The sequence below is a fragment of the Rhinatrema bivittatum genome, chromosome 14 (genome assembly GCF_901001135.1).
Source record: "Rhinatrema bivittatum chromosome 14, aRhiBiv1.1, whole genome shotgun sequence".
NCBI lineage: Eukaryota > Metazoa > Chordata > Amphibia > Gymnophiona > Rhinatrematidae > Rhinatrema > Rhinatrema bivittatum.
In genome coordinates, this window is record NC_042628.1 from 49,164,399 (window position 1) to 49,236,487 (window position 72,089).

The following is a 72,089-nucleotide window of genomic DNA, read 5'->3' on the forward strand; positions in this document are numbered from 1 at the left end:
GTCTCACCATGGAGCGATACAGAGGCATTATGACATTTTCCGTTTTATTCACCATTCCCTTTCTAATAATTCCCAACATTCTGTTTGTTTTTTTGACTGCCGCAGTACACTGAACCGACAATTTCAATGTGTTATCCAATATCCACTATGACACCTAGATCTCTTTCTTGGCTTGTAGCACCTAATATGGAACCCAACATTGTGTACAATAATATTTCCTGAGTTTGAACCATGGTCCTGTCTGCTGCTGCTGCCGCCACACGCTCCACCATTAGTCAAGCCTGAAATACCTATTTACTCACAGCACATCCCATTTTACGTGCCTCGGCAAGGAACACACTTATTACAGCTGGTCAGTCAGTCACCAAGAGAGTCCCTGTACGGGACAGAATCTTCCATTCCACCCCATGGTGCTCGTCCCTGCCACCAGGGCATTTGCTGGACCAAACCCTGGGCACAGGTTACTTTCGGTGCTCCCCCTTCTCTTTCTGGCTCTCGTGCTTGCAGACTCACACATTAACTGAAAAGGGTGATTTGGCACCCCCCCTTCCTTTTGCTTGGCACCCAGGGCAGACACCTTTCATGCTCACCGCTTGCAAGGACTGGAATGTATGTCTACAGCTGCTGAAGAGAAGCAGAGGAGACCTCTCTCCATGCCAGGAATAGAGAGGAATCACAGAGGCTGAAGAAAATACCTCATAAAACACAAGCACGGGTTATGTGGCAGCAGTTCTAATGCAGTAAATCTGCATGTCCAGGGGCTGCTGAGGGAGGGGAGATAACCCTGTGTTTGCAGCTCAGAGGAGAAGGTACACATCTACTCCCCTCATGACTGCAGATCATCTAGCACAGGTTGAACCAGACCTGGTTTTGGCCCTCAGTCACTCTAGCACTGTGCTGTGTGATGTCACCATGCACAATGCATTATGGGAAATCAAAATGACCCCCCCCCCCCCCAATGTCATGACATCCTTTTTTATATTGCAAAAATAGAAAAATTCTGTAAAGTCTGCAGTACTTGGGACAAAAGGAGTCAATTTAATGAGTTAAATATTTACAGTTAGCACATTTTTAAAAAAACAAACCTTGAAATATGCTTCAGACACTTCAGAATCTCTCCACTTGGGAATGTAATACCTTCACTTATGACCCCCCCCCCCCCCCCCCAGTAGGTATCACATCATTATCTGCCCCCCCCAGATGATGTCACACTGTCTATCACCTCCTCCTCCTTAGGGATATCACATCCTCACCTGTTACACCCTCACCTACAATCCTTAACCTGCCCTTCCTCCTCCCACAGGGCTGTTACACCCTCTGAGGATTGCCAACTGGCTTTCGATTTTCAGGACAGACTTGTAGTTCTGATTTCCCTGTTACATTCCATAAGAAAACCAAGACAAGTCTCTGAATGCAGTGAAGTAAAACCAGGACTGAATCGCCCTGTCCTGAAAATCTGGAGCTGGTTGGCAACTCTACACCCTCATTTGCCACCTTAAGGGATGTCATGCCCTCACATCCATCCCAGAAGCGGTGTCACACGCTCATCTGCACCCTTCTACTCCAGGGATATCACACTCTCACCTCCACCCACATCCCCAGGGGAGGTTCACACTCCCACCTGCCCTCAACTCCAGATTCCATCTTTCCCCGGCTTCTGTTTTAGAACCAGTGGAAGGTGATTGTTTTTCATGGAATTGCAGTGACATCTGGTGGCCATTGCCGGTATTGAAACAAGAAACTGCAGAGAAGGGAAGTATTCCTCAGCATGACTATAATGTGAAACTACTACATACCCGATCATTTCCTTTTCCTTAGACTAGACAGATGAATTCAGGACCAGTGGGTTATGCACCTCTACCAGCAAATGGAGACAGAGCAAAGCTGTTTGTTGCTATGGTTTATTGTTTATTATCATTGTTATTGTTATTATTATTATTAGTAGTAGTAGTACTTTATTTTTAATATTTTAAGTTTAGTATTATTATATTGTTATACTTCAGTGTATTCCTAATGTTCCACATGTCCTTTGTTTCTGCATGTTCATTGTAACTCATGTTTCATTGTACCCGCCCTTCGGCGACAGTTCAGTTTCATGTAAACTGGTGTGATATGTATCCTATACAGGAACATCGGTTTATAAAAATTAAAAATAAATAAATAAATAAATATATCCCCTGCAGTGCCATCAGCCTGCCAGTATTCTCTTCAAAAGCAATTGTGGACAAACTAGCCAAAAACTTGATTACTAAACAGATAACCATTTCAGTACTCAGTCAACAGGAATCACTGAGCTCAGACAAAGAATGCATTAACACTAGCATTGGGACTGGAGTAACACTTACCAGTAACCCCTGGAACATGTAGCCAAGCAAGAGGACCATAACACGATCATTTGGCAGCCAAGGGCGGGAAGCTGGATTCATCTGTCTGGTCTAAGGAAAAGGACATTATCAGGTAAGTAGTAATTTCTCATTTCTTAGCATCCAGGCAGATGAATTCAGAACCAGTGGAATGTACCCAAGCTACTTCCGAATAGGGTGGGAGGCTGCCCGCAGTCCAATGAAAACTGCACGTGCAAAGGCTGCATCCTCCCAGACCTGCACATGCAGACGATAATACATGGAAAAGGTGTGTAACGAGGACCATGTTGCAGTTTGCGACACTTGCTGGCTCTTGATTCCTCTCTGCCGATTGATGAAAGCCAATGTTGTTGCATTGTTCGACATTATCCGGGCTGCTTGTCCCTGCAACCTCTTGCTGAACTGCAAGCATGCCAACTGGACCCCCTGGGCTTCCAGCTGATTGATGTTCCAGAGAGACTCTTCTGCACTCCAGTGCCCTTATGCTGTCAGTTCCTGACCGTGAGCTTCCCAACCTTGGAAGCTTGCATCCAACGTGAGTGCTAACCAGTCCAGCGATTTCATGGACATTCCCTTTCTTAGATGATTCACCTGCAACCACCAGTGTAGTTGAGAGCAAACTTCCATTGGCAGCTGGAGCCAAACTGAATAGTCCTGAGACTGTGGGCTCCAACAAGATAGCAGGGTGCGCTCTCACCCATGGCACCACTTCCAGGGTCACCGCCATCAGTCCAAGCACCTGTAGATAGGACCACACTGTCAGGTGTATAGTGCTCGCCAAGAAACACACCTGCATTTAATTTGCTGTTTGTTACTTATTCGTAACTCAATATGTGTGTTTTATTGTACACCGCCCTGAATGTAGGAAGGGCAGGTAATAAATAATATGAGCTTCCGGCAGGAAAACTCTGCCCTGCTTCGTGTAGAACTGAATGCCGAGGTCTGACCCCCTTTGAAATTAGCCTCGGAGCGTCCCACTCAAGAACAATCGATTCTTGAATGGCCTCCATCACAGGGAAAAGACAAGAGGCTTTACGCAAAGAAACCAAACTGGGATTTTTCTTTGGCTCAGACATGGAACCTGCCCCAGGTGCTCCCAGCATCTTCAACATCTGGGAAATCAGAGCCAGCAGTTCATCTCTATGAAAGAACCGCAACATAGTCCTGTACGGTTCCAGTCCCGGAGGAATTTCCCCATCCTCCAGAGAGTCAGGATCGGCCTCATCAGTGCCATCCAGCTTCCTATCGGGAGGGCCTGCGGCCAGTCTAGGTGTACTCTGGCGTTTAACTGGGTGAGAGGTCCCCGCCTGCGACTCTGACCTGACAGGATTGGACGGCGCTGAGGACTGCGCCTGAAGAAAGGACGGCAATCGTTGAAAGCATTCTACCCATGCCAAAACCAGAAGGCACCTGTGCTGTGCCCACTGAGCTACTATCTCCCGCTGACAAAACAGATAAAAGGAGTTCCAGGGTCAGGTGCCCCTCCTGACCTGTCCTTACCCAGACCATCATCAGGCTGGGAAGAATCAGGCTTAGTGAAATCACAGGAAGATAATTCTCCCTGAGTCTCTAAGCAGCACTGGCACAAGTTAGAGGGCACTCCAGGCTGAGATGCCCGAATATAGTAGGCAGCACAGAGGGAAAGGCGCTTAGTTTTCTTAGCTACGGCGCCATTAGTCTGTCAGTACGCTTAACAGGCGACTAAAAATGTGCATCCAGCTGAATTCACACTATAAAATTTAGGGGCACAAAATTTAGGTGTGCCAAGTTTAGATGTCGTAAAACTAGGCACACTTCTGCTGCTCCAAACTTAAACGCAAAACCAATGTGTCCCAGATTGTGCACACAGGCAGCCCATCCAAAAAACTGGGTGCAAAACTTGGATGCACAGCCAAATGCACTTGCACGCACTATAAGTCAAAAGAACAGAAAATGCCATACTGGGTCAGACCAAGGGTCCATCAAGCCCAGCATCCTGTTTCCAACAGTGGCCAATCCAGGCCACAAGAACCTGGCAAGTACCCAAACACTAAGAAGATCCCATGCTACTGATGCAATTAATAGCAGTGGCTATTTTCTAAGGGGTAGATTTTTAAAAAAAGCGCGTTCGCGTACTTTTGTTTGCGCACCAGGGGCAAACAAAAGTACGCTGGATTTTATAAAATCCTGGATCAGCGTGTGCAAGGCTTCCGATTTTGGGCAGCCGGCACATGCCGAGCCGCGCAGCCTGTCACCGTTCCCTCCGAGGCCGCTCCGAAATCGGAGCGGCCTCGGAGGGAACTCTCTTTCGCCCTCCCCTCACCTTCCCCTCCCTTCCTCTACCTAACCCACCCCCCCAGCCCTATCTAAACCCCCCCCTTACCTTTGTCCATAGATTTACGCCTGTGAGAAGCAGACGTAAATCTACGCGCGCCAGCAGACTCCTGGCGCGCCGTGCTCCGACCCGGGGGCTGGTCCGAAGGCCTGGACCACACCCCCGGGCCAGCGCCATGCCCCCGGTCCCGCCCCCGAAACGCTGTGTCGTTCGGCCACGCCCCCGACACACCCCCGACACGCCCCCTTCCAAAAACCCCGGGACCTATGCGCGTCCCAGGGTTCTGTGCGCGCCGGCGGCCTATGGAAAATAGGCGTGCCGGCGGGCAAGGCCCTGCTCGCATAAATCCGGGCGGATTTATGCGAGCAGGGCTTTTAAAATCCGCCCGCATGTCAACTTGATTAATAGCCGTTAATGGACTTCTCCTCCAAGAACTTATCCAAACCTTTTTTAATCCCAGCCCACTAACTGCACTAACCACATCCCCTGGCAACAAATTCCAGAGTTTAATTGTGCGTTGAGTGAAAAAGAACTTTCTATGATTAGTTTTAAATGTGCCACATGCTAACTTCATGGAGTGCCCCCTAGTCCTATTATCCAAAAGAGTAAATAACCGATTCACATCTACCCGTTCTAGACCTCTCATGATTTTAAACACCTCTATCATATCCCCCCTCAGCCGTCTCTTCTCCAAGTTGAAAAGTCCTAACCTCGTTAGTCTTTCCTCATAAGGGACCTGTTCCATCCCTTTTCTCATTTTGGTAGCCCTTCTCTGTACCTTCTCCATCGCAATTATATCTTTTTTGAGATGCGGTGACCAGAATTGTACACAGTATTCAAGGTGCGGTCTCACCATGGAGTGATACAGAGGCATTATGACATTTTCCATTTTATTCACCGTTCCCTTCCTAATAATTCCTAACATTCGGTTTGCTTTTTTGACTGCTGCAGCACACTGCACTGACGATTTCAATGTGTTATCCACTATGACACCTAGATCTCTTTCTTGGGTTGTAGCACCTAATATGGAACCTAACATTGTGGAACTATAGCATGGGTTATTTTTCCCTATATGCATCACCTTGTCCTTATCCACATTAAATTTCATCTGCCATTTGGATGCCTAATTTTCCAGACTCACAAGGTCTTCCTGTAATTTATCATAATCTGCTTGTGATTTAACTACTCTGAACAATTTTGTATCATCTGCAAATTTGATTACCTTACTCGTTGTGATCCTTTCCAGATCATTTATAAATATATTAAAAAGTACGGGTCCCAGTACAGATCCCTAAGTCACTCCACTGCCCACTGCCCACCCCCCTCCACTGAGAAAATTGTCCATTTAATCTTATTCTGTTTCCTGTCTTTTAACCAGTTTGTAATTCACGAAAGGACATTGCCTCCTATCCCATGACTTTTTACTTTTCTTAGAAGCCTCTCATGAGGGACTTTGTCAAATGCCTTCTGAAAATCCAAATACACTACATCTACCGGTTTACCTTTACATGTTTTTTAACCCCTTCAAAAAAGTGAAGCAGATTTGTGAGTCCTGAAGAGGGCAGCCTAACATGCAGAAAAAGCGCGTGAAAACGCCACCGCAACCTACCACATGGCACACAGGAAAAAGCCTAACAACGGGCCCTAGCTCACCCTGGCTGCTCATCCCGCCAGGCTGCCCAAGTCCCTTAACCTCCCTTGGAAGCAGGAACAAACAAATGAATGTTGGAACCGTGCGCCGATCACAGAGACTGGAGGAAGGGGGAGGCCTTATAAACAACCCTTTTACTGTCTCTTTCTCCTTTTTTTTTTAAACCTTACCTGAGCTCAGCCCTTCCCAGTTGAGTACAGAGATGGTCTCCGGCTGCAAGAGGGGGGGGGGGGGGGAGGAGAGAGCATATACTGTCACTGCTGCACGGCTTCCTGCACCCGCTGCCTTTCAGCTGTTTTAAACAGCCAAGTCCACGCTGGCTGAGAAAATCAGCTACTGGACCACGGAAATCACCTCAGGAATTCTCAACTGGGGGAGGGACCATTTCATATCACCTCAAGAGACCGGGGTGAATTAAATCTCCTTTTATTTCTCCTTCTAAAATTTGAAGCAATCCCCAGTAGGAGATGCACGTCTACTATCTGCTGGAGACGGAGAATACTGGCAAGCTGATGTTGCTACAGGAGTATATATACACTGTGAAGTCAATTTGCTCTGTCACCATCTGCTCCAGGCTCTAGGAAATGGGAGTCATTTCCACTACTTGAGTGAGAGAGGAGAGAGGATGAGGGAGGGAGACATGCTATGACTGGCCTCTACAGACATTTATTAAAGAATGGAAGGATGAAAAGAAAAGACGAGATTACAATTATTTAATAAATGGAGACTTTGCCAGTCCTGCATTAACCTGCTGTAGCCCCTTTTCTGGGAAATCTGAGAAGGTAGCATAGACCTCCAGATCCAAAGGTACAGGCGGTGATTCTTGCTGTGGGTGCTGTTTCACTTGGTGATAGCTGTGGATGGGTGTAAGTGTCAAACAAATAAGATGGGACGCTTAAAAATTTACTGCAGATCTTCCAAAGTAATTAACAGTCACTATATACATTTAATTCTGGTTACATTCATGTCCCAACACTATTCTCAAATGTGTGTTTCTCTCTTTTTGTGAATGTGTCCCTCGTTATTGAAGTTATGACTTGGGGGTCACCTTCCAGGACATGAAACAGAAAAGCCTTTCACAGGTCTCTTATTGCTTCAAGGTCCCTATTTCCCCACATACGTGAGGTCCAAAAGTACTTCAGATTCTCCAACCTCCAGATCTTCTCTCCTTTTCCCAGGATGAAGACTCTGGTGGGGTTCTTCAGATGAACAACAATTCTTACTCAGAGTTCTCCTCTTCAGATGGTAAACAGGAGATCTTTCAGTATGAAAGGTCCAGGCAGCATGGAAAATTAATTCTTCTCTTTTTGTGCTGACTTTTTAGCGTCCGCTTTCTTAATGCACGCATGGCGCCCGCAAGAGGGGGCGCCATGCAATATTTAAATTAGGGGGTCACACTAGGAAGGAGGTGCTAGGGTCGCTTGCGCGACTTTAGCGCCTCCTTCCTAGCATGACCCGCCGCGACTGCCGGTTCTGAAGACCGACGCCGATAAATTCATTTTCATTAAATTTATTTTTTTTACTTTAAAAAAGAAGTACAGAAAAGCAGTTTTTTTTTCCTTTTCAATGCGCTCAGCTATTAACGCCTGCACCAGGCAGGCGTTAATATCTGAGCGATAAATGTGCGTCTGAGACGCACATTTATCTTTTTACATTTGGAGTGAATGAGTAATAGTCTGATTCACGTGCATTTGCATGTGATGAGCGCTAACTCATTCACTCCGCGTCCGATGCGCGTTAAATAGGCGCTAATCCCCCTATTGCATTAGGGGGTGGATTAGCGCCTATTTAACCCGCGTCTGACAGCGGGTTAAACAGTGCATTCGGCTGAGCGCATTGTATTGCATCGGCCCCTTGGGCTGGAAGAGTGACAGTAAACTTTCTCCTGCAACAAAAATACTCAGCCACTCAAACCAGAATTACCACTGTCCCTGAGAGGGAACAGCAGATCTTCTTTCATCCTAGTCCTTCCCAAATCAGGGGGATGGAGACGAGACCAGGCCAGGGAATTCAGGGAAAATAAATACCAAAAAGCAAAATCCAGAATTTCTCAAATAAACTGCAAAGACATTGAGGCAACCCTTCCAGCCAGGGTATGGAGTGAGAAGGTTTACCACCAAGTCATGAGATCTGGCTTACCAGGAATGGGGACCAAAGAAAACAACAATGCTTCTCTTACGCAGGGCCAGCGCATCCCAATAGGTGGACTAGGCGAATGCCTAGGGTGCCAGCCATTAAGGGGCGGCAAAGAGCAGCCAAGTGGTGCTGCTGGTGGAGCCCATCCCACTCGGCCAAGAGGAGTAGAGACTCGGTGGGCCGCTAGTGGAGCCTATCCCGCTTGCGGCTGAGAAGAATAGAGGCTCGGCGGGCCACAAGCAGCACCCATTCTGCTGGCGGCTGACAGAAGCAGAGTCTCGGCGAGCCACGAGCGGCGTGTGTGTGTGTGCGAGTGAGAGGGATTGTGTGTGTATGAGAGAGCAAAGGTGTTAGTGAGAGAGGGAGGGAGCCTATGTAAGGGTGCATGTGTGAATGAGACATGGAACCTTAAGTGTATGTAAGAGAATGGGCCCTGTCTGAACGAATGAAGTCGAAGCCAGGGCCTGGACCGGGGGGGGCAGGGCAGACGCAAGGCAGAAGGTTCGCCTAGGGCATCTAGTACCCTTGCACTGGCCCTGCTCCTCCGTCTAACAAAGACCCGAGTTTTACAGTTCAAAAACACAGACTTTGAGGAAATGGGGAAGTACCTGGAGGAAGAACTTAAAGGATGGGAGAACGAGAGAGATGTGGATCAACAGTGGACCAATCTAAAAGGAGCAATCGCCAAGGCAACTGCTCTATATGTTAGAAATGTAAAGAAAAGCAAAAGAAAATTGAAACCTATCTGGTTCTCAAAGGAGGTGGCTGACAAAATTAAAGCTAAAAGAACAGCATTCAAGAAATATAAAAGATCCCAAAGGGAGGAGCACAAAGAAGAATATTTGTATCAACTGAGGGAGACAAAGAAATTAATCAAGTTGGCAAAGAGTCAAGCAGAAGAGAGGATTGCCAAGGAGATAAAAAATGGTGACAAAACATTTTTCAGATACATCAGCGAAAAGAGAAAGGTCCAAAGTGGTATAGTGAAATTGAAAGGTGGTAATGATCAATGTGTGGAGAGAGACGAAGAAATGGCAGAAATATTAAACGAATACTTCAGCTCTGTGTTCACTAAAGAAGACCCTGGAGAAGGACCATCTCTACACAACAAGAAACTGGAGGGAAGTGGAATGGATATAAATCCTTTTACAGTAGAAAATGTGTGGGAAGAGCTAAAGAACCTGAAAGTGGACAAAGCCATGGGGCCTGATGGGATTCATCCAAGGATATTGAGGGAGCTCAGAGATGTTCTGGCAGCTCCGCTGTGTGACCTGTTCAATAGATCCCTAGAAACGGGAGTGGTGCCAAGTGATTGGAGAAGAGCGGTGGTGGTCCCGCTTCACAAGAGTGGGAACAGGGAGGAGGCTGGCAACTACAGACCGGTTAGCCTCACTTCGGTGGTGGGAAAAGTAATGGAGTCACTGCTGAAAGAGAGAATAGTGAACTATCTACAGTCCGGAGAATTGATGGACCAGTGGCAACATGGATTCACCAGGGGAAGATCCTGTCAGACAAATCTGATTAACTTTTTTGACTGGGTAACCAAGGAATTGGATCGAGGAAGAGCGCTTGATATCATATACTTGGATTTCAGCAAAGCTTTTGATACGGTTCCGCACAGGAGACTGGTGAATAAAACCAGAAGCTTAGGAGTGAGGGCCGAGGTGGTGACCTGGATTGCAAATTGGCTGACAGACAGAAGACAATGTGTGATGGTAAATGGAACCTTCTCTGAACAGGACCGGTCCCAACACCGCAAGGATCGGTGTTGGGACCGGTCCTGTTCAATATCTTTGTGAGCGACATTGCGGACGGGATAGAAGGTAAGGTTTGTCTTTTTGCGGATGACACTAAGATCAGCAACAGAGTGGACACGCCGGAAGGAGTGGAGAGAATGAGACGGGATCTAAGGAAACTGGAAGAGTGGTCGAAGATATGGCAGCTCAGATTCAATGCCAAGAAGTGCAAAGTCATGCATATGGGGAGTGGAAATCCGAATGAACTGTATTCGATGGGGGGGGGAAAAGCTGATGTGCACGGAGCAGGAGAGGGACCTTGGGGTGATAGTGTCTAATGATATGAAGTCTGCGAAACAATGCGACAAGGCGATAGCAAAAGCCAGAAGAATGCTGGGCTGCATAGAGAGAGGAATATCGAGTAAGAAAAGGGAAGTGATTATTCCCTTGTACAGGTCCTTGGTGAGGCCTCACCTAGAGTACTGTGTTCAGTTCTGGAGACCGTATCTACAAAAAGACAAAGACAAGATGGAAGCGGTACAGAGAAGGGCGACCAGGAAGGTGGAGGATCTTCATCGCATGACGTACGAGGAGAGATTGAAGAATCTAAATATGTACACCCTGGAGGAAAGGAGGAGCAGAGGTGATATGATACAGACTTTCAGATACTTGAAAGGTTTTAATGATCCAAAGACAACGACAAACCTCTTCCGTAGGAAAAAAATCAGCAGAACCAGGGGTCACGATTTGAAGCTCCAGGGAGGAAGATTCAGAACCAATGTCAGGAAGTATTTCTTCACGGAGAGGGTGGTGGACGCCTGGAATGCCCTTCCGGAGGATGTGGTGAAGACCAGAACTGTGAAGGACTTCAAAGGGGCGTGGGATAAACACTGTGGATCCATAAAGTCAAGAGGCCGCCAATGAAGAGTGGGTGACTCACCAGAATGACAGCTACTGCCTGGAGACAATACCCTTATTCAATAAACATACACATGCTTACTGTGACTCCAACATCGCTCTAAGCTTCAACAGCAAGAGGAAATGTGGAAAAATGGATTTACACTCACAAAGAGGGGAGTAGCTGGCTTGTTACGGCAGTTACTACCCCAAACCAAATAAGCCTGATACTTCACCTTCAATGCATATACAGCATAGTTCTCTGCTTCAACGACAGGGGAGAAGAAAAAAGGGTTCGCACTCACAAAGCGGGGAGTAGCTGGCTTGTTACGGCGGTTACTACCCCAACCAAATGTGTCTGATACTTCACTTTCGATGCATATCCAGCATGGCTCTCTGCTTCAACGGCATGGGAGAAGACTGATACATCACGCATTTCCAGCATAGCTCCCTGCTTCAACAGCAGGGGAGAAGAAAAACAACCAATAAGGACTGTATAACATAGTCTGGGTAAAACAAATAAGCATGGGTGTAGCTTGCTTATTGCGGCGGTTACTACCCCTACTACCCCTAACTAATCAAGCTAGATATTTCAATGGTGGGGGAGGAAGGTAAATAAATAGAACCAAGAGCTAAGAGAAACAGATAAGTATGAGAGAAAAAATGTGTGAAGCTTGCTGGGCAGACTGGATGGGCCGTTTGGTCTTATTCTGCCGTCATTTCTATGTTTCTATATATGTTTCTATGATCTCCCTTTGCGGGGACAGGAGCTCACCATTCCAGCCATCCTCACTGGGGTGCTGTTAGGAAATGGTACATTCCCCTCCTAACTCCAAACCCCATGTCCTAGGCAGGGACCATCTAGTGGAGAACCCAAGGGGGGGGGGGGGGGGTCACCACACTGTCTAGAGTTGGGTCCCCATGCAAGGATATAGAGGTTTAGGAGCTGATTATGGGTGTCTTTCCTATGAGGGGGTGGAGCTGATAAGGGGTGCCTCTACAGAGGAAAAATGGGTGGTACAGCTGATTAGGGACATCTCTATGGGAGCTGCCTTCTTGTGACAGCAGATAAGAGTATGCGTAGGTTTGGGGCTGCCCCCCTCTTTTGTGACAATGCATGGGGATGTAGATAGGTTAAGGATTCCCCCCCCTGCCTTGTGGTGATAGCTAGGGGTGTGCAAAAATTAATGCGGTGACCTTGTGTATGGGGGTGTGCACAAGCTAGGGGTATTTCCCTCCGAATAACGATAGATGGGGTGTGCACAGGCTACGGGTGCCCCCTCTTTATGACAGTATATGGTGGGGTGCACAGGTTAGGAGGGCTTCACATTGTGACAGTACATTGGGATGTGCACAGGTTGCAGAAGTCTCCCTGCAGGCAGATCACAGGTAGACACAGTAATTTAAAAGCTCTTTAATACTCCTGCACCGGTCTCTCTCTCTCTGATCACTGCTTAGGTTATTTTATGCCTTTTGTAAAACAACAATTTACAAATTCTCTCTCAGAGAACTGGATCACTTTATTTTAAATACTTGAAATGCTACTCTTGTAAAGCATCCCTTTATATAATTATGTATTTATGCATTATTTACAGACCAGGGGTATCTGCTTCTCCGGTTAGTCAGTAGAGTGCTGACAGGGGGTAGGGGGACCTCCTGTGGAACCCTGCACTGATCAGGGCACAGGTCTCCATAGGCTGTTCTGGGGAACACCCTCCCCTCTACCTTAAGATACAGGACCTGTGGGGTCTCCTGTTAGTGCCTTTTAGACAGACTTCAGGCTGTGCAGTGGGAGGGAGAGACACGATAAACCATAAGCCCCTTCCTTCTCAGTGTTTCAGTGGGAGGGAGGGATGTGATGGACCACAAGCTCCTTCCATTTTTTAATAACAGGAGGTTTAATGCTTCTGCTATAGCGATGCTCATAATGTAATTGTGTCTCCAAAGGAGTCGGGTAGCAAGGTGCTAACCTCCCATATTATACAAGTTCTCAATCTCAGCCAAAATGCCGAGGCCTTCCTCAGCTCATAATAGCACAGTAGAAGACGGTAGAAAAAGTCTACTTGATTCATCCCATCTTCCCAGTTATTTATGTCCACACAATAAAGCTATATCCGCTTGTAGACTCAGGAACAATGTCAGGAAATATTTTTTTCACGGAAAGCGTGATGGATGCATGGAACGTCCTCCTGGAAGAGGCTGTGAATGCAAGAGCAGTAATGGAATTCAAAAGGGCACGGGATAAACACAAAGGATCCCTTGTGACTAAAAAAAAAAATGAAAATGAAGTAACCTATGTGAGCAGCAGTTACCACCCTTTACAGAACTCAGTGGGGAATCTCAGTCCGGTGCGAGGGTGTTAGGCGCCCCAGGCGAATCTTCTGCCTTGTGCCCACCCGCCCTCCCTCCCTGGTCCCGGCTCTGGCCCCCAACCTTATTCACTGAGATGCTGCTCGTGGCTCACCGAGTGTCTGCGTTTCTCGGCCGCGAGCAGGATGGGCACTGCTCGCAGCCAGCCAATCCTGTGCTTCTCTGGGTCACAAACAGGATGGGCGCCGCTCGCAGCCTGCCGAGCCTCTACTTCTCTCGGCCATGAGCGGGATGGGCTCTGCCCGCGGCCCCACATGGCTGCTCTTTGCTGCCCCCTAATGGTTGGCGCCCTAGGGAACCACCTAATGGCCTAATGGGACACGCCGGCCCTGGGGAACCTGCACAGAGAGGCAGTTACTACTTTACAAAAAACAAGCAAGCTTGCTGAGCAGACTGGGTGGACATGGTCTTTTTCTGCTGACATTTACCATATTACCATGTTTTTAAGATGGCTTTCCTTATCTCGGACAGCTTTTGTCATCGACCTCAATCGTACTGTATCACCTGGAGCAGATGAGCATACAAGATCCTCCACTTACTTCCCTCCTGCAACCCCACCTTTCCCATGTCTAATCACAAAGCTCCGTCAAAATCTAAATAGGCAATCGTACTAGCAGGGTTGTTGCATGGACATCCAGCCTCACAGGTCCCCTGAGCAGCCTGCCAGATAGGCCAGGCTGCAAGAACATTTCTGCAAGGAGCTCTAGTTATTACTTGCAGCCTGCCACGCCGCTGCGAGGTGGCTTGTGTTTCTTCTATGATTTCGAACATTTCATATTAACCACTTTGCAATTCATTCTGGCAGCTCCATTGGAGCAGGGCATGCTGGACCCATGCCACTAGGTTGTGCCTTCTGCTACCGCTTCACTTTTTGTACCCGATGATCCTCTGTGTTTATCCACGTTCCACACATCCACCACCCATTCCATGAAAACCTCTTTGAGTTTAGTCCATTGGAGCCTCATGTCATGAGCCCTTGATCTAGAACTTCACTTCCAATGAAAAAAGCTTACCGCCTGTGCATCAGAACTCAGACCCTACGCATGGATCTTAGTCTTTAGGCAGAGCCATAAGCCCCTTCCATCTCTGTGTAACAGCGGGAAGGATATATCACATTGGCACTTGAGCTCCTTCTGACTCTGTTTCACTGCATACAGCAGGAGGAAGAGTCACAATAGGCCATAAGCTTCTTCTACCCCGTGCAATGGTGAGAAAAAGGGACATAACGGCCCATAATTCCCCCTAGAGAGCACGCTGCAAGAAAGCACGGCCCAGTCTGTCTGTCTATCCTTCCTCTTCAAAGATTCTGTGGAGAAGGGTGGGGTGTATGCATACCGACATGTCTTTTAAAGGTTAGATTGAAAGACAGAAGGTTTCTGTCCTCACTGAGGAACTCCTAAGGGATGACAGAGAGCGAGAGTTGGGAGCACCTGTAGCCGCCCACCACAGTGACGTGGTCATGGCTGCTGTCCTGTGTCTCTTCCACTCCTAGTGGTTCACGCCATGCACATTTCTCTGGAACCCTTTCCACACAAGAGGCAGAAATTGTAATACAAAAGCATCTGTCCATGTGCCCAGAGGGATAAATGTTGATCCTGTACAATGCTGGGCCCGGGCGTGTTCAAGTTCATGAGAGGGTGGCCCTGAAGCCCCATGAGCCTGCTCCCAGGTTCAGGTAGGCTGAGAAGACAGTCCTGCTGCACCATGGCCTGCTTCTGGGCTCTTGTGCTGCAGGATACGCTAGCACTTGTGGCACGGGGTGGTTGGCGGAGAAGGCATGACGGAGCGCAGGATCAGGCGTACGAGCTGACTGTTATCGGGAGCAATGGACAAGGCTTGCTGGATGTCCTGTTCAGTGTAGCCTTCCCATAGCAGCTGTGCCACCAGAGCATCCTGACAGGGCTCTGCCATGGGAGGGGATGTGACTGGTTGACTGTGAACAGTTCCTCCTCCTGGACCTAAAAGTAGGAAGAATAGAAAAACATCTCATTACCTACGCATTGATAATGCTATTGTGACAAGCTATAATAAAATAACACCCCTGCAGATTATTCACAAATGACCTGATAAGTCGATAAACTACTGCAGAAATAGTTTTGAATTCTAATTTGGATACTTTCTGTCAGAGGAGTCAAAGGCTTAAGAACAGAAGAAATGTGCATAATATATCAGACCAATGGTCTGTCGAGTCCAGCATCTTGCCTCCCACAGTGGCCAGTTTGGGTCGCATTCCCCATGCCTACTTGGCTATTAGTTAATGGACCTGCCCTCCAGAAACTCGCCCAAACCTATTTTAAACCCTGCTGTGCTGGATGCCTTACCTACATCCTCTGGCAACAAATTCCACTTGTTAGTTTCATGGAGGGCCTCCTGGTCCTAATAGTATTGGAAAGGGTAGTCCCCCGGTTGCCTGTTCACCCACTCGTGATTTTATAGACCTCTGTCATATCCCCTCTCAGTCTTCTCTTCTCCAGGCTGCAGGGCCCTAACTTGTTCAGCCTTTCCTCAGAAGGGAGCCGTTCCAGCTACTTAATCATTTTTATTGCCTTTCTCTGTAACGTATCTTTTTTGAGATGGGGGCGACCAGAACTGCACTCAGTATTCAAGGTGCGGTCACACCATGGCTCACTTCAAGGTATGCTGAGACTCCCAGTTTTATATTTCCTGTTCTGTTTTCTTTTTTGGCCGCCTCTGCGCACTACGCCAAGGATTTCGGAGTATTATCCGCAATATCTCCGAGCTCCTTTTCTAACATGGAACCCAGCATTGGGCTACAGATAGGAGGTAATTCTGTAAAAGCCTGCATAAATTACACGCAAATATGCATGCGTTACACCAGTTTTCAAAGGGGAAGCACACGAGTGTGCATCTGCCGATATGTGTATTTTCCCTTCTGAAAATTGTCCCACCAAGATTATACACATACAGTTACATCTGCTAAACTGGGCACAGAGATTTTGGGGGGAAAGTGTTACACATGCACTTTTGAAAATGCAAACGTATGTGCACAATTGTAAACCCCTCCCCCACCCCTGGCCCCGGGAATCCCTCTGCTCAGTCTGGCTAAAAAAACGGATGCGTGAACGTGACACCCACCTATCGGGCAGGCAGTTTTAAAAAAGCAAATTTTACAGTGTTCCCCCCCGCAAAAGTCCCTTTGAAAATTACCCTCCTAGGGTTTGTAACATCGCGCGAGTCACGCCAAATTTCAAAATGGTGTGAGGGAAATTAGGATGGGTGCTGTCTGCTCACCTGGCTGAAATTCCGACAGGTTCGGTGCACTCAGGGATTCGTTTTGCTCTGAATTTCCTTCTGGATTGCTGCAAGAGATTCACGGGGCAGTGTTTAAAGACATTCCAGTGCCATGCAGTTAGGTTAACTCCTCGGCAACTTACAAAGTACACAGAGCATTAGCCAGGCAATGTGGCGCCTATGGCCAAGTGAAAAACTGTGCCCTCACCCATTACACAGCACATGACACCACGAGTTGGGAGATTACCAAGGCACCCTTTTTGTCCCTCAAGCCAAAACCTCGCTAAGGAATAGGGCTCTATCCACTGCAGGTCCTACCCACTGGAACACACTCCCACCAGACCTCAGACAAGACCCCTGCCAGCTTTCCATCAAGAAAAAACTGAAAACATGGCTATTCAGCCTAGCGTTTCCTTGATGGCTCACAGTTTACTTCTCTTGGCAACCATGATTTGTTCTTTATGTTATTAATCCACCCTTAAACCCCCCCCTATGTTCCACCAATTCTGGACCCACTGTTCCTCTTATCCCCTATCCCCCATCCCCGCGTCCGCCCTCTGACTTCCTCCTCCCTGCACTCTAGACTAAATTCACTCGAGGCAATCAACTGCTTGATTGCTTTTAACGTTGATGGCGTTTTTGCAAGACATCTTGTATAAGAGGTTTACTTTTTACTTTTAATTCCATGTTACCAAAAAGTTTTTATATGTTCTTCGTTCTATGTAATGCTCTCAAGCAATTTTAATTTGTTGTATGTTCCTCGTTCTATGTAATGTTCTTAGGCAAGTTTAACTGTTTCACTGTAAACCGGTTTGATTTGTATCCAATGCAAGAAGATCGGTATATAAAAAACAAAAAATAAATAAATAAATAAATACATTTTGTTAAATGTTTGTATAGCAATGCCCTCGGCCAATGCAAGGGTATTAGCTGCCCTCCACCCCATCACACCCTCCTCACACACAATTAAAATTTATGCATTTATAACAACATTTTACATTCAAAGCACAGTCTTCTGAGGTCAAAATATCACTTACAATATGTATATTATATTTACACAAGCCGTTAAGCCCGTTAAAACGGGCTACATCCCTCTGTCTCTCACCTCCCCCTCATTCTCTCTCCCCTCACTCTTCACCACCTCCTCCCCCCCTCCCTCACCCACTCCTCCCTCCCTCCCACTCAGTCTCACTCACTCCCTCCCTCTCTCGCTCAGTCCCACTCACTCCCTCTCACTCAGTCCCACTCCCTCCCTCCCTCTCAGTCCCCCTCTCCCTTTCACTCAGTCCCACTCTCCCTCCCCCCTCTCACTCACTCAGTCCCACTCTCCCTCCCCCCCTCTCACTCACTCAGTCCCACTCACTCCCTCTCCCTCAGTCCCCCCTCACTCACTCCCACCCATTCTCTCTCTCCGTCCCTCCCACTCAGTCCCTCCCACCCACTCTCTCTCTCCGTCCCTCCCTCCCACTCAGTCCGTCCCTCCCTCCCTCGCTACTGGCCGCTACCGCCGCCGCCCGCTGTCGCCGCCCGCCGCCCGCTACCGCCACCGCCCGCTGCCGCTACCGCCGCCCGCTACGCCGCCCGCTACCGCCACCGCCGCCGCCATTTTTTTTTTATTTTTTTACGCACGGCTCTGACCAACGTGCTGGCCCGCACATGCGCGGTAGAGCTGCTCTCTACTGCGCATTTGCGGGCCGTCGGTCAGAGCCCATTTATAAGGTAGATGCACTGCTGTGGTGCCAACCATAAAACCCTGCAAAAAAGCAAGAGACACTTGGAATGCATATGGTTAGGCCTACTGTTATGTGTCTTGGGCATGGGCATGACCCTCAGAGAGCCACAAGAAAACAGAATTACAATGCAATAAACTTTCTGTAATCAAAATTACACTAACTGCCAGCACTCAAACAGCAACAACTCTACTTGTGAAAGTTAACATTGCAAATATTACACCGGGCCTAAAACACCAATACACCCTCTATTAGGAAAACAGAACAAGCCAAGCTGCTATAGATCCCTACATACAAACTACACGCTATTGGAACACCTCACTTCAGTCACACATGCAAAACACAGATAGACTCTCAAATACAGAATAAAGAGACCATAAAATATAAAACCTCAACAAGCCAAATTCTATATGAACTGCAACAATGGAAAAACAGAAGCATTACCATTCCTCATAAAACAATAAAATTAGTAAAACCATACCAATAAAAAGAATTCTCAACCCCTTTCTTACCAATGCCCTCCATTACTGTCCAAAACAGGCCTGAAATTTGTTGCTAGAAGATCATCTCAAGTATTAATATTGTCATCTTTGCTTTCTACAGGACCACTACTTAAGCCAAACTCCCAGGCCTCCTTCTATAACTTATTACTAAGTTTTGTAATAATTCCCATAGCCACCAAGGTTGGGAAGGCTGATGTAAAAAAAACAAAACAAAATCCAGCCTTCCCATTATCACTGAAGTTTGGATTTCACCCATGGTCCCTACTTGCAGGCCACCCCAGCCTTCTTGGAAGCCCAATGCTGTTGTGCGGCTGCTTTTAGAGCTGTAATCACTGCTCTGTGTTACTCCAATGCTTTGACTAGAGAAAGGGATAACTGCAGGGACAATCACACTTGTGCATGGATGATGATTAGTTGATAAATAATTGCAATGCTGTCAAGAGGAATAAGAACATAAGAAATTGCCATACTGGGTCAGACCAAGGGTCCATCAAGCCCAGCATCCTGTTTCCAACAGTGGCCAATCCAGGCCACAAGAACCTGGCAATTGATTGATTCAAATCAATTGTAAGAACCAAAGAGATAAGTCATTTGTTTGAAATATGCCTAAAGATGACAAACAGATGGGAGAGAAATAATTGAGAAGCAGATGACTTGTGTTACATTTTGGAAGGCCGGGACAGCTGGATTGTAAAATGGATAATGGTTTATTGGAGAAATGGCTGAGCAGATGAATGCATTATTGGATGAATGAGAGATGGAAAGATGGACACATGGAGAATAGATGAGTGGATGAATACTTAGGGCCAGATTTTAAAAGGGTTACGTGCGCCGGGCCTATTTTAAAAAGGCCCGGTGACACGCGTAAAACACCGGGATGCACGTAAGTCCCGGGGCTTGCAAAAAAGGGGTGGGGAGGGGGTGGGGAGGGGGCGGGGCGGTCCGGGGGTGGGGCAGGGTCCCGGCACAGCGGCCATATTTGCCCCAGGGCTGAAGTAAGATTAGTAATAAAAGAAAGAAAAAAAAAAGGTAGGGGGGGGAAAAGGCGGGGGAAGTAGAGGAAGGGAAAGGAAGGTGGGGTGGGGGTAGGTAACGGGGAAAGACAGCGCGTCTCAGCGCACGCAAGGTGCACAATTGTGCACCCCCTTGCGCGCGCCGACCCACGATTTTAGAACATGCGCGTGCCTGTGCACGCATGTTATAAAATCGGGCATACATGTGTGCGCGCCGGGTACCACGAGCACATGTATGCCCCGCGCACTCCTTTTAAATCTATCTCTTAGGAGCGGCCTCGGAGGGAACTTCCCTAACTTCCAACCCCGCCTTCCCTTCCCTTCCCCTACCTCCCCCGCCCTTTCCCCCCTACTTTTTCCTTTTTCTTTTTTTTGTTTCAAAACTTACTTCAGCCCTGGGGCTGACATAAGTTGCGCGATCCCTGACCCAGCGGCCATGCGGAGGCCTCTGGCCCCGCCCCTTTTTGCAAGCCCCGGGACTTACACGTGTCCCGGGGCTTTACGTGCATTGCTGGGCCTTTTTAAAATAGGCCCGGCGCGCATAACCCTTTTAAAACCCAGCCCTTAGGGGTAGATTTTAAAAGGAGCGCGCGTGGCGTACATGTGTGCACCTTGTGCGCGCCGAGTCTGCACCGAGCCGTGCTGCCTTCCCCCTTTCCCTCCCAGGCCTCTCCAAAACTGAAGCGGCCTCGGAGGGAACTTCCCTACCCCCTACCCCACCTTCCCTTCCCCTACCTCCCCCGCCTTTTCCCCCTACCTTTTTTTTTTCTTTTATTACTAAACTTACTTCAGCCCTGGGGCTGAAGTAAGTTACGTGCGCCAGACAACTTTCGCTCGCGATCCCCAACACAGCAGCAAATATGGCCGCTGTGCTGGGAGCCTGAACCCACTCCCGCCCTGCCCCCTCCCCGCCCCCTCCCCGCCCCTTTTTGCAAGCCCTGGGGCTTTACGCGCGTCGCCAGGCCTTTTTAAAATAGGCCCAGCAAGCATAAACCCATTTATGCGAGTAACGCTTCTAAAATCCGGCGCTGAGGGGCGGATTTTCAGAGCCCTGCTCGCGTAAATCCGCCCAAAACCGGGCGGATTTACGCGAGCAGGGCCCTGCGCGCCGGGAAGCCTATTTTACATAGGCCTACCGGTGCGCGCAGAACCCCGGGACTCGCGTAAGTCCCGGGGTTTTCGGAGTGGGCGTGTCGGGAGGCGTGTCGGGGGCGGGGCCGGAGCGCGCGGCGTTGCGGGGGCGTGTCGGCAGCGTTTTGGGGGCGGGTACGGGGGCGTGGCTACGGCCCGGGGGCGTGGCCGCGCCCTCCGTACCCGCCCCCAGGTCGCGGCCCGGCGCGCAGGAGGCCCGCTGGCGCGCGGGGATTTACGCCTCCCTCCGGGAGGCGTAAATACCCCGACAAAGGTAGGATGGGGGTTTAGACAGGGCCGGGCGGGTGGGTTAGGTAGGGGAAGGGAGGGGAAGGTGAGGGGAGGGCAAAGGAAAGTTCCCTTCTAGGCCGCTCCGATTTCGGAGCGGCCTAGGAGGGAACGGGGGTAGGCTGCGCGGCTCGGCGCGCGCAGGCTATACGAAATCGATAGCCTTGCGCGCGCCGATCCAGGATTTTAGCCGATACGCGCGACTACGCGCGTATCTACTAAAATCCAGCGTACTTTTGTTTGCGCCTGGAGCGCAAACAAAAGTAGGCTGTTCGCGCTCGTCTGAAAATCTACCCCTTAGTGTATAGCTGGAGACTGGTTAGATGATGATGGGCAGGAGAAGGATCAGAGCACAGCTACAAGAGGGGATGGATAGGTGGAATAGGAATGGATCATTTTTTATCTCACACTTACCTAGACAGCGTATAAATGTAAGAATGTGCGGTCCTGGAGGAAGAGCAGTTGCTGTCCTGAATTGGAGGAGATTGTGGAATTTGCTGTTCCAATGGACTCAGAAGATGTAGAGCTGATGACTGTAAGAACAAAGTGATAAATAAAGCTGATGGATTATAGAATGTGAACATTTTCCTTACAATCAGCCACACTCAGTTGTGGTTTGCATAGTTTATGTGCCATGGATATCACTTTTGGGCATTATATCACTGTATTATTTACACATTGAAAGTTGTAAAAAAAAATTGCTGAAGTGATTTCAGAAATGAATTTGCCGCATGCTGACTACTCTCTCCTCCCAAGGTCTGGAGTGGGGGCGAGGGGTAGAGCGCTCCTCTGGCCCACACTGATGTTCTCTCTCTTCCCAGGAAGGAGATCTCCCGGCCCCTTCTGGCTTTTGTGGCTCAGGGAGGCAATCCTCAGATCTGCGCTTGATTGCTTTCTCCTGAACCTGCAGAAGGGATCCTATGGCCCATACCTGTTCTCTCTCTTTCCATGGCTGGGATCCCCAGGTTACACAATGATTTCTTTCGGGGCCCAGGGAAGGAACCTCCTGATGTGTGCTGACTCTTCTCACCTCCCATGGACCAGGGAGGGGATGAGGGGGTCTTGCATTCACTCTCGCACCGTGTGGTGCCTGAAAAGAGGATCTCCAGCCCACACTGTCCACTGTGGCACAGGAGCCTGAGCGCACCACACAGCAGCTGCCTTGACAGATGTTGTAGACCATTTTTTTTGTTCATTTGTATTGCTTTTTTTTAAAGCACTATGGGGTAGATTTTATAAATCTGCACCCGCGCGTACTTTTGTTCGTGCACCAGGCGCAAACAAGAGTATGCAGGATTTTAATAGATACGTGCGTACCCCTTAGAAAATCTGGCCCTATATTTTCAGCAAAGCTACAACGTTTACTCTTTCCAGGGATACCTCAACTCCATGTGTAGGAAAATGGATGATATCATAACAGTGCAACTCCACAAATGGGGTGAATTCACTATTAGTGTACAGATATGGGACATGCAGCAAAGTACACACTGGTATAATGAATCCCTGCCCCAAACGTCTTACAAGCTATGAGGGTACCTGTGAACTCTTAGATAAAGTAATTTGTCTAAGGTCATAGCAAGTGTTAGTGGCAGAAGCAAAGCTTGGCCTTAAGTCTGTAGGATCCCAGTCTAATATTGTAACCCCTTGCAGGGAGGGGAGGGAAAAACTTCACACCTCACTTAATGTTTTACTTAGGTTGTTAAATTTAGGAGAATTTTTAGCTTAACTTAGGGACCTAAGTTTCTGGCTGAAAATTTGCTTAAATTCATGTCCCTAGATTTAGGCCTGCAATTCATTCTCCTAAATTTAGGTGCCTGGTGCTGGAAATCAGCATTCAGTGCCTAACTCCGCCCCTATAGCCACCCACTTTTAAGGTTAAATTTAGGCACACAGCCGCAGTCAGTTTGAAAGGTGCCAATTTAGGAAACTAACTCCCTCCCTCTCCTTTCTAAAGGATCGCGGCCTACACGAGTAACTCACCGGTGCACTGTTGGCCAGAGGTGGGCTGCTCACTTTGGGTGGGGCTCTGTTTAGTAGTGGAGTGCTGGTTGAGTGCTGCCCACTGGCTGCCTCTGGATTGATATTCCTATTCAGGACGTCAGATGCTTTCAATCTTGCTTTGCCCTGTGCCCTACATGTCATGGGAGAAGAAGTGGTGTTGGACGGAGCTGCAGGGATCTCCCATGGGATCAAGGCTCCTGACACTGCTGGAGGGCTCCCAGGGATACTGGGCAGGGGGCGGTTTCGAATCCAGGCATCTGACTGTTGCGCAGAGTGTCGCTCTGTGGCTGAGCAGTTGGATGGACTCTGACTGACTGGAGAGGTAGCAGAGGAGCCTGAAGCCTGTGAACAGAAAAAGATCTTTTAAACCTCTAAGATGGCAACATCAGAAACCAGATATGCAGCTGTCTCTGGGATGGCTGGAACCACATGATGATCTAACTGGCTGAAAAGGACACATATGCATGAACATTGTGAGAGATGCACATCTGGAGAGAAGGATGAAATGCCTATGTTGAGTGATGTTGGGGCAGTGTGTGTGGGGGGACGGGGGGACTGAAGCTGGATCAAGTCAGGACAAGGAGGTACAGGAAGCACAAAGAAAGGTGGAGTAAGAGCTGGGAGTATACCGGGAGATTCAAGCTGAAAGAGAACAGGAGACATGGGGAAGAGCAGGAAGAAGGCCTGGATAAGTCTGCAGCTGACAGTAATTGTGATGTCAGCTAATAAAGACCATTTGGCCACTGAGGCTGTCCAGTTGCCCATGTCTACGCTGCTCTAGCTAAGGATATCTCTCGGCTATCAGCTGCACAAGACTGAGCAGCTGCATGCGATTGCTCCTCCTCCTTTTGTCCCTAGCTGAGAAATGTAGCCAACATGGCCACTCCCTGAGTCTGCACCCTGTTATACCTGAGAAGGTACTGGAGCCCTGCCATTGCTGCATGCGGGATGACTTTATTCATCTTCCTAGGAGCCTGATGCAGCCGTACTGCCACCCTGTGCAAGTCGGCTTTACCATCCCCTCTTTCTGGCCCTCCACCATTACAGGCAGATGATCGTATGTTTCCATACCTTCTCCAACGCCTAAGGCCTCCTCTTTTCCTTTTGCTCTACTGCTCCCTCCACCTGTGCTCCACCGCCGCCAATTTTATCTGTTACTAGTACTGCTGCTTATCGCGACTATAGTGCCACTCGATATATGCAGATCTGTTCTGTTTGGGTACTTGCCAGGTTCTGGTAGCCTGGTTTGGCCACAGGATGCTGGGCTTGATGGACCTTTGGTCTGACCCAGTATGGCAATTTCTTATGTTCTTATTTTCTTATGAATAGGCTTAAATTCTGCCTTGGTTCTGGTTATTTCTACTTCTGCCGGCACCTACCACACTCTCAGTAATGAAGCATTTCCTCCCAATCTCGCTTGGAAGGTAGATCATGACCCCTTGTCCTTGAATTGATTTTTTTTTTTTTTTATGGAAAATGCTACCTTCTTGTAGTTTATTGAGACCTGCTGTGTATTTCAGCGGAATTAATGGAAGTAGGAGAGGGGGGGGGGGGGGGGACAGGAACAGCAAGCTCAGCAGAAAGGTAGGAGGGATGGGACAAGGCTCAGCGGGAGGGAGGAAAGGGGCAGGTTTGGCTGTATCAGCAGGGTGATGGGATGGAAGGAAAGAGGAAGTGAAGGAGGCTGAAAAGTGCGGGAAGGTGGGGAGGATAACTGGATGAGCAGAGAAGAGAGTGATTGCAGGGGGCGACATTTATTTCTTATTTTGTAAGAAGTTTGTTGACAGATAGTAGGGCATAGGTTATGGAGGGATCCCAAGGATTTTCTATTTCTTACTTTTTATTCATTAAAAAAAGTATTTATTACCAGTGTATGGTTTTTTTCTAGAAAGAAAGGTGCCGGTACTCAGATGCAGAGCCATCCTTAGGGGGAAGGGCAGGGGGAATTGAGGCAACCACCTAGTGCTCTACCTCCCACGGTAGCCCTGCTGCCTGCAGTCACAGCATGATCCTCCCCCCCCCCCCCCCAATTAGGCAAACTAGGTGATTGCCTAGAGCGCCAGACTTTTGGGGGCGGCAAAGTCCCTCCAGCGTGAGACCCGGAGGGCTGTTATGCCTGACCCAATGCTGCCAAAGACGGGAGTGCCATGCTGAAGCTACTGCCGCCGGTAAGAGGGAGCACTGTGCTGGAGCTGCCGCCAGAAGGTAAGTTGGGGGAGGGGGTGGAGGGCCGAAGATTTGCCTCAGGTGCCAAATACTCCTGCACCGGCCTTCCCAGGTAGGGAGCACAAGGGAACAGAGCTTCCACCTGCTGGTGCCTCCTCTGCCACCATCATGGATGAGAAAAGCACCACTGGGGGAAGGAGGTTGAAAGAGAGAGAGAGGCACCACTGGTGTTTTTCTCTTTTCCTCCGCTCCCTCCGCTAAGAAAGGTTTTATTATTATTATTATTATTATTATATTACATGTATTCATCTTCCAGTGAATCTCAAGGTGATTACAATAAGCCAAATAGTACATTCAATAAGAATACAAATAAAAATAGAATTTTGAACATAACTTCTACCCCACTCCCAATTCTATCTAGAATGTCCCACACCTTACCCATTTTTATTTTCTCCTTCTATTGATTTGCCCTCAGAATGGATGTAGCCCGCACCCACACCTTACCCATTTTTATTTTCTCCTTCTATTGATTTGCCCTCAGAATGGATGTAGCCCGCACCCAAAGCTGTGGCTTGTGCAGTAATTGATTCCCCCCCCTCTTTGAAAATACTTCTGAGGGGGAACTGTCTCTGTGCACCAGCAAACACACTGATGTAAACAATTCCGCTTTTATTATTTCAGGAATAGACTGCATTCAAAACTGTGGGTCTGATTTTCAAAAGCATTTCCACACTTAAAACTGGGTTTTACATGTGTAAATACACTTTACTCGTGTAAGTGGGCTTTTGAAAATTGCTACAATATATGCCTCCAGATTATGCATAGGATTTACCTGCGTAAGTGCACTTTACGTTTGTAAATGGCTTTTGAAAATTGCTGCGATAATGTTCTGCCTCTGCAGTATGTTTTTAAAATGTGTACCGTATTTTCCGGCGTATAAGACGACTGGGCATATAAGACGACCCCCAACTTTTCCAGTTAAAATATAGAGTTTGGGATATACTCGCCGTATAAGACCACCCGTCTGTGTCACTACATAACCATACTGTATGTGGTACCCAGTATACAACAACCAGCCAATCACGGCAAGCAATGTACCTTACCGGCGATTGGCTGGGTGTTGTATACAAATCCTGCTTGGATTGGTCAGCTCTCCCTGCTTGCCCAGCCCTCCCTGTCTCCAAGACTATCAGAGCGGTAACGCATCCCTCTGGCCCACCCTTGTATCCTATTACCTGTACCTCCTTCTCTGCCTCTCAGATCTCGCTCCTGAGGACTGCAGTGAAGCGGCGCAGACGTGCATGTGCGAGATCTGAGAGGCAGAGAAGGACGTACCGGTAATAGAGATGTGAATTGGAACCAGAATCGGTTCTGATTCCGGTTCTGATTCACATCGTGTTTTTTTTTTCGTCCGGCCCGATCAGGTTTTTTGTTTATCGGCTGCGCCCGAGCTGATAAACAAAAAACCCACCCCTACGCTTTAAAACTAATCCTTCAGCTTCCCCCACCCTCCTGACCCCCCCAAGACCTGCCAAATTAATTAAATACAAGCCCCCACCTTCCTGACCCCTCCAAAACCTGCCAAATTAATTAAATACAACCCACCACCCTCCTGACCCCTCCAAAACCTGCCAAATTAATTAAATACAACCCACCACCCTCCTGACCCCTCCACAAGGTCTGCCAAATTAGTTTTCTACAACCCCCCACCCTCCTGACCCCTCCAAGACCTGCCAAAAGTCCCTGGTGGTCCAGCGGGGGTCCAGGAGCGGTCCGGGAGCAATCTCCTGGACTTGGGCCGTCGGCTGCCAGCAATCAAAATGGCGCCGACGGCCCTTTGCCCTTACTATGTCACTGGGGTCGACCAATGGCAGCGGTAGCTCCGGTGACATAGTAAGGGTAAAGGGCCGTCGGCTGCCCCGATGGCCCTTTGCCCTTACTATGTCCCAGGGGCTACCGCTGCCATTGGTCGACCCCAGTGACATAGTAAGGGCAAAGGGCTGTTGGCGCCATTTTGATTGCTGGCAGCCGACGGCCCAAGTCCAGGAGATCGCTCCCGGACCCCCGCTGGACCACCAGGGACTTTTGGCAGGTCCTGGGGGGGGGGGGGGGGTTGTAGTAAATTAATTTGGCAGGTCTTGGGGGGGTCAGGAGGGTGGGGGTTTTTGTTAGATTTTTATTTTTTTTTATATTCGCTCCATAAGACGCAAACATTTTCCCCCCACTTTTGGGGGAAAAAGTGCGTCTTATGGAACAAAAATGCGGTATTTATTCGCCCTATAAGACGACCCCAGGCTTTTGAGAAGATTTTCAGGGGTTAAAAACTCGTCTTATACGCCGGAAAATACGGTACATGTTTCTTGGTTATGCTGTCACTCTGTCATCTTATTGATATTGCACAGCTTGGTTCTTTGCATGTCGTAGAGCTCTCTCTTCATTGCTTGTCTTTGAATTGATTCTGAGCTGTTTATTGGATCTTTCTTGTTATGCTTTGTTTCTCTGTCTGCTTTCTCTTGCCTGCTCTCATTGGTCCCTTGCTGCTAGGACTGCTTGGGACGGTTTGCTTCCTGTGACTTCCTTCAGTCGGAACTGGGCTCTCTGCAAACTAGCTTTCTCTCTTTCTCCTGTTCCAAGCTACGCAGAAGCATTGTTTTTTACCATTCACACTCCATAGTTTCTATCTCAGCTTCAATTGCCTCCATGAAGACACAGACGAGAAGCTTGGGACGTGAAGGTTCAGACGAGAAGCTTGAGCACGAAGACTCAGGATCAAGGTTCAGGAACAAAGTCTAGTACTGGGTTGAGGCTGCAACGTAGCATGCCCTACATAGCCCACCACAGGGCGGACCCACGGGACTGGTCATGGACCACGCTTGAGTGTGAGGCAGACTCCAGACGAATACGTGGAAGTTGAAGCCGGAACATAGCAAAGATTCAGTAGAAGCCTGCGCCGAGACACGTCCTACACAGCCGCCCATGGCTGGTCACGGACCACGCTGGAACGGAGCAGGTTCAGTCAGAGTCTTAGGCATGGACAGAGCAGCCACAAGAACATCTGAGGGCCGAGATGAGATTCAGGGAAGGGACCAAGATGAGACTTGGCTTCAGGCATGAGACAGGGGACCAAGACAAGACTTGGCTTCAGGCGAGGATGTCCCTCCAGAGGCTTGCGCTGCAGATGAGAAGACAGGCTCATGCCACGAGGTGACGAGACATGACATGGCACGCCAGAAGAGATAGCAATAAGGAACCAAGGGTCCAAGAAGCAGAAGCGGAGACGAGGCATCAGGAAGGAACATCAGAAAGACCACGAAACATCAGGATAAGACGAAAGATAATCCAGAAGCGACCACGAACATGAAGAACAATGAGGGATCCCACGAAGAACAGGAAATACCAGCAGGAGCGAAGACGAGAAGTCCTTGAGAGGAACTAACTCCTTGCGAAGGCAACTAAGGACTGGAAGCTGGGCCCTTAAATAGGGCTGAAGATCAGGAAATGCCCTGGGAGGAGTCCAGGTGGGGCCCGGGGCATATCCAGCCACGGGCCATTTAAATCTATGAAGGAGGAGCGGCCCGCACCCTAAGAAGACAGGAAGTATCAGAACCATGGTCAGCGGCCATGCTGCCGCTGAGCAGTGCAGGGAAGCCGAGCAGGCCGTGCCCAGGCCTGATGCTGAGGCAGCGGCGTCCTGGCCGCGGAACCACCAGCTGAACGCGGCTTCCTGCCACAGGCAATGCCGGGGACTGCGGCCTCTGGGCCGCGAGGAAAGTGACGTCGGTGGCGGCTCCTGCTGCGGGAAGAAGGTAGGCTGACTGCAGCTCTGTGCCGCAGAGGTCGGTGGCGGCTCCGTGCTGCGAAGGTAAGCGCCTGCTTGTGGCTAGGCCCGCGAGCAGGAGCACAACACTGCCTGGGGCATGCTCCAGTTGTGGCATCCAGGACTTATCTAGTCCTGGCTGAAGCTTCAAGAGGTAAACTCCAATCCACTTCTAGTAGATTAAAGTCACCCACAAGCGGAGCCTCCCATTTGTACACCATCCTGGCTAACTTCCATGTCAAATGTTGCCTATTTTTCCCTGTGCCAGATGTTTGTCTATTTCTCCCATGCAGGGCCGAATTTAAGAGTTTGGTTCCCATAGGCAGGGTGGGAGATCCTGGAGATTGGAATGTGGGTGGTGTCTTTTATTCTCCCAAGAACCTCCTAAAGTCCCAGAGTGCTATAGCACTGCTCCTTTGAACTGGGCTGCTGGAGCAGACTCCTCCTAACAGTTGCACTCCTCTGTGGCCTGGGTATTTGGCACCTTCACAATTTGGTGCCCTAGGTAATTGCCTATGTTGCTTATGCCTAAATCCAGGACTGCTCCCATGTAGGTTTTTATAGGGGAAATCACTGTAATTCAATTTCTCCCTATATTTCAATGGTTTTTGTTTGATCCTTAAATACATTCAACCATTGTACCCAAGTATCACTTTGATGATGATGATGCTATGGTAAGGTTGCTCCTCCTTCATCTTACCAATCCTTTCCCTCTACTCCTACACCTTCCATATTTCTCACATTCCTTCCATTCTACCATTTCAGATCCCTGACCCCAGAAGAAGGCTCCCATTCAGCAGTAATGGCAATCATTCTAACCTTCTTCATAGCTGCAAACTGCTTCATCACCAGCTCCATATCCTCCAGGTCCTCATCCTCTTTCTCTGGGGGTAGAGTAATATGAACCTTTCTCTCAGCTGTCTGTTGTGTTGGGACACTGTGGAAACCAAAGGGGTCAATGAATACTTCCTCCCGACCCTTAATCTCACAGCGGCAGAAGGGGCAGGTCTGGCCATCTGATTGCTGTTGGGAGAGAGAGAGAAATCTGTAAGTGAGCCAGAAAAAATGGGAGTCTTAGACTCAGTTTGTCCATAATTTTTGATACATTGCTTGTCTCTCTGTGTCCGTAGATACCTGTCTGTCTGACTCTCTGTGATTCTTTTACTTGCTAGGTGAGAAGACCCTACAGGATTTAACCCTTTACCTGCCAAGCAGTCAGGCATTTGCTGCACATGAGGTGTCCACAGGGCTCGATCTTCACATTCTTGTCATTCTCAGCACAGATCTTGCAAAGCTGGAAGGTGGATCCCATCTCACAGTACAGCTGATACTGCTCCTGCAGAAGACAGCATCAAAGAGAAAAGAAGGATGATACACGGATCAGTATTACCTCTTGAGAGGGACAGAGGAAGAATCAGAGAGTAGTGCTGATCCTCGAGAATCAGAGGCAGTGCTGACCCTGGAGAGGGATATACTGAGAATAAGAGAGCAACACTGACCCTGAAAGACGAGAGAATCTGAGAACAGTGCTGACCCTGGAGACAGACAAAAGGCTAAAAGTCAGTTTCTCTTTAGCCTTCTGTCTCTCACCAAGGTCAGCAGAAGGGCAGAAAGATAAAACACAGAGTAAGTACTGACCCTGGACACTTCGATATGTTTCTGGGGTGAAGGCCTGCAGAGTTCAGAGAGGTCAGGGTTAATATTTCTTCCATCAGGATAAAGATAGCTGGGTAAAATATAAAACCAAATGTTAAACAGTAGGCATGGGCAGAGTCATAAAATTCATTTCAGCTCATTCATTGGTTTATTTTATTTATTTATTATTTTTATATACCAACATTTGATCTGAGATATCACATTGGTTTACATTCAGGTACTGTAGGTATTTCCCTATCCCCAGAGGGCTTACAATCTAAGTTTTGTACCTGAGGCAATGGAGGGTGAAGTGACTTGCCCAAGGTCACAAGGAGCAACAGCAGGGCTTGAACCATGGTCTCGTGGTTCATAGCCCACTGCACTATCCACTAGGCTATTCCTCTGCCCCATAGTGTGCAATCATTTGGTTGGTTCATTTCAAATGAAAAACATTTTTTGTTTACTCATTTTAATCTGTCATTCATTTTCCATTGTATTCAATGGAGGAAGAAATGCAGCCTATTTTGGGCTCCCAGATTGGGCTTTTCTAATCATTTCTAATGAAACTGGTACGTAGACATCATCAGAAGGGTGAAGGAATGCCAACGCATCAAAACTATATCAACATGACACCAAAAGTGACACAAAGAGTCCAAGAACCTGCAATGATTGCAGTGCAGGAGTTCTCCAAGGTACTGTCAGAGGAGCAAAGCAACAGCAAGAGTGGGCAGAACACTCCAAGGCTCCAAAGGTTGGGAAAAGGGCACCAACAACTTTGGCAAAAGAGAGGCAAAGTGGCACCAAGTGTTGCATGAACAGCTCAAGGCACCATGAAGGAGAACAAAGCACCAAAAGAGGCAGAAAAGCCCCCAGCAGTGAAAGAGGGTCAAAGCAACTGAAAAAGTGGCATGAAGACACCAAAGCATCATAGGTGCAAAGCAGCCAACCAGAGTCACAAGAACCACCCCAAGGCACCAAATAAGGGCAAAGGCTCCAATCAAATTTGTAGATAGCCCTAGCCATAGCAAATAGGCATAGTAGCAGCAAAACCCCCAAGGTGCTATATCTGGAGCATGGCAAGTAGGCATAGTGGCAGCACAACCTCCAAGGTACTTTCAGTTGCCTTGCCACTTGCATGGAAATTCTGGAAAGCCTAGCAAAGGCAGACTGATTTTTAAAAACACCAACTTTTCCATCAAGTCAAACATCAGCCTTGAATGATGAGTGTGTTAGGATTCGTGGGGTTCCTGGACCCTTGGCCCAAGATAGAGGTTGATGCTACCTGAGGGGGTAGGCCCCACAGGTCCTCACCGTCGGGAGGCGAGGTCAGCTGCAGTAGAGTGAGAATGTCCTGCGTCACTGCCATGTGATCGCAGGTACCTGCCCTGAGATATACTGTGAGGCGCCCCGAGGAGCGGGACGGAGAGGCACAGTTCGAAGGAGTCACAGTACTTAGGCAGGACTGAAGATACAATGTACCAGAGAAGGAAGCTCCAAGGCAGAGGTGTGCTGGGCAGACCCCGAGGAGCATGAAGCGCGGAGACAGGATCTCTGAAGGAGTAATGCGGAGACTGTCCCAGGGGGCAGGACAGTGCAGCAACAGAGTCTCTGGTGTGATGACATAGGGGCTGCCACGAGGAGCGGGAAAGCGCAGAATCTAAATTCCATACATGTGGAGACAGGACACCCCTATTCATAAAACTAAATTAATTGAGCAGATGGGAAGACTAGATGGTAAAATGGTAAAATTTATTTTGGTATACTGATTTTCAATAAAAATGTAAAAATGGTTAACAAAGGAACACATAACACACAATTGTATACATATTTAACTAAAATATTTAATCTAAGATTAAAAACATAAGACATAGGCCATACAGTCATTTTCTGCCATCATGTTTGTTTGTTTCTATAAAGCAAGAGGCACCACTGTTATGTTAGGGTCTTTCATGTGCCCTTGGGCCTCGGCCCAACCCCAGGCGAATCTAGGACCCAACCGAGGGTTAGCGGTGTGTCCCAGCATGGCGGAGACAAGGTCTTACCCTATGCCGGGCCTGCATGCTCCTGGAGCCAACAAGAAGATGTTGGCATATGAACAGTCCTCCGACCGTTCCCAGCCCTTTCGGACTTGCCGCATAGGATCGGCATGGAGCAGCAGGCCGGACACGAGACGAGGGCGGACAAGGGCTGAAGCTTGGCAGATGGAAGTTCCGGTAATAGAAGTCATTTGAGACTAGTGAAGATGAAGTCTCCAGGCAAGAGAAATGTCCGAGGCAAGGATAATTCTTACGGACCTTGGGAAATCCAGACAAGATGAAAAGGACTTGGAATACTTGGACGAAGACAGGTGAGCACTGTTCCTCAGGGCGCCCTACACAGCCCACTACTCAGGGCGGACCCAATGGGCAGGTCACGGACCATCCTGTCCTCTACGCGCCCTACACAGCCCAAGGAGGCTGGTCACGGACCACGCGGGAGCAGGGCAGGCTCAGGAACAGAATCCAGCTGGCAGCGGCTCCAGTGACCAGAAACAGGAACCGGACGGAACAGATTTACCCTCGGAGAGGCCACCTGGAGAACTCGGAGAGCTGGAACATTGCAGGAACAGACATCAGGAAGATCAGGTACATAAAGGACCTCTAGCCATCGAGGACATCAGGACTTCAGGGACACCCAGAGGACAGAGACGGAGGACCTTAGGAACATCAAGACATCAGAGACCTGGATGAAGACTTCAGGAGATGAAGACATGGAACAAGAACTGACGAGACATGGAGCTCCAACGAAGAACAAGAAGGACCTGACGGAGCGCTGTAAGATAGGGACTTCCAGGAGTGAAGTAACTCCGATGCAAGGCAAAGGTGGAATGCAGGAGCAGCCCTTTTATAGGGCTGGCACAGGAAACAGTCTCTAGGTGGGGCCCAGGGCATATCCGGCTGTGGGCCCTTTAAATCTTGAAGAGAGGCGCGGTCGCACGCCTAAGGACGGAAGCAGGAAGCTGTGCAGGACAGTGGACAGCGGGCCTGCATCGACGTTGGCATGGAGAAGCAGGGCTGGGCCGAGGAGCAGGCCCTGACGTCAGCAGCGGCTTCCGCTGCTGCAGGAGGATCCGAGGGCGGCTCCGGCCGCCAGGCAAGCTCAAGGACTGCGGCCTCCAGCCGCAAAGATGACCACGATGTCAGCGGCGGCTCCAGCCGCGAAGAACCACGGCGGCAGGTCTGCCGCACCGGGGAGGAAGCCTGCAGTCCGCGGCTCCCGCCGCTGAGAAGAAGAACATGGTGGGTGGCCTCCAGGCAGCAAGAGGCCAACTGAGTCCGCAGCTCCGGCCACGCAGAAGGCCCAACGTCGGCGGCTCTGTGCTGCGATGGCGAAGGCAGCAGCAAGGTGAGGGACCTGCTCGCGGGGGGAGCCCGCAGGCAGAATTTATAACCACTACATACATTTTGCACCGTTGTCGCAAAGCAATGGTCATACATATCAGCAGCGTCTCTAGACAAATTGCTCTAACTAACAAAGAAACCCCTGGCCAGTTTCAATCATCTAATAAAGCTACCACTAAAATTATTCACAAGCATCAATCAATAAAAATTATTCTATATGAGAACCGGGTTTATATAGGATAGGACAGAATCTCAATATAAAACCTGAAGCTTAAATTCTACAATACCTTGCATTCACAGAAACTCCCCCCAACAAAGGGTGCAGAGCCAAACAAGGACATTTCCCCTTACCACTCACCCTAGAAAAATAATATTCAAATTATGGTATCACTCAGGAGCAGCAGCACAAACTCCTTCCACTACCAGTACAAAATCCTGCACAAAATGTACTCATTTGGGGGTAATTTTCAAAAGGATTTACACGTGTAAATGGGCTTTTGTAAATTGCGACAATAAGTGCCATTGAATTGTCAATAGGTTTTAGATGTATAAGTGCACTTTACGTATGTAAATGAGCTTTTGAAAATTGCTACGATAGTATGTTACATTTACACGTGTAACTCCTTTGATAATTACCTCCAATATGTTCTCCACAATATGATACTCACAATTTCTCCCTGTAGCCATCGATTAGAGCATGGAAGAGGGGCTTGTTTTGTGGGATGGTTTGCAGGATGTTGCCATCATGTGTCACATAGCCAATGGCCCACTGACCCAGCCTGGTACAGCTCAACCGAAAAATATAACTGGGAGTTGAAAGCAAGGGGAGAAAGCAGAAAAAAAAGAGAGAGGGAGAAAGAGAAAGAACAAATGGATTTATGGAGGATAGCAAAATGCAGTTGAAAAGAAATTACATTTCACAGACAGCGTATCTAACGCCAACCATTGTCTCCCAGCCCCTACCTGCCAGGTTTGTTGCTATAAGACTGGAGCCGTGCTTTCACTTCATCGTAGGTTAGGAAAGCCATGTACCCTGGATGTGTCACCGCCAGGCTCGTCCAGTTTTTCAGCAGTGTTGGCCACGGCTGCGAAGTGAGAAGCAAGACATGTAATAAGACTGTATCTAAGTATAGTACACCCCATCATCTAACTGCTCTCACCTCACTACTCCAGATTATCGCAAGGTACTACTCATGCCTTATCTACCACCTTGCTTGTTACCTCAATCTATCCTCTTCCTCCCTCCCTCTCTGTCTCTTTTCCAGTTTCTCCCTTTTTTACCCACCCTCATTCTCTGACAGAGTCTTTTCCCTCTCTTTCTCTCCCTTCTGCTCTTAGAAGTTTATTTTCTGTTCCCTGCTCATTTGGTCTAGGTTTGATAGCAGTTCTATGATCTAATCTTCATCACTTTTACTGTTGTGTGACCTTGAAAATCTGTTCTAGTTGCTGACTCCACCCGGAAATCCTCATCAGGTGCAACAAACAGAAGTCTACATCTTTGCTTGCATTGCCTTTCTCCTGATATCTGCCCTGTTCTACCAATCCTCATGTTCTCTGTCCCTTTCCCTCAGTATAAAAGCATCTTTTACAAATTAATTGGAGCACTGTAATACTTTGCTGAAATTGTCAGTCAATTTAAGCCCTATACATTTTTTTTGTGATGGGCTGCATTTCCACATCTCCCTGTACCTGGAAGAGCCGTGTGAAGATGTCAAACTCAAAGACGGAGACATGGTTGTTGCAAGTCAGATCAATGGTGGACTTTAGGGCAATAGACATAGGGCCATGTTCCACCAGATGTACACGGCTCAGCTTCTCCTGGAACTCATCCCATTGCACAATGCATCTGCAAGAGAAGTCATGGACAGACAAATGGCTAATGGCTGGCATAGTGCCATAGTACATGACAGCAGATAAGAGCCAACTGGCCCACCCAGTCTGCCCAATTGTCTTCCTCTCTGGTTCTCTACCAGTTTGGATAGTTTAAAATATACATTCCCATACTTAAACCAAGCATCAGCTCCCCATGTCTTTTATATGACCTTTCAACCCTGTTCTTATCACTGAATTTTGTATCTGCACACTGCTCTATGATAATACCAGCCCAAACTCCTTCACCTCCACCACCTCACCCAGTGTGCCACTGCAGGCATCCATCCCTCCAAAAGCAAAGAAGTACTTCCTCATGCTTTCTCTGATGATAATATATAGTAGATGAAGATGATAGCAGATAAGGACCAATTGGCTCATCTAATCTGCCTGCTAAGGATATCTGCCAGGTGTCAGAAACGTTTGACTGCCCACAGAATATTTGTTCTTATCCAAATCAGCTTTTATTGTCTTCCTATTTGGTTCTTATCAGACCAGACTTAATCTAACATCAAGGCCCCCTCCTATGTCTTATCACCAAGCTACCAAAACTGGTGAGGAAGATGTCCACACACCCAACTAATCCATTCTCATTGTTTTAGGGTTGTAATAATGGCTTCTCCATGCAAGTTTCTCCAGCCTTTTTGGAAGCCTGATGAGCTGTATCACTGCTGTTAAGTTTGTAACCATGGCCACTGCAAATGTTGTGTGGATGTAAGAGAGCATGGACCCCTTGCCCGAGGGGGAGTTGGTGCTACCTGAAGGAGTGAACCCCACCAGGTCCTCACTGTCAGGAGGTTAGGCTTGAACTGCAGCAAGGGCCAGCTGGAGCTTCACCAATACCAACCCTGTTCCCCGCAGGTTGAGCCTTTGGGTGTGTGGGGCCGGCTGGACTTAGGTGGGCCCTTGAAGAGATGAAGGAATCATCAATATTCAGTCCGAGATCAGAAGCCAGAGGATCACCAATCACCAATCCAAGGTCAGAAGCCAGAGAATCGCCAATCTCCAGTCCAAGGTCAGAAGCCAGAGAATCGCCAATCGCCAATCCGAGGTCGGGAGCCAAGAGAATCACCAATCACCAGTCTGAGGTCAGGAGCCTTTGGGAGCCAATCCAAGGTCGGAAGCTAGGAGATCCATCCAAGAAGCTGGAGAAGGGGAACAGGAGCAGGATAGGAACTTGGAAGGCAGGAGCAGGACTCGGAAGGCAGGGAAGGACACGGAAGGCAGGAACAGGGAAGCAATACCAAACAAGTGCCACAGACCTCACAGGAAGTGAAGCAGACTCGTTGTCAAGTCAAGGAACAGGAAGAGGAGGTTCCCATAAATAGTACCTGGGTCCTGACATCATCTAAGAGGCTGGGCTGTGTCAAGGTGGCCTGTCCCTTTAAGAACAGCTCTGGAGGTATGGCCGAGTGTCTAAGGAGCATCCTGCTCGACATGGGCTGCAGCAACAGAGGCTTGCGGCCTGGTGCCATGAAGAGGAGGACCGAGAATCTTCCCTGCAATCGCGGAGTGCTGTGCTCATCCTGTGGCAGGGCCTGCAGGTATGGAGAAAGCCAGAGGCTTGCGGCGGGAATGACTCCCTACTGCAGCACGGCTGCCGACGCCCGGGCAGAGGTAATGGGGGGGCCGACCGCAGCTGCCCGCAGCATCTAACACAAGTAGGTTACCCCAGCCTTTTTGGAAACCTAATGCAGTCTGCCATTCACTATACACTTCAAAGATATATACTTTTTGTTTTTATATATTTTATTTGCCTTTCTAAGCTTAAAGACTGAATCCATTTCACAGAGACAGGCAATTAACTTCTATCTTACAGATGTATCCTGTGAAAGAGGGAGGCCATGTCCTAGTTCAGAAGCAAAAATAGGAAACTGAAGGGGAGGGGTAGAATGGGTTAATAAGATGAATCTGAGTTTAACTGTCTTAGATATCACACAAAAAAATATAGCAGATTGTGGCTTGCCAGAGAAGCAGAAACCTGAGATCCATACAAAAATTCAGCACAGTATAGAAGTTGTCCAAACAAGTAACTACGGATATAAAACTCAGGAAAGTACTGTGGACCTTTTGTTAAATAGACCATGATTAACAATTAAGGTCTGACATTGAAAACCTTGCTATCCAATCAGATTTGAAATGAATGCTAGCCAATTGATAACAACTTGCTGACATTGCAGAGTGTCCCTCTGATTGTCATAAGGCTCAGTCATATTTAATGAGATATCCGGGAGGCCAATTAATCAGATGTCTATGAATTGGCTAAGCAATGAAAGAGGCCTAGCAGCAGACATCAGTCATGTATGAGTCAGAAAACGATGACAATACGCTAAGCTCTGCCTATGATGACTGCATGCAAAACCATCAGCACAGAAGTCTAAATCATGAAGATTGCAATGGACAACAGGAAGTCCTGGCAACACAGCAGTATGCCCTGCTAAAGACTTCAATTTGGTCAGACTTATGAAGCAGCTAAACTTCAGGTCATATAAATCTTAGGTAAGGGTAGCAACTTCAGGGTAACAATTTTAAGTGGTAAGCTTTGTTAATATATTTTGGGTGAATTCCTATTTTTAAGTGATAGCCTGGAGCTGGTAGAGTTATCAGAAAGGGTGGGATCACATAGCCTATAATTGGTTTGTACATGGTTACAGAGCCTAGGAGGTGGAGGGGTCCACTAAGGGTTAAGCTATATACCAATTGGGATCCTGGGAAGTGGAGGGGGTCCTTTAAGAGTTAGCCCATTTGTACATTACAATTATAGATAATTAGCTTGGAGACTAATTTGGGGCAATAGGAATCTAAGATTTCAAGATTAAGTTTCTGTGAAGGCTCTGATATGTATAGTAAAGGATTTGTTAGTTACAGTCTTACACATTTCAAAACTACCATTCAATGTTTTTTATTGTAAACATACAAGTGTTAGTTTTCAAACTGTCTGCACTGGGACAAAATCTTCCAGTACTTCTTACCCAGGAAGTATGCTCCAAATTTCAAAACAAGGGTCAATATCTATTTTCACATTGAAAATACAAGATATCTGCAAAACTTTGAGCCTGTTTTTTTGCTGGTACTTTTTGAATGGAAAATAATATGCATAGGTTTTTAAAAAAATGTTATTTACTTATGCAGTTTCATAAAGAGAATAAAGATACATTCCTTATGCGTACCAAGTAATAGAAATGCTACAACCAGTCCACAAATTATGGGGGAAGGGGGTTGTACAATAGAAATCTTAAAGAAGAACGATCATTACATAAAAAATAAAGGGGAACTGGGCTACAAGGTTCCAAACATTTTCTAAAATGTGTATCAATGCGAGAAAAATGTAAATGGGAGAAACCACAGGGGAAGATACTCTTTGTACTTCATCAGAAGAAGCCAACCTAATACTAAGAAAGGTTGTTAACTGAGGAGGTATCAAAGAAGACATAACTAACAGCTTTGTATTTAATTACACATTTACTTGGATATTTTAGCCAGAGCATTGTTCCTAAATGCAACACTTGAGGACACATCAATAGAAATAGTTTTCTTTTCTTTTGTGTGGCCCTAGCCACATCTAGGAAAATATAAATTTTAGAATTCAGGAAAAGAACTTTTCTATTTAAAAAAAAAAAGTTTCATGACTCAGTCTTTGGTTCAAGTACAAATTGTACAATCAATGTAGAAAATGAAGTAACTTCATCCTTTATCTTGCCAAGAATACCAGTAACATCAGGGAAGTCAAAAGAAATCTGCAAAGCTTCAGGCTGACCTTTTTTTTTTTTCAGAAAGGAGGAATATAATATGCTTAAAAACAGGTGGGCAGGCATTTTCAGGTATCCTGAGATTTTCTACAAAATACCATTTGAGCAAAGATGATGGTGAAGATGTTACCACTTTGGGAACATCTATAAATTGCAAAGTTGTGCTCCTAATAGTATTCTTCAATCTTTTCATTTTATTATTAATCAATAAATTATCCTTGATTAAAGAACAAACATTATCTTGGCGCTTTCCTATATCAGATCCCATCCTTTTGTCATTACCTTTGCCATGAATTTCTTGAAACTAAAGAGATGAAGCCTGTAACTGTGCAGTTACAGACTCGCCAGAGAAAGTATGGCTTTCCAGATCCCTTCTAAATTGATAACATGAGGTCTTACTAGACCAGAAACCTTTCCAGAGGCCTTCTAAGTCATTAGGAAACATGATTCTTCTTGTGCATCTCCCATACATTCTTCCCTTGTCTTCCTCTCTGGCACAGAACTCCTTCCTCCTATTGCTTGCAATTACGGTCTGATGTTCCCTGAAATTATCTCAGTGGCCTCCATCCCTGCACCACCACAGCGTCTAACATCTTCTGAAAGTGCCCGCAGGCTCAGGTCACTGAGATATCCTTTGCATACAGGCAATGAAGGGGGAATCCAAGCCTCCAGGCTAAAGGAATGGTCTCATTCCCAAGAAGCCATCACCTTCAACTCCTCCGATGGCATCCCCAAGGAAGCTACATCAGAAATACTTGATAAAGGAGCCTTTACCACATGTGCGTCCATTGGTCCAGAGGCACTCTCCCTTCCCTGGGTCATGGGAAAGACCTGGACCATGTCTTTCCACTTGACTATAGTCAGGTCCGACATCACTCATGGGATTCAAAACCGCATGTCCACCATCTTGGACATGCCCCTGTTCAAAATGCAGAACTTTTAAAATGCAAGGGCAGACTGACCATTAATGCAATAGAGCAGTGCCCGAGGGCCCACAACACTGTTCTCTAGCCTCAGATGTGTGGTTAAGGACCAATGACCCTTATTGCCTGGGGGCCCAAATCTCTGTCAGTATACCTTTGTGAAAATGTATTCCTCCCCTGACCAAAACACGCTCACAGGAATGCCTCCTCCAAATGTGGTGTGGGTTGTTTCTCTTCAAAATTAGCACTCATTTACTTCACAGCTTTGTGGGCTGTTCAGAATTGCTCCCTAAATGCAGGGACAGACTTTACAAGAGTGAAGCTGTACCACGTACAATTATTTTAAATATTTCTTAAATATTGCATATTAAATTTTACTTCAAAATCTCACATAATCCACTACCGAAATTGCAAACAAATGTTTTTCTGCCTTTGCTGATCTTTTATCTTCTCAGGGTCCTCCGTCTTCTTTTTTTGTCTTCCTCTAGTTCTCCTTTTCTATAGCCATCTCCCTTCCTCGATCTTGCGCTCCTATCATCGGTATCTTTGAATTTTTAATCTTTCATTTCTATCTCTTTTTTTCCTATCGCCACCTCTTTGCTTCTTTGCCTCCTCTCTGTTTTAGCTCTCCCTTTCTCCTCCTGCTACGTTTCAACTATGGTTCTGTGGTGGGGGACGGCCAGAGTGCTCAGATCCTGTACAGGGAGGGAGAGAGGACAGCTTGGGAGAAGAAACAGGAGACTCGGGCTTACCTGCTGCACTCACCCACTGCCACACTCAGGAGCCGAGGGAGCCCATCCCTGCAACCCCCAACAGCTCTCACTACCACTCTGAGCTCTGCCAGGCCATGAGTTTTGAAACTGACTGGAGCAGGGCAGCTCAGAGCTGGAGAGGCAGCGAGAGCAGCTGAAATTGGAGTGGGATGAAAGTCCACAGAGGGAGGGGAAGAGTTTTTGGTAGCTTTGTTATGCCCATGTAAAACTATTTTTGTTATGCTCCCAACCTCTGGCTATCTCATCTTTCCAGCACCCCCTTCTTTTCTGATTCTTCCCCTCGTTTTCTGGCTCTCACACCCTCCCGGGCTCCTTCTCTCTTTTTGCCTTTTGCACTGTCCCAGGCCTCTGGAAGGCTCAAAGCTGACCTTGCAGCCTATGGCACAACAGAAGGCAGTGGCGATGCATGGGGACAGTGAATGTGCTGCTCTCACCATCCCGGTGGTGTCTTCCCAACTCCTCTTCTCTGTTCTGGTAGCAGGTGCATGCCCCAGGGAAAGCTGGAGGCACAGATGCCAGCAGGGGATGGGGAGCACAGAGCTTTAATGGCCCCTAGGCGCTAATGCCATTGCCTGGTTTTGTGTCCCACACCACGAGACCAGCTCCTTTAGGAAAGAGTTGTGGCAGACATAGCCCTGCTCACGCCACTCTCTTTACAGCTCTGCAAGGGGGCATAGGGGAGGAAGGGAAGGCCAGAAAGTGGTGAAGGATGTAAAAGGACAGAAGAGGAATTAAAAAGAAAGAATAAGAAGAGAGGACCAGGGGGGCACAGAGCAGGCAGGAGAGACAAACAGGTAGAAGAGTCTCAGTGACACAGAGACACAAGGTGGGGGGGAGACACACAACTGCACTGGGAGAAGTATAAAACCTGGTTTTATACTTCTCCCAGTGTAAAAAAAACCTGGTTATTTATGAAAGCCTTTCCAGATACCAACTGAACTTACTTTCAATTCAAGCAACTCAACTCCGACAGAGTAATCAACAACCTTGGACAACTCCTTAATGTATTTTTCTTTTTCTAATTTGGCAGGTTGTATTACCTTGGCTATTTCTTTTTTAGCTCATTGTTATTTTCTCTTTCACCTTCTCTACAATCCAAGTTGCATTATGTCCCTGTTTTATTGTAACTGCTATCTTCCTATTCTATCACATGTTAATGTTAAGTGTTTTTAAGTATTTATCCTTTTGTCACACCCTGTTTATTGTAAACCGGCATGATGCGACTCCCATCGCGAATGCCGGTATATAAGAAATGCAAATAAATAAATAAATAAATAAATAAAGACATGGGGTAAGGAGCAGGATAGAGGGACAAGGGCAGGGAGTGGAGAAGAGTGAGAAGAGAAGCAAAGGGAGGGAAAGTTGTGGTTCTGGGCAAGGGATGGAGGCGGAGGAACACAAGCAATGGAGGTCAGAGAAGCTGCAAAGGGGATAGTGAGGCGGGAGAGCAGGAAAGGGGAAAGGAGACATTAGGAAGGAGAGGGAGAGAGGAAGTAGGGCATTCCTGTAGTCTGGTACCGTACATAGGATAGTGCCAGAAATAACCAGTAGATAGATGCTCATACATATTTCCTGCAGAGAGGTACATCAGCACCTACAGAGCAGGGTTTGGCAGAAAATACTGAGTGAGTGTCTGCCTCTCCTCCAGCTGTGCCGAAACACTACTGTCTCCTCACAGAGTCCCCGCAGGCTCCTCCCCCTGATTCAGCAAGAACTCGCAGGGCCCTCTTACCGGTCCCCGAAGGCTCGTGTCCAGAAGTCTGCAGCCTCCACCTTGGTGAAGCGGTACGTCTCTCCGTGGCACTTGCTGGTTGGGTAAATGGCCTTTAATTCTGCCAGCATATGGCTGAGGATGAGGGACAGCTTGGTGAGGTTCCTCCTGCAGAGAAAAGAGACAATCTGCGTGTCAGTATTCCTGCTCACAGGTTATATTAGCCTGAATGCACGGTCATAGCCTTGTGGCGTCCAGGGCAGTGGCATACGTTGTCGTGATACACTGCATAGGGCTGCTCCCAGGGACCTGGGCATCACTATGAGCTGCCATGTCAAAGACCCTGGCACCTGCTCCTCTAGCCAGTTGGGAGCGCAGAGGAGTCTCCAACTTTCGCACAATGGAGACACCTACCATCAGGCTCAAAAGCACGCTTGTGGGGAATATAATAATGTACAACTTGTATAAATGTACTAATACTGTACTTGGTGCTACTTACTGTAATAAAATGTTATGTTGTGATACAGAATGTAATCATACACAATGCAATAAACATTCAATAATACGCTTGCTCAGCGTTATACAGTGTGATAACACAAACAACATGGCAGCATCCTCTGTGATAAATCAGTACACTACGGACTTTTGGAGTCTGATAAATATTAATTTGGTTATTTTATAACGACGTGGACTTTGACAAGGCAGGCAGCTGCCATCAGAGGTGCGGTGTGCAGGAAGTGAATTCACAGCACATCTTTCTGTCCAATCTGCTGTCGGTGGTGACACGAAGTTTCCATTGAATGAAGACCACTAACCAAAAACGAGCCCAGGCACCACATTTAGACTCACACGTTCACAGAGTTAATGCAAAAGAGAGAGAAACTCCTCAAAGCCCAGAATGAATCCTTCAGACAAAAGGCTTACAAACCCAAAACTGTTTCCAAAAAGATTGCTTGAAGGACAAATCTACTGCAATACAAAGAAAGGAAAACCACAGAGCATGCAAAACAGAGCTGGAAAAACTAAGGGGAAAAAAAAAGACCTACAGCCACTACTCCAGGGGGATGAAGCATGGAAAGAAATATTTCCTGCTCCACTGGGAACCACCTAATGTGAAGCACAAACTAATAAAATACAAACTTCAAACAGAAACTCAGAAAGAAGGAAGTGGCACTTACTCCTGCCATGTACCTCCCTGCAAATTATGCCAACACATCACAGGATCCCATCATCCCCCACATAAGGGGATCCTACTCTTCCTCCTCCTCCTTGCATGTGTATTTTATTCAATGCATGCTACATTGGTGAGACAGGACAGGCAAGAGTTAATTCGCAGGGATACAAGATCAAAACACCACAGGGAAGGCCAGGCCAACAGCTCCATAGGGGAGCACTGTTTGGAACCAGGCCACTGCCTCAGTCAACAATCCAGCAATGCAGGACACTTGAAGTTAAAATGATCAGAACAGAAAATGATCAGAACTGAAAAAAAAAGGACTCAGAAAAGACTTTGGTTTCCTATCACATTATGAAGCATTTTTATCAGTCACTTATTGCAACCACACTACTCTATATTTCTTGGTAATGTCATCTTTTGCTCATTCTGTTCTGACCTGAGGAAGAGTATTACCTCTCAAAAGCTAGTCATGAAACATATTAAATTAGTCCAATAAATAGGTATTTTTATTGCTAGAATTTTTTTTATTGGTTAACCTTTATTTCTGTTAACACTGTATAAGGATACCTGCATTGCTGCTGTCAGTGATGTACCTCTTCTGTGGTGGGGCTGTGTGTGTGTGTGTGTGTGTGTGAAGGAAGCCTGCACTGTTGCAGTGACCTTTTCTGCGTGTGGCAGTGTATGTGAGGGAAGCTTGAACTGCTGCTGCCTGTGCTGTACCTGTTCTGTGACGGGCATCATGTGAGGGAGGCTTACAGTGCTGTTGCCTGTGCTGTACCTGTTCTGTGACGGGCAGCGTGTGAGGGAGGCTTGCAGTGCTGCCGCCTGTGCTGTACCTGTTCTGTGACGGGCAGCGTGTGAGGGAGGCTTGCAGTGCTGCCGCCTGTGCTGTACCTGTTCTGTGACGGGCAGCGTGTGAAGGAGGCTTGCAGTGCTGCTGCCTGTGCTGTGTCTGTTCTGTGATGGGCAGCGTGTGAGGGAGGCTTGCAGTGCCGCTGCCTGTGCTGTACCTGTTCTGTGATGGGGCAGCGTGTGAGGGAGGCTTGCAGTGCTGCCGCCTGTGCTGTACCTGTTCTGTGACGGGCAGCGTGTGAGGGAGGCTTGCAGTGCTGCTGCCTGTGCTGTACCTGTTCTGTGATGGGGCAGCGTGTGAGGGAGGCTTGCAGTGCTGCTGCCTGTGCTGTACCTGTTCTGTGGTTGGGAAGTGTATGATAAATATATTTTTAAATGAATACATGAGTAACTCTCCGTTCCTTGACTGTCATTCTAAATCAGGGGTCTCAAACTTTGGTCCTTGAAGGCCACAAGCCAGCTGAGTTATCAGGATAGCCCTAATGAATACACATGATATTGATTTGCATACAATTGAGGCAATGTGAATGCAACTATATCTCATGCATATTCATTAGGGATACCCTTAAAACCCGATTGGTTTGCTGCCCTTGAAGAGCAGATTTTGAGACCCTTGGCTTACAGCAAAACATCACCTGTTCTCCCCATCAAATCCAGCAACGTCTAAATATGAAATAACTTCTGGAATATTAAATATTCACTGGAGAGTAAGAGAAGTCATATCGCTGGCCGCTCATATGAATACACAGTTAATGTTCTCTTTATTCCTCTGATTTTATGTCACCGTAGGAAAACTATTGTTCTACCTATTTTACTCCTGCCAATATCACGAATCTACGTGCTGATCTTTATCCAAACCCCAACAGGCATCTCCAAGGGTTGGCAATCTCCAGTCCCCATGCAAACCAATTCACTTAGGTTTTCAGGATATTCCTAATGAATATGCATGAGACAGGGTTGCATTCATACTACCTCAATTTTATGCAACTCTGTCTTATGCATATTCATTAGGAGTATGCTGAAAACCCGAGCGAACGGCGACAATGTGCCTGCTGCACACTGGTATGTGCAAAGCATGAATACAGCCCAGGCAGCTGCAGAGCAGATCTTCCTCAGAGCTCCCTTGCAGGTGTCACACTCACACATGTAAAGCATGAATGCCCCACAGACAGGCGAAACGTGGCTCTTCATCGGAAGCCCATATAGAGGTCATGCTGATATACTTTGCAATGCACAAATGTAGCATTAGCTGGAAAGGAAACCCGAAGGAGATGAATAAACACAGAGAAAGGCTATAACGAAATATGCAAAATATACTTAGGTAAACAAGAAATAAGAAGAAAGACCCAAAAGAACCAAGACATTGGCCAGCTGCTGTGTTGAGCTGTCTGCCTAGTGCTGCAACTTTATCTGAGCCCTGATGCTTGGGTGAGAGGAAAGAATCTATCTCACACAGGCAGTGTTTACTTGCCTCTCAGTTCTTCCTGCTTCCTGTATCCCGACTCCTCACCTGAGACTATTATTAGGAGAGGGGGAGGGGAGTTGTAAATCCCTTCGCAGCATGGTCCCTCTGCCCTGTCACTGTCACTCCCGCCTCCCTTCACCTGTCTCCTCTCCCCTCTCCTCCTCCACGGTAGGTTCTCCAGCATCGTTTTTTCCCCCTGTTTCTTGTACCTGGCTATGGAGCCTTCCTCGTAGATTTTCTCCCTGGCCTCTTTGAAGAGCCCGGTGGCTTGCTTGGTTTTAGCCAGCAGGTTGCTCAAGTAGATCCTGAAGTAGTCGTTCTCCAGCAACAGGTCCAGGCGCGGCTCGCAAGAGCTCTGCAGAAGTCGCAGTTGCTGGTGGGTCTCTGGCATCAGCTCTAGGAGGTAGGGAGGACTGTTCCGCAGCTGCAGCCGTGGGTTCTGACACAGCTTCTTCAGTTTCTCCACCTGCTTGAGGGCCTTCTCCAGGACTCTCCTGTCCATAGCCATGGGGGTTATGGGGGCCCTTCTCACCTGAGAGGCCCACGGCTGCTGTCTACCTGCTGAGGCCATAGTGACAGTATTAGCAAACCACTTCCTGATTGAATGGGCTGAGCCTGCGGGCAGCTGGGTGAGGTCATTTCACAGAGAGAGAGAGAGAGAGAGAGAGAGAAACAGTGACAGGGAGAGAAAGAAAATGAGACAGGAGAAGAAAGAGAGCTGGAGAAAGAGAAGAAACAGAGACAGTGACAGGGAGATGGAAAGAGGCGGGGAAAGAGGTGGAGGAAGAAGAGAAAGAGACTGACAGAAAGAGACTGACAGAAAGAGACAGGAGGAAAGAAAGGTGGAGGAAGAGGAGAAAGAGAGACAGGGAGAGAGAAAGAGGAGAAGAAAGAGAAGGGAAGAGGCGAGAGAGACAGGGAAATAAAGGGAGAAAGAGAGAAAAAGTAAGAGAAAGAAAGAGAGTGGGAGATACAGATTGAGGAAGAGGAGAAAGAGCAAGAGAAACTGACAGGGAGAGAGACAGAGACAGGAGAAAAAGGGAATAAGAGGTGGAGGAAGAGGAGAAAGAGAGACAGTGAAAGAGAAAGACACAGGGGAAAAGAGAGGAAGAGGAGAGAGAGAGAGAGACAGTGGCGGAGCCAGATCTGATTTTATGGGTGGGCCCAAGGTTAAGATGGGTGGACAGCGGGCATACGGGTCGGAGCCCTGCCAGTTGTACTCTTATCGATAAATAATGCCAGGGATGGTAACTTTCCAAGTGGTGCGCAGGCACACACATGCATGTGTTTTCCAGCTTATGCCCAGGGATGCCGCTATTTTAGAACATACGTGCGCATATGCACGCATATTGTACAACAGCCTGACAGTGCGCACATGTGCGCTCAGTTTTAAGTGGGCACGCGCTTTGTGCACGCAAATCCCGCTTCAAGTGGAGGAATTTTAAAAGACATGCGCACCGACATCATTGCCCATTTTCCCAGTTCGTTCCCAGTTCACCCAGTTAAGGGATAGGATTTCCAACGCCCCCTTACTTTAATAGCCCTCCTTCCCCCTTGTTAGCCCCGACCTTTAAAAACCCAACTGACATGTTTAATTTGTTTTCTTTCATGGCTTACACGCCATCCATAGTAGAAGTAAACTTACGCAGCAGGGGATCGCGGCGCGCACCTGTGCATGGAAGTATTCACGCGCGCATCTCTTGGCCGGGCCCCAACGTGCCCAAGCCTTGCCTAGACCACCCCCCCCTTTCACAAACTTGTCATTTTTGCACGCCGCAGGAGATGTGCATGTACCCGAGCAGTTTTTAAAATCCGCTCGGTGCGCGCCGCCGCTGACCCAGCGTATTCGTGCATTTCCTATTTATTGTGTGCATCAGGCTTTTAAAATTCATCTTTTAGAGTGCACCTGACAATAGGCTCCTAAGTAGTTTCCAACAGCTGTCATGCATCTTGAGTGAAACTTTAAAATATTAATTCTCAATTATTTCAAGCACTCACCAACAGTAAAAACTCTTTATTAATTTGTATTCATTTTATATTTATTGCAGTTTATAAGTGCACAAGAAAACTATCATGTATAAAGCAAACAACGAACATAAACATCAGACCCAATCAATCATGTCATGAAAGAAATATCAATGTATTCTCTCATGAATCCTCTTTCCAGAAAGGCAAAGTTCACCATAACTCCAATAAAATAGTAATAATCATAAGATTCATAAGAACAGGTGCGGAGCAGAACTAGGATGGTTCATTTACAACCCAACATGCAAAAAGAATATATATTCAAATTCTGGTGTCACCTCAGCATAACAAAATCTTTCCACCGCTAAACACTTTCAGCACTTAAATACAAATTTTGTGCAAATAAACGTTACTCCCGATGCAGGAAGGAGTTTATGTGCTCAGCTCGGCGCCCTCACATGGAAATCCCATGCAAATGAGGGCATTAAGCATTCCCTCCCGATGCAGAGAGGTGTGTTAGCTGAGTGCACATTTTCTTAATGCTAGAAACTTTACTCCTGGTCAGAGGTGGAGTAAAGTTTCTAACACTGGATCCGGTGCTGGGGCTCCCCTTCCCCCCCCTAATGGCTAGTAGCACAACAAAAATGATGCTCCTATGTGCTCTCTCCCCTCCCAAGTTATAATGTGTGGTCACCAGTTTGCCCAGTCCCTTTCTAGGTCATTGATACCCTCCTAGTTCTCCAGCCTGAACTCCCCTCACCCCCTTACCCAGTCAGTAATGGGCTATAAAGGTAACAACTGTACTTGCGTCACTTTCGCCAGTTTTAAAATAGCAACATATGCATAAATGTCGTCCCCGCCCTGGAATGCCCCGGCCCGCCCCTTTTTTATGCATACAAGTTAGCTTGCACACACCCATGGGTGCATGTTTGAACGCTTTATAAAATGCATAGTCCATGCGCATGGGTCACATAGACGTGCATGTGGCCTTTTTTGCGCAAATATCTTTTAAAATTCACTTTACAGATTTCAAATGACCGGCGTCTATATAAAGCTTCTTAGAAATGACTCACAACAGCAGCGGTGCTCTATTTATTATATAAATATTCATAGCAGCTGAGCCAATAAACCACTAACTCAAAAAGTATTTCATTGGTCCACAGGTTCATATGACAAAAGATATCCAATCAAAACTCTGACAATTGGACATTTAAAAAAATGGATCCTGCTGGATCATAAACCCTTCCTCACTCAAAATGACTTTAGAACAGTTCTGCAACTACTACTCTTTGCAAACCTAGACCACTGCAACGCCCTACTCCTCGGCCTCCCTTTTATCACCATACGTCCACTACAAATTCTTCAGAACGCAGCCGCCAGGATTCTATCAGGAACCAAGAAACAAGATCACATTACACCTACTCTCATATCCTTGCACTGGCTCTCAATTAAATACAGAATGGAATACAAAGTTTTATCAATCCTCCATAAATTAATCACAGGACAACAAAACCATTGGCTAACTGAACACATTGAACTACACGCTCCAAAAAGGAATCTTCGCTCAAGGAATAAAGGCCTCCTCAAAATTCCTCATGCTAAAATCACGCACCTAGTATCAACCCGAGAGAGAGCTATATCCATCACCAGCCCATTGCTATGGAACGCCTTACCCCTAAATCTAAGAACTCAAGTTGACACCAAAACTTTCAAAAAAGAATTAAAAACCTGGCTTTTTACCAGAGCTTTTTCAGAAGATCTCAACTATCAACACCAACAAACTCCCAACCAGACAACTCCAAAGAAAACAAAGACCCAATCCTATCAACTTACGACAGACTAATCAATCCACGAACTCTACAACAGAAATCTAAAACTTTTTCCCTATATAATCTAACCCTCTTTTACCCCCATTGCTACCCAACTTTATCTTTAAATTGTATTTGTTAAAACTCTAAAGTCACTCTCCTAATGTAAACCGTTATGATGGCAAAACCGAATATATGGTATATAAATAAATGCTAGAATTCAACCCCTTTGGTTCTAGCGTGTTCGGCTTTAAAAGCCAATTTTGCTTCCTCTTGCGCACTTCAAGATCACAATTCCACCCACGTTCACTGCTCTTTTACCTGATCAGCCTCAGAAACATGTAAATCCTCAGAAACGTGTGTATTATGCAATGAGGTACAATCTGGCCTTCCCATCTTTCTTTTTTATGCTCCAATATATGGGTACGGACTGCTCACCTCACCTCACCCACGTACATTTTGGAGTATGGACAAATCCAAAAAACACAACAAAAGTTGACACACACACAGGTTTATTTATTTATATAAAACATCTTATAATCCACTTCATTCAATAAAATTATCAGTGCAGATAAAATCATAAAAACAAACACATGTCACAAATAATACATTGCAAAGTCACAGTCATACATCAATTAAAAGCATCCTCAAACAGCATGGTTTTGACACGCTTCCTCAATTCTTGCACATTAATCAGCAGACTGTTCTAGAAAAATGGGGCTACAAAAGAGAAAGCCCATGCTCTAGTTCAGGGGTTTTTGGGAGCGTGGACCTCTTTTCAACCTTCAAAATGTTCACACACCCCCACATACTTCTCTTTCATTTTTACTTGCAGTTATGTGCAGTATACAGAGACGTTATTAATGTAATAACAAAGAAATAATTATATGCCCACCAGACTAATTCATAATATATAAAATTTATTAGATAATGCTTAGCAGTATAAATGGAATACATATAATTGCAAAGCAAAGCAGTCAGTGTGCAAGAATGTACTTAAGAACATAAGAACATAAGAAAATGCCATACTGGGTCAGACCAAGGGTCCATCAAGCCCAGCATCCTGTTTCCAACAGAGGCCAAAACCAGGCCACAAGAACCTGGCAAGTACTTATTCAGTAACTTCTGTAGTGTAACTACAGGCTGCTGCACAGCTGGATCTGCATGGATCTGTAGTGACTAGGGGGAGTGGACTGGTGAAAGGAGAAAGAGAGAGATTGGCAAAGTGGGAGAGTGGGAGAGACAGACTGGCAGAAATAGATTGGTGGAGATGGGAGAGAGAGTGACCGTCAGGGCTGGACCGGTGGAGAGAGAGAGATAGAGACTTTGGAGAATGGACTGGTGAAAAGAGAGAAAGAGACTGGCAGAGTGGGGGGAGAGAGACAGACTGGCAGAAATAGATTGGTGGAGGCGGGAGAGAGAGAGACCGTCAGGGCTGGACTGGTGGAGAGAGAGAGAGACTTTGGGGAATGGACTGGTGAAAAGAGAGAAAGAGACTGGCGGAGTGGGAGAGAGAGACAGACTGGCAGAAATAGATTAGTGGAGAGGGAGAGAGAGACAGACTGGCAGGGCTGGACTGGTAGAGAGAGAGAGAGATTTTGGGGATGGACTGGTGAAAGGAGAGAAGGGGATTGTTTGGGATGGAATGTGGAGCAAAGATAGTGAGTGAGAGACTGGTGAGGATAGAGAAGGAGAGATGTTTGAGACAGGCCTACATCACTAAAAGGAGATGTGGAGACAGGTTTAGTCCACATATTTCCCTCTCAAACTCCCTCATGCTATTTTTAAAAATTATTATTATTTTGAAAGAAAATCACCTGTTACAGAGACATCACCTTGTTAGTTTGATCATAGCAGGCATCCAATGGCTCTCTTCACATCTGCCTGTTACCAAATTCCATATGGGAATGGGAATCATTATTTAATATACTGATGTTCAGTAAATTTTCAAACCTGTTTACAATCAAAAGGAAAATAAATGAAACTTAATTAGCTAAAAATTACAATAAAAATTAAAGTTAAAATAAAAAGTTAAAAAATAACATTTAACCAAATGGAAGGGAGTGAGGTAGGCATAGGGTGAGAATGTAGGGATCTGATTGGTTGCAGAAGTGTAGGATCTTGAATGGATGTGGGAGATCAAAGTGATTGAGTGACTGTAGGTGGGAGGGGGTGAAATTAAAAAAAAAAATTAGAGTACAGAAGACTTGGGTAGATTAACTCAATGGCTGTATTTTACTGGGTGTTATTCTTCAAATAGCACAAATTTGTTCATGTGGTGCTGTTCTCATGTGTACTGCTTAAATTGTTATAGCTTGTTCTGCTCTCTGCTGAATAAAGACAGTAATGAAAAAAAAAAGAAAAATTAAAAACATAGTTAAAGAGACAAAACTTTCAGCACAGCCAAAACAAAAGAAATGAATAAAACAGTTGATCATAACTATGTCCAGACAATTAAGAATTATTGATGGAAAGCTTTTGTAAACATCCAGGCTTTAATTCATTTTCTGAATTTTAAGGAATTACTTTCAGAGGGTAGGTCCAAGGACAGAGCGTTCCAACTTGAGGTGCTTGATATTGGAATGTTTGTTCTCTGGTCTCGTTCAATTCACAAACGTCCTTTATCAGATGGCCTAAGGCACCTTGAGGGCCTATATGGTAGTAAAAGATTCACTAAATAATCCAGTTTACTGCTGGACAAGGCCTAGCAGACAAGACACAGGATTTTAAAAATAATCCTGCAGCGAACTGGACGCAGTGTAGTTCAATTAACGGGGGACGGGGGAGATATATATAGAGACAAAACATTCATAAAGCAAGAGGCAGAAATAAGGTGCAGACAGTCTGCACCATTATTGCATGGTGCTGGGCATGCATGTCAGTGGCATCTCTGGAAGAACCTTCTAAGTAACAAAAAACTCCTGGTCAGTTTCAACCATCTAGTAAAACTATTACTAACATTATTCAAGATCATCAATCAAAAATTCTTCACCTCATGCTCCACAATACCCTGCATTCACAGAATCTCCCCCCAACAAATGGTGCAGGGCAGAACAAGGACATTTCCCTTGACCACTCCCCATAGAAAAATAATAATCAAATTCTGTTGTCACCTCAGTAACAGCAACACAAACTCCCTCCACTACTAGGAACATTGTATAATACAAAATCCTGAAAAAAAGTACTCATAATCTATAGGAAATCTACCATACTTTAACACCCTAACTACCAGACTCAGGGGGCGATGCAATAAATTTGCGTAGAAAGCGGGCGCTGAACAGTCAGCGCCCGCTCTCTTAACGCACCCCAGGTGCCCCCAAGGGGGGGGGGGCGCCATACAATATTTAAATTAGGGGGTCACGTTAGCAAGGAGGCGCTAGGGTCGCTTGCGACCCTTGCGACCCTAGCGCATCCTTGCTAACGAGAACCCAATCGGTTTTTGTGATTCGGCCGGCCGCCTGCAAGGAAAACCTACGCCAAGTTTATCGGCGTCGTTTTTCCTGACCAACGGACGGCCCTCACGAAAACCAACGCCGCTAGACCTGGCGTCGGTTTTCCTTACTGGCGGATGGCAGTCACGAAAATTGACACCGGGTTTATCGGCATCGGTTTTCGTGACTGTCCGCCAGTAAGGAAAACCGACGCCGAGGGTTCAGGAAGCGAACACTTGTGAGTCGAGCGCTGTTTCCTGAACCCAACTGTCTATATTTTTTTTAAATTTTTTTTGTTTCTTTTATTTTTCATCCTACTTAATATCACAACAATCACAGCGATATTAAGTAGGAGGCAGTACAGAAAAGCAGTTTTTTCTGCTTTTCTGTACTTGTTTTTGATGCGCTCAGCAATTAACGCCTGTTCTAGGCAGGTGTTAATAGATGACAGTTAAATGTGCATACGAGACACACATTTTTTTTTTTTGCATTGGCAGTGAATGCCTAATAGCCTCATTCACATGCATGTATTTGCATGTGATGAACGCTATTAGATTCACTCTGCACTGGACGTGCGTTGAATATGCGCTAATACCCTTATTGCATTAGGAGATTGATTAGCGCTATTCTACCCGTGTCTGATTGCAGGTTAACAGTGCGCTCGGCCCCTCAAATAGTAAGCGCCCTACCTATGAAAAGGCAACAGGTCCTAAAACACCAATACACCTACTATTAGGAAAACAGAACAAGTCAGGCTGCTATAGATCCTTACATAGAAACTACATACTAGCAGAATACCTCATTTAACTCACACATGCAGAATACAGACAGACACTCGCCAAATATAGAATACAGAATACAGAGACCAAAAGTATAAATATAAATGTGGAGGCAAAAACTGAACTGTAAACCACAAGAATCCAGACTCTGTATGCATTGCAACAACGGAAAAACAGAAACATCGTCATTCCTCATAAAACATTAAATAATACAATCAAGAAATATTAAATATCAATAATAGTAAAACCATACTAATGAAAATAATATTTCAAAACAAATGGCACATAGAACATCTTATAATTTAAAACTCATATGAATTATTTTTAAATTTCCTAAACAAAAATAAAATATTTCAAAATATCAGACATCAAATAACAGCCAACAATTAAAACTAATAAAGATTTAGAAATTCTCCACTTTCCATGCCTGGGAACTTTTGATTTCCAGTTACCATGAGATTGCCATGGATTAACAGGGGAGGGGAGAATGGGCACAGACTTTCTCCTCTCTCTCCTACACGTACACATGCACACATTCATTCTCACTCACATACACATGCTCTCTCTCTCACACACACACATCCACATGCTCACACAAACATGCTCCCTCTCATACACACATGCTCTCTCACACACACACTCCCTCTCTCTCACACCCATACTCTCACACACACACACATACATACTTCCTATGTCTCTCCTTCATTTTTCAGCCACAGGCGAGATGGGGTGCAACGGCAGGCTGTCAGGTTCCAGTGGTAGCCTGTTGGGCCTCTTCTTGATGCAGGCTTTCTCATATCCGCCCACAGCTTGTGAACCCCGTTATGGTCTGGTGGATCCATAGATATCCATGTACCACAGATTGGGAACCACTGCTCTAGTTTGCTGAAGCTTGCACTCTCTTGGGAAGGAGGCTTTCTAATAGTCGCGTTCCAGCTGAATGCAATAATCAAGTTGGAATATAGCAATGCAATTTTCCGACTAAGGAACAAACAGATTCCCCATTCAACAACTTGTGGGTGAGTGTCAGCAGTTTAAACTGTACTCTCCATAGGGAGGATAACTTTAATACAGGCATGAACAAGCCAATGAATGCTCATAGATGAGTGCATATGTGCATCAAACATTTTGTATCATGTGTACAAATGTGCACACACTATACAAAATGGGGTAGATTTTATAAATTTGTGCGAGGTCGTACTTTTGTTCGCGCACCGAGCGTATCTTATAAAATCCGGGGTCGGCGCACGCAAGGGGGTGCACATTTGTGCAACCTGCGTGCGCCAAGCCCGGCGCGCGTTGCCTGTTCCCTTCGAGGCTGCTCCGAAATCGGAGCAGCCTCGGAGGGAACTTTCCTTCGCCCTTCCCCCACCTTCCCCTCCCTTCCCCTACCTAACCCACCCCCCCGGCCCTATCTAAACCCCCCCCTACCTTTGTTGCCAGATTTATGCCTGCTGAAAGCAGGCGTAAATCTGCGCGCGCCAGTGGGCTGCTGGCGCGCCATCACCCGACCCGGGGGCTGGTCCAGAGGCCTCGACCACGCCCCCGGACCGGCACCATGCCCCCAGTCCCGCCCAGAACCGCCCCTGACCCCGGTCCCGCCCCGGACACGCCCCCTCCCCGCCCCTTTTACGAAGCCCCGGGACTTACGCGCGTCCCGGGGCTGTGCATGCGCGCAGGGCATTTAAAATCCGGCCCAATATGTGTAAGTCAACCCTGCTGATTGGGCACATACATGTGCGTACATATGTGTGCACCATTAGCACAGTGCACATATGTGTGCACATGCAAGTTTCCGCGAGGTCAGCAGTTCCGATTCTTCTAGGATGTGGAAAAGAGCATCAAAATGCCACCTCCTGCCAGGTAACCCAGCTTCAACATCAGGGATGTTGCCTATCTGGCGTTCCTAGTGGTGGAGTATGAGCAGGAGCTCTTCCCATTCCAGGAGTCATCCGAAATTTAAGGAAGAGCAAGCTGGCCTGGCATGTGGTGTGGCAGGTCTTTAACAGGGCAGCTTTGGGAACAAGCGGTGATTCCCACAGGCCTGGAGACATGTCTGATTCCAGCCTTTCTTAAAACAGTATTTCTTTATTACAGTTTCACATATGCACAATAGTAGACTCTCTTTCCTTCAGAACAGTGTACTCTCTTTACTTACAGTTCAGCACTGCTTCCCTCAGTGCTCACAGTTCAGCTTCATCTCAGCTCAGTGTTTGGACAGTGTTATGTTACAGGAGCTGCCTTCCTCCTGGAGATCTGGGTCTGGTCTGGCTATCCCCACCTGGATTCCAGCTCTTATTCCCTAGTCTCTGGTTACGCTCTCTGAGCTCCATCTGTCCTGCAGGATGTTGCCCACAGAGCATACTCTCCTCAGTGGATTTAAGGTGGACCGGGTATATAGCCTAGGCCTGCACAGGTAAATAGGGGAACACTAGGGGCACTATCTCACAGGAGCCTTCTACCCATGTGGGATAAGTCTCATGTGGGTAGTGGGAGTAGGTATGGTAGTGCATGGGTAGACACTAGGGGGCAGGTATGGTAATGCATGGGTGGGCACCAAGGGGTCCAAAGCGGTTAACATGTAGTGCTAGAGTAAATATGTATGCATGGATACTGTAACTGTACTGTACATTCCATTAATAGCATGAATGTACATATGTTTCCCATGTCATACAATGTTACAGGAAGAGTAGGCAAGATGTACAAAGAAGGAGAGAAATCTGTAGTCATAAGTATTATAATGATGTAATGAAGAAATGCTACTTTCTCTGGGACATCCATGGTGCTACCTATAGGACTGCAAACCATGGGCATCCTTTTAGAAACTATAGATTAGGTTCTTGGTAATCCACAAAGCTGCCCCCTCTGTGGAAATGGCTATTCTCACTGGTTGCACTGCACAGCAACTTTAATAGTAACCTGGGGTATTTTTGGCCCTTCATGGAGACTACCTGTTCAGGTATACTTTTGCTGCAGGTGGCATTACACCACTTCTATGTACATTAATGGAGTACAAAAAGCCATGCTAATTACTTCAGACATCAGTAGGATACATGGTGACATACCATTATGGAGGTCACAGTAACAAGTACAGTGTTCACTCAACTTTGTCATCTTATTCCTCCCTATAGATTGAGGACTTAAAGAAGGCCCAGTGGCTCAGTCTTCAAAAGAGGAAGTGGTTGGACTGGCTGCTGGTTTAGTTAGTTGGGGCTGGAGGTAAGTTCTTTCTCTAACTATCAGGGCCATATTCACATGGCCTATATAGGTCCTGTTTCCATCACCAGACACATTATGGGCGTACTACTCTGCACGACCCTGTCTCTATCTTCAGCTTAAAAAAAAACTATCATTCAGGGAGCTGTACCTGCCCATTCATAGTCCTGCCCAGGAGATTTGCTGCAGGCATCATCTGGCCATCCAGGGTCCTGCCATCTGACTCTCTGGGGCCTTTAAACTATGGTGAGCTGCAGCGCACTGCTGCTGGCGCACCAAAGGGGTGTGCCGGCATCCTTTTTTTTCTTCTTCCCTGATAGAGATGGGGGAAGAAACAAAAAGGTAAAGTTATTTCATCTTGCAGCTCTACTCCCATTAAAGGGACTATGGACCAACATGTGGTTTTCACTAGATCAGCTTTTCAAGTTTGTTGAATATTGTTCTGGAAAATGTTTCCTTGAGTCCCGGAGGTAAGATCTCCTCCCCCAGCTCCCTTGGGCTTGTCGGCCAGAAAGGAACCTGTTGAAGGCAACTCCAACTTAGCTCTAGGTACTGATATTTTGGAACCCCAGTAAATGATAAGGTATATTTATTTATATTTATTTTTAATTTTTATATACCGATGTTCCTGTATATAATACATATCGCACCGGTTTACATGGAACTGAACTGTCGCCTCAGGAGCGGAGTACATTGGAACAGGTTGACAAAGAACTTACAGGGAGACAATCATAAACACGATTAACTGCAACAAAGTACAAACTCAAAAACATATGTACAGTGGGATAGATGGACTGGAGTCTATCAAAAACAATTTCTTTATGGTTACACTTTGTGTGTATGTGTCCTTTATTTACTACCTACCAGGTTTCCCCCTTTGTGGGGAAATGGGCAGGAATGCCATGCCAGAACCTTTTTTCAGGTTATAGAGGCAGAGCTGCAGGGATACTCTTCTGTAGGCCCTCCCTTCTTCTTCCCCTTCCTCCCAGCTCTCATTTTGTATTGCTTGGACCTGACGGGAAAGGGGTGATACTGAAGCAGACACTGCAAAGCAGAGAACAGCTACTTCTCCACCATGATTTCTCCAAGCTAAAAATTCACCAAGAGAACTCGTTAGTACCATCTCCAAGCTGATAGCAGCTACTGCATCTCTACCTGCCTCTCTAGTCACCAATTTTCACTGCAATAAGCTTGCTGAATTCTTTGTCATTAAGATCACCGACATCAGATCAGAATTTACTCTCATCACCACAGAGGGACACAGGACACATAGAAATGACTAGGAGATACATACTTCCAATATTAATGGCCATGAACAGATGGAGAGATGGGGGGTGACTGTGTAATTGTCACTCTTGATTTGGAAAATGTTTAAATAAAGAGTTAAAAAGAAAAACAGAAGGGGATTGTTCCTAGGGAATAATTTTCCAGACCTCATATGTATGTAATTTTATTCATCCGCTCATTCCCTGAACTATGCTGTGCTATGTGGATGCACAGGCTCAGTCCAGGACTTGCCTACATAGCAATTCTTATGGAGAAAGCTGGGTCTAGCTTCCAAGAGCCCAGAGGAGATGGATCCAGCTCTCATCCAAATTATTAACATGTCAATTCACTCCTCCAGACACACCAAGGCAGTCTGGTTTTCCTGTTATCCACCATGAATATGCATGAATTGGAAGAGCTTGCCTTGAATGCTTATTGATCTGCCCTGTCATTGTGGATATCATAAATAACTGGCAGCCTAGGTGTGTCATTAGGAACGGGTTGAGAATCCCAAGTAGAAACCAGCTGCACAGATAGCATGTGTATGTTAATGGATATGCGAGCAAATCAACGAGCATGAGTATCTTAACACTTATTTTAATTAGAAGCACATGTAACACCTGTTTGTGTTAAATAACAAGCCTTGTGCACTTAATCTATGCATGTCTCATTACTATACATGCACAAATTAGCGATACTACAAAAGGTTTGCTTACCCCTCTTTCTTCTCTTACTTGCATCATGTCTCAGAGATGTGGAGCCCTCTCCCGCTGGCCCAACTTCCCACCCAGGGAGGTGGCCCTTCTGGTCCAGCTGGTGATGAGGGTCCAGAATCTCCTGTATGGTCCCCAGTCCAAGAGAGTGGGTGCCTACAGGAAGGAGCAGATCTGGGAGAAGATACTGCATAGGGCCAGCTCTTATCTTCCGCCACATCTGCAGCATGAATGAGCTTAGTCACAAATAGTAGGACTTGCAGCGGTTGGTGAAGAAGAAGCAGGCCAGATGCAACCTAAGGGGCTAACCAGCCAGGTGACCTTCACTCCTACAGAGCAGTTGGTGCTCAGCACACTTTCTGAATCTGCTGTGGGAGGTGTTGGTCACTTGGACACCTCCCAACCTCAACACCAACAAGGTGAACTATCCTAGTAGCAGCGCTCTTGCTTGTGGCTGAATTAATCTGTAATCTATCTCCTGGCACCTTAAAAGTTGATAGTAACAAAGAACACATAACTTATCTATGGCTTTTTATGTGATTCCATTTGTTGAGTTTTGTGGCTTATGGAATATCAGATGTTATCACTATAGTTGGTCATAGACTAATATGTTTTCTTAATTACTTCTGGTATGCAAAATACCATTTAAGAACTGAATAGATTGGTGTTTAGTTGTTATCTTCTTTTTACAGTAAATGTATTTATAAATACAATACTTTGCTTAATATGTAATCATTACTAGCAATAGGAGCTGCATTGAAAAACTCAGTAATATTGTGTTAACATTTATGCTTCTTTACACTTAAAATTCAGTCAGTGAGAGTACACAGTGAGAGTATACACAAGATATATCTGCATGCACTATCTCCATTTTATGCAAATATATCTCATGAATATTCATTTTGAATGTCCTAAATATTAGACCTGTTTGGGACACTCCAGGACTGGAGTTGCCTAACCCTGACATAGTAATGTTAGATTCTATCTTACGAGTTACCACCATGGAAAGAGATCTTGGCAACATAGTGGATAATACATTGAAATCATCAGCTCAGAGTGCTGTGGCGGTCAAAAAAGCAAACAATGTGGGAATTATTAGGAAGGAATGGCAAATAAAACTGTGGATGACATAATGCCTCTGTATCACTCCTTAGTGAGATCATACCTTGAATACTGGTATTCATAACATCTACAAAATCATGAAAAGACTTGAACAAGTTAATGTAAATAGGCTATTTATTCTCTCAGATAATAGAAGGACTAGGGGGTACTCCAAGAAGTTAGCAAGTAGCTCATTTAAAACAAATCAAAGAAAATTATTTTTCCCTCAGCGCATAGTTAAGCTCTGGAATTCATTGTCAGAGGATGTGGTTATGGTAGTTAGAATCACTGTATCAAAGCAGTGAATGATTTTAAAAACAGTAAGAAGATGAATAAAGGATTTAAGGGGAGATATACTATACAACTATATTTTATCATGGGAGGGGTGAAATATCGCTGGGGGCAGTCCCACAATATTTTGCCCCTTCCTGGAAAAATATCATGGTGGTATTGTCACATTATTTTTTATTGCCAAAAAACTCCATGATAATAAATAACGCGCAGAGCCCAAAAAAACCCCACGATAGCAGCCCACTTTGCATGTGGCAAAGGCCAGGCAATGCCATTTTGGAAAATGGCATCACCTAGCCTGGGGCTGGGGGGGGGGGGGTACTCCAGGCTATCACTAGACTACAAGGGAGTCTTCTTTTAGGTATGGGAGTGTGCTCTGGAGGGTGAGAAGGGGTCCAGAGGCTCCCCTAGATCACCAGGGTCTTTTTACCATGTAAGGGGAGATGGGGCCCTTCTAGACACCAGAGATTATTGTGTATGTTGGGTGGGAGCCAGGGGGTCTGCTACTGGGGGAGGGGGGGGTTGTTTTTGATATGGGGGTCTTTGGTTGGGACTGGGGTAATTTTTAACAAAGGAGAGGGATTTGGGAAGGGGGGGGGGGTGGTGGGACATAAGACTTGGTGAATTGTATGTGAGAATCACAGATTAAGCCAATTGTACAAAAGTTGCAGTTCTTGCACATTTCCCGTCCATAACATAAATATGTCATCTATAATATAACATTAATATCTTCTGTGAACTAGGAGATACAGCCAACCATTCTTGCTCATAATTGCCCATGAGCAGATTAGCTAATCAGAGTGCCATAGTGGCCCTGATAGCCATTCCAGAAATTTGAAGATATAATTGGCCATCAAAAACGAAAAATCTTTTTTAAAGCGCAACTGATGCCAAACCTACAAAGAACTCAGCTGGAACTTGATTTGGCCTCTCTCTAGTTTCTAAAACTTCAGGGATAACTTGGATTGCCTATCTTGTTGCATTGAAGTATACAAGGAGTTAACATTGAAAGTCACCATAATTAAATCTTGTTCATGAAACTGCACCAGTGATAGCAAGCTCAGAAAATAAGTGGTGTCCTTAATATATGATGATATGAATTCAATAAAAAGTTTCAAAAATTATTTTATGTATTTAGAAAAAGGTTCAAGCAGAGATTCATTGGCTGAGACAATTGGTCTTCCAGTGAATTTGTTAATGATTTATATAGATTGTGGGAAGTATGTAAAATGTTAGTATCCTTGGAAAATACTTATTTAAAGAAGAATATTCTTGTGTGGTCAAAAAGCAGTCATTAAGAGCTTTGGTAGTTAGCTGACAAATTCGAGAATGCAACTTTCTGGTCAAGTCCAGAGGTAATTTTTCGTAGCACAAACTGTCCAATAACTGGCAGAAAATGCCTTTACAAAACCATTTGATTTAGGATGACCAAAGGACCACCTTTATCTGCATTCTTAAATATAATAGACAAATCATCTTATAAAGGTTTGCAATACTCATTTTTCTTTCTTAGAAAAATGTAAAAAAACTTCTGATCTTAGTTGACTCTATAATGTCAATAACCTTCAAAAACAATTATTTAAATAAATGCAAAATCAATCCAAAGGATCAGATGGAACCCAAAGAGATCTATTAGAAATTCTTGAAAAATCCAAATGAGACAAAGGATGTTAAAAAGAAGTAATTTTAACTGAAGAGCTCTCATGATTCCAAATCTATTCTAAACTGAAATGCATCATGGTTAAAGGTGGGGGACAAACAACTATCTTTAAGATAATACACTCATTTTCATAGTTAACACTCATGTAGAGAGATTAACTACTAGGGATTCAGAAACTTTTGAGATTGCATTACTGGATGTTACTACTGGGGATTTTGCATCCAGTTGTCTCTTCGATTCCAAGAACCTTGCTTTGATCTGCATCCTCTTGACGTCTTTAAAAAAGAAGGGGGCTGAGGAGAATCCATATCATCAGAATTAGAAAAATCTTCAGAAGAAGAATTAAAAGTAACTCTCTTGGAAGACTGTTTCAATTGCATCAATTGGTCAGACATTATGCAGTCAGCCAATAGCTGCAGAGGGAAGAGGGAGCAGTATCAGAAGAGACACAGGCACTTCTTGCTTGCTCTCCCCTGCAGCCCATTGGTCAGACATTTCAATTGGCTGCAGAGGGGACATTTCAATTGGCTGCAGAGGAGGGGCAGGAGCAATAGCAATGAGAAAGAAGCACTTCTTTGCTTCTCTGACCAACCACCCTGAAGCATGGAGCTCTCAACTCCCAATCTACAGAAGTGCAGGAGACAATATTGAGTGTGCTCAAGCACCCACAGCACGCATATAGCCGGCGCCTATGCTTTGGCCTACCTAGTTATTACTGCGATATGGATATTTCCTCTAAGAACTTGTCCTAACCTCTTTTAAACCCCGCTGTACTAGTTGCCTTGACCATGTCCTCTGGCAACAGATTCCACAGCTTGACTGTGTGTTGAGTGGAAAAGTACTTTTTATGATTTCTTTTAAATCTTCTGGTTGTTAGTTACATGGAGTTTCCAAGCTGAAGAGTCCTAGCCTGAGTAGCCTCTTGTAACAGGAGAGATATTCCATCCCCTTTATCATTTTTGTCATCCTCCTTTGCTCCTTTTCTAGTTTTGCTATGTGCTTCTTGAGATGAGGTGGCCAGAACTGCACACAACACTTAGTACAATCACACCATGGATCAATACAGAGGCAATATGATAGTTTCCATTTTATTCTCCATTCCTTTTCGGATCATTCCTAACATTCTATTTACTTTTTTGACTGTTACCACACACTGAGCTGCGTATTTCATCGTATTGTCCACAGGGACTCCAAGGTTCTTTTCTTGGGTGGTGACTCTCAATACAGAACTCGCAATATAGAACCTGTAATTTGGAGTATTTTTCCCTACATGTGTCACTTTGCACTTTTCCACATTAAATTTCATCTGGCATTCAGTTACCTAGTCTCCTAGTTTCACTAGGTCCTTCTGCATTATCTCGCAATCTGCTGCTTTTTAACCACTTTGAATAATTTTGTGTCATCTGCAGATTTGATCACCTCACTTTCTATTCCCCTTTCTAAATAATTTATTAATATGTTAAACAGCACAGGTCCCAGTACAGATTCCTGTGATATTCCACTAATGTATATTTATTTAAAACTACCTATATAAAAGTGAATTTTAAGACCTTCATGTGGGAGCAGATAAGCACGTATTTGCTGGCTTGCGCACATGGATGCAGCAATTTTATAACAGACGAGTATATGTGCGCCTGTTATAAAATCGGCTATACGCGCATATATGTGCGCACAATTTTACATTGACGTGTGCATGTGCATGCAAATGCTGCATCGATTGCATAAGTAGGGGTATTTTAGTAGATACGCGTGCTGACGCAATTACCTATTTCTCCAGTTCATTCCCAGTTCGCTCCAGTAAAGGAGAGGACTTGCTAAACCACCTAGCTAACTTGCTTCCCTTTTACCCTATTACTCCCGACCCTTAAAACCCCGCTGACTAGCCTAGTTTTTTTTGTTTCATGACTTACAAGCCATCCATAGCAAAAGTAAAGTTACATGGATAGGGACCCTGGCGTGTGCTGATGTGTGTAAATACTTACGCGCTGGTTTCATTCACATTTCCTGGAATGCCAATGCCTCACCTCTTTTATGAAAAAAATTGTACTTGCATACCGGGAGATATGCATGTACCCGGGGCACCTCTTAAAATCTACGTGGTGCGCGCTGGGACGATAGACATGCGTGTCTCCTGGCTTTAGCTCATTTAGGGCTTTTAAAATTTACTTGATACTGCGTACTCCACTGACCAAAGCAGTTTACAGTTAAAACTTTCATAAAAACATGTTGTTAGGACCATATAACATAAATTGAAAGGACAAGGTGTAAAAACAAATATCTACAGCCAACATCAAAGGTCCTAATCCGCAAAAAACAAAATGCTAAAAGCCTCAATAACGCATGACATAAAATAATAAAACCAAAGGTATAAAAACATATAAATACCTACAGCCAGCATCAAAAATCCTGAGCCACCTTAATTAGTTAGTTAAACACTAAAAGCCTGCCTGAATAGCCAAGCTTTTAATTGCCTTTTTAAACCTTTTCATTTCTTGTTCAAGTCACAGGTTTTCAGGCATCGTGTTCCATAAAATGGGGCCTGCATCTGAAATGGCCCAATCCTTCACCTCCCCTAGATGTGCTTGGTGAATAGACCCTTATTTGGAGAAATGACCATATGGGCCTTCCCTCTGTTTCCTGTCTTTTAACCAGTTACCAATCCACACTAGGATATTTCCTCCTATCCAGTGACTTTTTAATTTTCTGAGGTGTTTCTCATGTGAGACTTTGTCAAATGCTTTCTGAAAGTCCAAAGACACTATATCAACCAGTTCACATTCATCTACAGTTTATTTACACTTCAAAAAAAGTCTAATAGATTGGTTAGGCAAGATTTCCTGTCGCTAAAACCATGTTGGATCTTCCCCATTAAGACATGGCTATCTATATGGCTAGTGATTTAGTTTTTAAGAATGATGTCTACTGATCTCAGGCTCACCGGTCTACAGTTTTTAAAAATTGGCATCATATTGACCACTTTCCAATCTTCAGGTATTGCGACTGTTTTAAATGATAAGTTACAGATTAATAGTAACAGGTTAGCAATTTCATGTTTTGGTTCTTTTAGAACTCTGGGGTGAATGTCATTGATCCTGTGATTTGTTACTCTTTAGTTTGTCAATCTGATCTATTACATCCTACATCAATACAGAGATTTGTTTTAGTTGCTCAGAATCTCTATCATTAAAGAATGTTTCAGGTGTGGGTATTTCCCCAACGTCCTCCTCATTAAAGACTGAAGCAAAAAATTCATTCAGTTTTTCTGCTATTTCCTTTCCTCCCTGAGTACCTGTTTTGCCCCCCAGTCATCAAGAGGTCCAACTGACTCCTTAACAGGTTTTCTGCTTCAAATATTCTTAAAAAACTTTATTATTATTTTGCCTCATTGGCAAGCTTTTTCTCAAAGTCTCCCTTGGCCTGGTCTAACTTGCCAGTGCTTATGCTCTTGCCTATTACAATCATTTGGGTCTGCTTTCCATTTTTTGAACGATGCTCTTCTAGTTTTAACTGCCCCCCTTGACCTCACCATTAAACTAATCTTACTATCCTTACATGGGGGATGGCTACCAGAAGGTTATAGAAGTTAATTCAGTGGTTTTCTTAATCCCTGGATGTCCTGAGATCTTGGAATCATGTCCATATTTAAAAACATCCAGGCAAAGGTTATCCAGAATGAAGGTACATTTAGTCAAAATCGATGCCAGAGGTTCCTGAGCAGCAGATTCTTTTCCAAGAGGTCACTCTTTATGGCATTCAAAACAATCCAAGAAGCTAGTGAAATAGGGCCCTAATCTGGAGGCATGGGGGTTCCCTCTGAGGAGAACTCTCGCCAAAGGACATCAGCCTTGACATTCTTTGAGCTAGGATGATGGTGAGGAATTGGATGAAGAACATGGTCCATCAAGCTTGCTGAGAATTCAGTCATCTAGCAGCCTCAATATAAAGTAGGTTCTTATGATCCGTAAGGATCCCAACTGGAAAGGTACCTCCTTCCAACAAATATCTCCACTCTTCCAAAGCCCATTTTATTGTGAGGAGTTCCTCATTTCCAGCATCACAATTGCATTCCTCCTTGGAGAAGTAGCCACATGGGTGAAGTCAGAAATGTAGATCTGGATTTTGAGACAATGCTGCCCCTGCTCTGATTTCAGGAGCATCAACTTCCAGTACAAAAGGTAAAGCTGGATCAGAGCCACATAAGATCAAAGCTGATGCAAGGAGCTGTTTCAGTCTTTCAAAAGCTCTCTGAGCTTGTGGGCTCCAGGTTTTTCTTGGGATCCCCTTACTGGTCAAGGCCATGTAGAGCCACTACCCTTGAGAAATCCTGAATAAATCACCAAAATTAGTTGGAAAACCCAGAAAGCACTGGAGAGCCTTAAGGCCCAAATGTAGTGACCAAGGTACTACAGCAACCACCTTACCTGAATCCATCTCAAAGCCTTAGTCTGAAATCATATAACCAACACATTTCTCAAATTTAGTGAAGAGCTGGTGCTAGTGAAGACTGCTGTAACATGCTACCTATAAGTGGTCAGGTCTGGAGAAAAAACAAGGATGTCATCCAGGTAAATCAGCACATATTCCGAGAGGAGGTCCTCAAACATGTTGAGGTCCATATTCAGTCAATGGATAGTCGAATAAATGTATCCTGCTAACTTTGGAGGAACATTCAATAGTGCAGCCACACTACAGCTGGATATCTTAAAGTTATCTGGATAACTTTCTCTGGATAACTCTAGGACTCAGAATATTTGAGTTAGCCAGTTAACTTAGATGGCTAACTCAACTCCTCCCAGTTTTGCTTCTGGAACACCCCTAACTTATTAGCCAGCTAGAATTTAGAATTTAGCCAGATAAGTGCCCAGAAACCTGCCACAGGGCCTTTAAGAACTGGTGCACAGCATGCATGCCTAGTGGAGCCTGGGAGGCATGGCAATGTCCGGATTCTGGCTGCTTCAGCAGCATCCTGAGGCTGACCGCTGGGGTGACCCGCGGTTGGCCAAATGTTACACAGTGCATATAACAGCAGAGTATTCTTTGTGCTTTTAATAAGGTATGGATACTGTAAAGCTTCTTTTTTTTTTTCTGTGTTTGGAAGTTTTTTCTGTCACTCTGAGTTATATTTAGCTGTAACTGTTTATTCTTGAAACTGAAAGTACCTGAATATCAGGTTCTAAGCACAGATAGTATTGTAGGGAGGGGCTATAGATAGAATGGGTGATCTGTGTCTGATCATCAGAATTTCAATGCTGCATTCCCAGGTTATACAAGCTGAGGGAATTGGGGGGGGAGGGTGGGGGTAGGGGGAGGGACATTTCCTCCAAGTCTAAAAGTGCCACTTTTTGATCAGCAGTGCATAAAACAGGAGTGGGAACAACCTTCCTGCCTTCACTTATTTATTAAACATGTATATATCACCTCCCCAGTGTAAAAAAATCACCCAGAGCGGTGAACAAATATGTTCCCTCCGTGATCTTGGGCCACAATGGGAGAGCTATAGAACTGTAACAGAGCCGAAGAGAAAAACCCTCTCCCTCACCTTTCCTCCAATGGCAGTCACACATAAAAGAACACTTCTCTGCGCATGTTATAAAATCCGGGGCTGGCACACGCAAGGGGTGCACAATTGTGCACCTTGCGCGTGCCGAGCCCGCTCCAAGACGCGCTGCCTTCCCCCCTTCCCTCCCAGGCCACTCCGAAATTGGAGCAGCCTTGGAGGGAACTTCCCTACCCCCCCACCCCACCTTCCCTTCCCTTCCCCTACCTCCCCTGCCCTTTCCCCCCTACCTTTTTCTCTTTTTTTTTTTGTTCTAAAACTTACTTCGGCCCTGGGGCCGAAGTAAGTTGCTCGCACTGGCCAATTGCCAGCGCGTGATCCCCGGCCCAGTGGCCATGCGGAAGCCTCTGGCCACGCCCCACCCCGCCCCCGGACCGCCCCTTTTGTAAAGCCCCAGGACTTACACACGTAGTTGAGAGAACCTTGCCCAAATCTCATCTTGGAGTGAGTTTCCTCACTCCGAAGGCCAGCAAATCTTCACAAGAGACCACTGTTCTGTTCGTAGGTGTCACGTAGAATGTCAAAGTGGCCCCTAAACCCCTACACACTCACCTAATCCCCACCTCGAGTTACTAGGTGGGCCTACCATAGGGATACAAATACCTACCTATGGGCCATGATATCATGGTCTCTCTCTCTCTCTCTCTCTCTCTCTCTCTCTCTCTCTCTCTCTCTCTCTCTCAAAAAGCTCTTCACACAGGTAATTAGCATAAAACACACTGCTATTGCATGCAGTACTTTGATAAATCCACCCCTTAGCCAGATAAGTTTATCTGTCTAACTTTGCAATCCGGCTAGTGACTGAATATTATCCCTTTTGCTTATTTAGTTGTTATCTATTTGATGTTTTTATTTTTATGATGTATCTTTTATGACTCATTGTATCTTACTTTGAATATTGAGAAGTGGGTAATAAATTGAATTAAATGAAATAAAAAGAAAAACTACCTTTAAGTCTCCTACAGTGCAGTACACATTGCTATGTCCCGAGCCATGAGGTTGGCCCAAACCCTGAGCCTTTGAGATAAATAGTACAAGAGGGAAACTCTTGCACTGTAACAGAGAGTGTCCCCCACTATATAAAGTAAGACTCCCTCGGATATAAGAGGGAGGTTGTCGTTCTAACAGGGTTTGGAATAGAATTGAAAAAGCAGGACTATCACAGGAGCTTCTAGTCCAAGCATCAGTCCGAGTGCGGAGCCAAAATCCTAACCAGGCAGTGTTCCCAGCGGACTCTGCATCAATTCAGGTATTGATTGCCCTCTCCAGCTCCCACCATTGGGGAAATTGCTAGTGTTGGGTGTCTCCCATTACCCCTGTATGATTCTGTCTATGCACTACAGGTGATTTTTATTGGAAACCTGGCATTTTCTTCCTGACCTCTTTGGGGTTCCAACTCATTTGGAGCTAGGGCTGGGACCTAGAGCCACGAGTCTTCATTTGCAACTCTCCAGGTTTTGTTTCCACTCTTTTATCTCCCTGTTATGTTTTGGCTCCTGTGGGAGGAGGAGTTAGCAATCTGCTAAGGACCTCCGTGAGGAGTTAGCAATCTGTTGTGGATCTGCTAGAGTTAGCAATCTGTAATGAATATGCTCCTCCGGAGGGGAGGAGTTAGCAATCTGAAAGGTGCGAGCTCCTCTGAAGGGAGGAGCTAGCACTCTGCTGTAAATCTGATGCCGGATGGGCGGAGACATCAGATAGGAGTCAGCAATCTGATAAGGAAAGCTCTGTGTAGCTAGGCGTAGCAATCTGTTACGGACTAGCTCCAGAAGGAGATGGAGTTAGCAAGCTGTTATGAATCTGTTGCTGAAGACTCCTGGTAGGAAAGGAGTAGCCATCTGTACCAGTGGAGTACTTGGAGAGGACACTCAGCTGTAGAGGAATGTAGATAGGTGAATCCTTGGGCCGATGGCAGATGACAGTGCCCCCAGGAGGATATCCTGAGAGGGACCACCGGCTAGGCTTGAGTATGGAGACAGACACAGAATTCTTTTATTAGACAGGTAGTAGAACCACCAGAGGTGGCAGTAGTGAGTTGCTATGCCTGGCAGGGCTGGTCCCTCCGGTACTAGAACCACAATCCCAGGGTAGCTGAGCTGTAGAGAAACTATAGAGAGTGAGTAGACAGGTATACTGTGTTCACAGCCAGAACTGGATGACAGATCTCACACAAGGTCTTGAGAAAGCTCAGTAGCTGGAAAAGGTTAGGCCCTCGAGGAGCGAGTACCTGGTTCCAGGGAAAGCTCTAAGAGAGCGATGGTAACTCACAATTGTCTGTATCTGTGATAGCTTCCAGGCAGTAGAGAATCTTTAGAGTGTTCAGGAACATGGGCCCTCGAGGAGCGCGTATCGGTTCCTATCGGCAATCTGAAATAGAGAAAAGAGAGCGAGGCCCCCGAGGAGCGGGTACGCCTGGTAAGTCCGAGGAGGCAGAGTAGCGTAGGTAATGAAACCCTTTGCTAACTCGATTGTTAGCAATTTATGAGACCTTTTATATTGGAAGCGGATGATGTCAGTACGGGGGACGCCCCCGAGGTTCGCGCCCTTGCTGGTACATCTTTTGGAGCACACGTGTGCCCACCCTATGTCATCAGGAACATGGCGAATCCACAGCGTCGTGCCGCTCCGGGGACGCCAGAGGAAGACGGCAAGAAGATGCCGCGGCAGTTACCCATCCATCAGGCCCGGAGGGAGTCGCCACAGTGGTAAGGAGGGCGGAGTGAGGGCATTGAGCAGCGATGGACACAACACTCCCCTCCAGAATAACCAGAACTGAAATTTTGAGGGGGCCCCCCACCCTGCCTCCATCTCTCACTCCATCCTATGTGGGTCTTCACGGCTAGGGCCTGTGCAACACACTGTGCCAGCTATGCACTTGCACAGGGTGGTGGTTCAGGGGGGCAGTGGCATGGGGGCCACTGGCAAACCCTAACCTACCGATGGCCAAAGAGAGGAAGAGACCTCAGGGTTGTCAGGAGCTGAAGAGGCTACTGGGGCTGCTGGCACAACCCAACCCCCTGGCTGAAATAAGAAAGAGGCTGTGAGGCTGCCAATGTACTCTATCCTGCTGGTGGCCTGAGTGAGGAGAGGGTTTGCAAGACCCCCACTTCCCCCTGCAGACTTCAATGGACAAAGACAGGGAGAGGCTCAGGTGAGAAAGGGTGACCATGTGTGAGTGGGTATATATATGAGAGAGAATATGTATAGGAGAGAGATGTAGCGTGTGTTGTGTGTGTGTGTGAGCATATGTGTATGAGAAAGAGAGAGCATGTGAGTGTGTATATGAGAACATGTATATATGAGAGGGCATGTGAGCACATGTATGTGTATGAGAGCATGTATGTATGAGAGAGGAAACATGAGCACATGTGTGTGAGAACATGTGTGTATGAGCGAGAGG

At 46.2% G+C, this 72,089-nt stretch overlaps 1 protein-coding gene across 1 annotated transcript; it reads right to left on the minus strand.

The window, feature by feature from the left end:
* Positions 1 to 12,496: 12,496 nt before the first annotated feature.
* CBLC (Cbl proto-oncogene C) lies at positions 12,497 to 47,563 on the minus strand. The gene is made up of 12 exons (XM_029577054.1): positions 47,112 to 47,563; positions 43,430 to 43,576; positions 36,073 to 36,229; positions 35,347 to 35,468; positions 35,052 to 35,189; positions 31,007 to 31,094; positions 30,573 to 30,704; positions 30,188 to 30,391; positions 23,365 to 23,727; positions 21,799 to 21,917; positions 16,720 to 16,787; positions 12,497 to 15,425 (listed from the first exon to the last, which is right to left on the minus strand). Exons 1-12 carry the CDS (start codon positions 47,471 to 47,473, stop codon positions 15,208 to 15,210), a joined length of 2,118 nt encoding a protein of 705 aa, XP_029432914.1. The 5' UTR covers positions 47,474 to 47,563; the 3' UTR covers positions 12,497 to 15,207.
* Between the last annotated feature and the right edge of the window lie 24,526 nt (positions 47,564 to 72,089).

Coding starts and splice junctions, on each gene's coding strand:
- CBLC (XM_029577054.1), bottom strand. CDS start 47,473: ATGGCCTCAGCAGGTAGACAGCAGCCGTGGGCCTCTCAGGTGAGAAGG. Junction 35,190..35,346: donor TATAGCAACAAACCTGGCAG/GTAGGGGCTGGG, acceptor TTCAACTCCCAG/TTATATTTTTCGGTTGAGCT. Junction 30,392..30,572: donor AATGCCTGACTGCTTGGCAG/GTAAAGGGTTAA, acceptor CTCTCCCAACAG/CAATCAGATGGCCAGACCTG.